Source organism: Brassica napus, chromosome A9 (genome assembly GCF_020379485.1).
Source record: "Brassica napus cultivar Da-Ae chromosome A9, Da-Ae, whole genome shotgun sequence".
In the NCBI taxonomy this organism is placed as follows: Eukaryota; Viridiplantae; Streptophyta; class Magnoliopsida; order Brassicales; family Brassicaceae; genus Brassica; species Brassica napus.
The window spans coordinates 26,186,970-26,247,917 of record NC_063442.1 but is presented as its reverse complement, the minus strand read 5'-3'; the positions used below and the strand labels follow the sequence as shown (position 1 = coordinate 26,247,917).

The following is a 60,948-nucleotide window of genomic DNA, read 5'->3' as shown; positions in this document are numbered from 1 at the left end:
TATACATATATATGTAATCATGATGGCTGATTCAAAAAAAGGGAGTTTTTCAAAACCAACCCATATTTTCAAGTCAAACCTAAAACTAACCCCCTTTTTTTTGCCATTACTATTCATCAATGAATTTTCCAAACTATCCTTATGTTTTTGAAATATTTACAAAATTGCCATTATTATTTAATTTTTTAATTATTTCGAAAATGACCAAAAACCAATTACACCCTAAACATTTCTTCTTATTTACAACAATGCCATTATCATCAATTTTGCAACCACCATGAACTACCATTTTTGAGCTTATAAAAGCTCAAGAACTCAATTTCTAACCACTTTTTTCTCTTTCTAAACCAACAAATCTACATTTCATCTCATTTTCTCTCCATTTTCATCTAAAAATCTCTCATAGATTTCATTTTCATAAGCACAACTTTCATATTTTCGAGTTTATTCAGTTGTGAATCATCAAAGATGCTATTTTTTGCTCATATTTGGAGCTTGGATAGTGGAAAAGGGTGGAAACGTGCTTTGTATCAGAAAAAGGTAACTGTTTACATGGTTTTCGTCATTTTTCAGATCTGTGTCACGATTGTAGACTGTTTTGTATGTCTACACAGTGGCGTAGACTTACGATGCGGTCTACTTGTCAATGCTTAGCTTAGTTTTGCAATTGACCAAAATAATTTTTTTTGTAAAGAAGACTTCCTTAGAAGTCTACATCTTTTCCTTTGAAAACAAAAACAAAAAAATAGGTAAACTTACTAAGAGGTCTACGTAAAAGAGGTTAGTTTTACATTTGACTGAACTTTTGACTTTTCAAAGTAGACTTCATTAGCAGTCTATATTCTGGAGATTATTAAGGAAATCTATAAAATGTTAGTTTTGCATTTGACCAAAACTTTGACTTCGTTGAATAGGTTATTTTTGTATTTGACTAAAATGTTAAAAAATTGACTGAAAGAAAAAAGAAATGTAGACTTCATATTCAGTCTACTCTTCTCGGAAAAAAAAACATAGACTGCATATGAAGTCTACTTTTTTATTTTGGTCAAATGCAAAACTAACCTGTCGGATTTGAGAGTAGACTTTATGTGAAGTCTACACATGTGTAGACGTTAATTTCAATTTACTCATGGAAAGTCAAACTTGGTCAATTGCAAAAACTAACCTATTCCAAGAAAATTAAAAATGTAGACTATATATGAAGTCTACTTTTGAAATTCAAATTTTATGTGAATTCTGGTCAACTGTAAAAACTAACCTTTCCAAAATGTAGACTGAAAATAAAGTCTACAAATATAAAATCACAAATTTTATTTAAATACAAATAATAACCCCTGAATTTTGCAATTGCAAAAACTAACCCAAATAGTAGACCTACATGACAGTCTATGCATGTAAGACGAAATATGAAATCTACGTCCAAAAATCTATATAAATTGAATTTGTGTATTAGTCATTAAGTATTTTTAAGATTTTATTGTTTGATATTGTGTGTTAGTTAATCCTAATGGTTTTGAACTATTTTCAAAAGATAATCTTTTATAATTATGAAACTATCAATTTTTTTTATTTGACTATATAGTTAGCTAATAAGTGTAGACGTCTTTGTAAGTCTACTTTTATAATTTTATCAAACATGAAATTTTGGTTTTGATATGTTGTTAATTAGTAAGTGTATACTACAATCTATTTCTTTAATTTTTCTTTTGCAAAGAATCAATGGATTCACATCTTATGTATAACGTGTGTTTAAATGGTGGCATCCATTTTATAATCACACTATTACTGCAACTAGATTTTGTTATCATCTAACACTTGAGAAGCAATTCAAAAACTGGCTGTGAAAGTAAACAATTATTGATCTGTGAATGATAGCAATATACAAAGTGAAGTTACATACAGACAATGGATATGGACCCCAAAGGTAGCATAAATGCGCCAAATTTGGCCAGTCGCCGAAAATAATATATAAGATCACAATGCGCCAAATTGTAGAGCCTTGGTAGCTCATGCTTTACTAAAACAGAATCTCTTGGGATAACTCTTTCAAGTTCACCTCCCTTTGGGCTCTTGAACGCGTGCATCAGCCTTGATCACTAGCTCTGAGTTGGTGTTACCTCCACATTTTATGATGAATGGGGCTGAAGAACTTGGGTTGAATAGGAGGACTGCCTTCTTCCAAGTTAAGCAAATGTGCATCACCTCTCATTTGTTGTAAAATCTGATAAACAGAGTAGACTAAATTCATGAGCATAAGAACACCTATACAAAAACAATCAAAGTAACCTCAGAACTTTATCATTTATTTACAAGAGAGATGATGTACCTTTCTTCTTTTGTGGTCAACGGACTCCAGAACTGATCGAAGCTTAGCCACTTGGCCAGCATCTTCTGCCGCCAAAGTACCAGCAATATCCTGTAGCACGGTTACATATTAGGCATCATTCCCAACGAAATTGCTCAGGATACTACCTTAGACCTCAGCATAGGCCGTGTTAAGCCAGCCCCAACAACAGTTATTTGCACTAATTTTCGTAGCAATGAAATCACATACCTTCATGTGCTGCATTTGAGAAGTATATATACATGGTCTGCATACTCGGATACAAAGCTTCCACCCGTCTTGCAATTTTCTCGTCTCAGAGTTTCAGGATTGATGTTGTCATGTCTACAACCAGTGGAGAATCTCTCTTAAACGTCTGTTAAAGAAACAAACAAACAAAAACAGTTTCAAATTTTTTTGTGCTTTTCAGATTAAGAGAAACGTAAAGTGAAACCTACCAAGACCGAGCCATGCCAAGAGCTGAGAAGCTAACCTGCTAGTGCAACCCAAACTAGAAAATTCAGAAAGCTCTAATAATGAACTACCAAGTTCAGGGAATATTTACGAGCTAAACTTACAAGATCATTGTGATGAGTTGTCTTCGGGGTGGATACTTTCAACATCTCCCACATCTGAGACCAGAAGCACTGCTCGCCGTGAAACCAACCAGATCTGAAACAAAAGAAAATTAAAAGATTACTTAACAAACAAACAACTACGAAATCGACAACAACGACTACAACCGACACGACTCTGACACGACAACAACAACGACATGACTCTGACGAAGTTCTGAAAATAGACATCAAACAGACCATGTCAGAGGGAAGATGTTGCAGCGACGACAGGACGGTGATGGAAACTACTTGAAGACCGCTGGAAATGTGCCGAAAATCGTGCCGGAAATCGCCTTGTCGGAGAGAAAGAGCAACGGCGCTAGGTTTTGTGATTTTAACCTAATTTCACAAAAGAAAGTGTATTTATATGTGGGGTACGTGATCCGGTTAGGTTAAAATTTTCCTGGTTTAAGTTTGGTTAAATTAAACTATTTTGGTTAAAGTCTGGTTAGCATAAATTATTTTCGGTTTGGTAGACTTGTAAATAAGTCTACTATGATTTTTTGATATTTATCTTTTATTATTTTTAAGTATAATATATGATTTAAATTTCTTTTGTTCTTAACTATTTTAATAGTTTATTGTTTTAATAATTTTAATATATGATTTACTAAATTTTTTTTAATAGTTATAATATATGATTTCACATTTTTATTCATAAAGAACTAAATTTAATTTTAAAATAATATTTTTTGTAAAACCGATTAACATAGACAGAAAAAATCGTCTACAGTGAAGTAGACTTTATTGTAAGTCTACGAAACCCTAAATCACAAATCTCAAACCCTAAATATTTGCTTGATAATCAAAAAAATCCTAACTATTGTATCAAATATCAAAATTTGCAAAATATAAACTACTCAACACTAATATACAAATTTAAATTAATAAAAAAATCTCAATCTAAAATCTAACCCTAAGAATCTAACCCTTATAGACATAATATGTTAGAACCTTTTGTTGCTATACCATAACCAATGTTCTAACACATGGTTACCAAATCAATATATATTGTCTTAAATTGTTAAATTATATAAACTTTTAATTTATAAACCTTATATTAACCCTTATATTGAAGGTTAACTAAAAATTTCATAACAAATATTTTTATACATTTTTAAAATTAAATTATTAGATCAAATTAAAATGTAGACTATATAATAAATCTACAAGGTAGAGTTCGTATGAAGTCTACATGTATGTAGACTTCTTTCTGTTATATGTAGACTTACGAAGGACATAAATGTAAAATACATTTTTTTTTGTTTGGTCATAAGGGTTAAATAGTACTTTTACCACTCTTTTAGGTTGGTTTTGCATTTGACTGAAAGTGGGGTATACTTTTACATTTGACTTGAATTTTTGGGTTGGTTTTAGCAAATGTCCCTCAAAAAAATTATATACAGCGATAAAATCTTGAAGAAGTGAGAAGAACACTTACGGCCATGCAGAGTGAGACATAACCCATTCCATATTTGTGGCAATTCTCAGGATCTCTAAGTAGACCTCCTTTGTCTTTACAGAAAAACTAAACTAAAGTTGAGTGGTATATTAGATTTATTAACAAAATGAGTGAATTAAGTAATAACCAACGTTGTTCAAATATTTGTGAGCACCATGACCAAGAAGATTGACTCCATCAAGAGCGATATAAAATCCAACTGTCGTTATCAGCAGAATATCCATCACTGGTTTTGATGAAGTTATGAACATATGCAAAAGCTTCATCATCTCTACTTGCAATTTTTGCCCAAAGCGAATACCTGAGAACATAACATATTCACATGATCTCAGTTGTTGCGTATGCATTTAAGCAGAATAAACAATGAAATAGTAGAGCTGCGAGAAAACATAGCTTGAAAATTTGCGTAAATCTTATTCTCAATAAAACAATGATTATATTGAATTTAATCCTTGATCAACCTGAAGATCTACAACAAAGTGAAAACGCTATAATTAGAATTGTCAAACTATAAATAGAGTGGTCAAAGGAAGGAAAAAGTTTGACGTTCTTCTGCTGCAGAAAGTGGACCATCACACCTTAAACCGTACCAGAAGCTTCAAATTTATTACACATATCAAAATCCATACCTTAGGAAGCTGATATGAACACCAAAGCTTTGATTGACAGCGGGAAAATAAAATCATTCAAAAATAATAGAAGAAGAATATGTACCTTCTGGACTAAACTCAAAATCTTCACAGTGCTCAAGCCCTTGGCGAATCTAACACCCTCATGGCGATCTCAACTCCAATTTCATCGTCATCATCTGTTTTGCTTGTTTGGAGATTGAGGATTGTGCGTGAGGAAAGATTTGGAGTAGGAGTTTATATAATGCTAGAAAGGAGGGTGTCGCTGTAACAGCAATTACAGAGAACCGAGACTCTGACGACGAAGTGAAAGAGTCTGGTTCGATCTATGCATCTGAGATGAGATTTTAGGAAGCCGGGCCCGACATGGAATCTGAGATGAGATAACTCCAAGGGAAATAAAAAAGACACTGACAATCAAAAATGTCGAAATAAACTGTATAAAAAAGTATTTTTGCAAAAGCCTCATCTCTATAGATTGAAGCCAAGCTTTTGTTGTAATTCTCAGTGGTACGCATAGTTTCTTAGATATTATTTCATTTTGCATCTGTTTTATAGAGGGAAAACGGGAAGTCGAAGAAAGATCTATGATTTCTGTTTTGAAGAAGGCAATAATGGATGACGTTAATGGAATAAAAACTTGGAACAACTAAGAAGTGGGATGGAGAGAAACTGGAAAGACAACGAAAAGAGAGGAAGGAAGCCATCCTTCGGTTAGATTTTCTTTTGCTTAAGTGACATGGCACATTAAAACAATATGATTAGTCCGAATTAATTTGTTGACGTGGCATGCTTCTCTGTTGAATATATCTCTTTTTTAGTATTGTTAGATATAATTTGGAACTAACGGAATTTGTTAAGTTAGATTTGATTATTTGGGTTTTATGACTATTTTGGCTCCTTCCATATACTAATAAAAAAGTTCGATGTTACGAAAAAATAACATCTTGCAAAACGAAGGAAACAAGCAAGTATCCATGTTTTTTTTCTTTAACACTCGATAATTATGCTATTACAACTATAAGAAATATTACAGACGATTCTGCAGCTGACAATTCTACCTGTCGTATGAGGATTCACACCTTACTGCATCACCTGAGCCGTCCTATGGGATTTACGCTTGATGGTATCCATGATGTTTATACAAGTGAGAATTAGTGAAATAACAAAAAAAAAAACCAAAATTAGATTTATAAAACGAGGGCAGATAGGAAAAGAAATGAAGATAGAGAAAGTAGCTTTTGTTACTTTCTTAATTTGGTTTTTGTTTGTTTATAGGGTGTGATTCCCTTTATACAAATTAAGCATGGAACAGATTGGGTATCCGGAGAATTTTAAGGTATCCAGATCCGGATCTTTATCCGGTGGATCCATGATTTTACTATTTTTATCCGAATCCGAGGTTTTTGGATATCTGGATGTCGGATATACTTAAAAAAATTGTAATATCCGGTGGATATCCGGATCCGGATTTGAATCCCTAAAATAAATAAAAAATAATATTAATATATATATATAAATATTAAAATAATTCAAAAATAAAAATGTATATAATGTTTTTAATTATTTCTATGTATAATATTACAAAATTTACATAAAATTTATATATACTATTATAAAAAATGAAAATATAATAAATCAAATTATTATATATATATATATATTACTATTTTGAATTAATTATTAATAAAATTACGGATCCAGATATTTGAACTAAAAATCAAGATATCCGGATCCAGCTTTAACGAATTTAACATTTAACTATCCGGATCCGGATTCAGCCCCTCCGGATATCCAAATTTTTGGATCGGATCCGGATTATATCTCGGATCGAATCCGTATCTCGAATAAAAGTCCCATGCCTAATACAAATGTCTTCTCGTGTCACAATCCGAATTCAAATTATTTCGTATGTGCAAAACCGTTGCAACATCTTGATTTTTAATAGAGAAAAAGACTAGGATAGTACCAAACTAAGTTTTTGTTCCCAAACTAACACTCAAGGTTCAAAGTCACAAAAATAAGTTTCATTAAAGAGGTAAATATACAATTATACCCCTTGGGTTAATTAATCCAAACCTTAGGATTTAGAGTTAAGGGGTGGGGTTTTGGATTAGGGTTTAAAATTTTATAAAATAAAAAATAAATGCTAAAAATTTAAAAATAAAAATTTGAAAAACAGTTTCAAAAAGTATTTTTGAATTATAAAAAAAAAATTTGAAACAAATTAAAAAAAAATTCAAAAAAAAATTTCAAAAAGAAAATTATAAAAAATTTCGAATCTGAAAACATATAACCTGAAACTATATTTTCATTTATTTTTATTTTATTTGTTTTTTTTAGTTAATTTTAAAACAAGGGTATTATGGATATTTTACCCTTTAATAAATGTCATTTTTGTAATTTTCCCTTTCTAATGCTCTTTTTGAGACAAAAACTCAAAATGTGATATTATTGACAATCGCCCTTTTTAATAATTGTAACTTAGTGTACACATAATTTAAAAAATACATTTATCTTCTTAATCACTTGTCTAGAAATAACTCAAAGTTAAACATACCTAATCTGAAACAACTTAAAGATGAGTGATTTATTAGAAAATAATATCAAGTGTCGTGTGAGTGGAGATAAAATACATGAAAAACCTGATGCTCACATGGTTAGTATACGAGCCTTTTGAGTCTCCAAATATAACGACGGTCGGACCAAGGTAAGCCTTCGGGTGGAGAGTGCATACAGGGCCCACAGACGGAAAGTGACGGTCGGCGGTTACAACCATTATAACAATAGAGTTTTTGCAGAACAAACTAAGCCAATGTCTCTTAATCTACTACCGGGGCCGGCTTAAGGCTAAGTAGGACCCCTGGGCAAAAATATTTTTTTAGGCCTTTTAATTAATTAATTTTGATATTTTAATTAAAATATTTTTTAAAATAATATTAAAATTTTAAAACAAAGTAACTAAATTTATTATTTCCGTCTTCAACTTTTAAATTTTAAAAACTTAGATTTCTATGTCAGTAAAATATTGTCAAAATTTAACACTAAAAAATCAAAAATAAAAATCTGGACCCTTGTTATAATGATAAACTAAAATATATGGATCCTTATGTTATTAAAATTTGCTGGGTTTTAGATGGGCCCTGGTCGGATGCACTGTTCGCCATGCCCATTAAGCCGGCATGTCTACTACTTTTAGGTTCTTCTCATTTCCAATGTAGGATTCTCAGTATTTAACATTTAATCCAAATTACAAGTTTTCCATAATGCAAAGATATTCTTTGAAAGGAAGAGTTAATTAGAGATATCAATACATACACTGGAAAACATGAGATAGAGAGAAAGAGAGAGAAGCAAACCAAAACAACAAATATAGATTTGTTTTTGTTTTTCTAGACATCCTTGGCAATGAGATCGCCATTGAGTAACGCTCTGTAAGCAGCAACAGGCCAAATGAAACCACGGAAGATGAGGCGACTAGCCAATGGAACATCAATGATGATCTCTTTCATTGCTGGTTTCTTCTCATCGCTGATTGCTATCAAGTAGCTTCGTCCAACCCACCCGATCCATCCAGCAATGTAAAGGAAGAGAAGGCCTGGAGTTATGAACTCTCCCCAATGCCGCTGGTCTCCGTTCACTATCAGGTGGGGTAGACCGTCTGCGCCACAGAGAAGTCCATACTTGCCGTAGTTGTCGAACCTAACAAACATTTGAAATTTTAATCTCATTACAACATCCGAATCATGGCAGTGCCTACTCTAGGATAATAATAGGTGCTACCGCTCTAACCCATGTCCTCCCTATCCTAATAACGAATCTTATTTATATATCAATAGTTTATATTTATATGGATATATATTAACTTATTAAAATATTCAACAGGTTAGATTTTTGAGAGTTTATAAAATATTTTATATGTATTTTGTTTTCTTTAAAATTATAAAAATTTATTCACTAAAATTTTGAAACATAAATTTTTGATTTTTAACAAAATAAACATTTCAAAGTTATTTTTTAACATGTACATTTCAAAGTTTCAAATTATATTTTTTGTCCTATAACCTATAAAAGTGTTGAGCTAGCCTTGAATCATGGATCTAATATGTTACTCCAAAACCAAAGATCAATTGCAGATGAAATGGAGCAGAATCATCATCCCTGAGATCTAAACAATTCAAGCGTATGATTGGTAGAGGAGACGAACCTGCGTTTGGTCTTCTCGATCTGAGCGTTAAGAGCAAGAGCAGGAGCACTTTCAGGAGCGTAGAGCTTAAGAGATGATTGAAGCTTCTTGATCTGTTGCTTCTCCCTCTTGGCGAACTGTTTCGACTCCTTGCAAGGTGTCAACCCCGAGATATCAGCGACGGCTGGCATCGGAGCTGATAGGAGGATGGAAGAGAGAGCGACTGCGGCGGAGAAAGCCTTCATGGACTGTTGCTGCGTCGCGGATTTGTCATCGGAGCAAACGAATCTCGCGGTGGATTTAGGCAAGGATTGAGTGAGAGATTTGTTGGATCTCGGGTTGAGAACGAGGTTCGTCGGGATCGTGAGCGACATGGCTACTCGCGTTTTGGAACTCGTTGGAGGGAAGGAAGTGTGGAGGAGGAGTACAGAGGAGCTAAGAGATGAGCTTTAGATTTCTTTACAAGACAAATAGGATTAGTGGAGGGAGAGAAAGATAAGACAAGAGGTCTGGTCTTGATGATGTGGCGTGTTTTTAATGGTGGATAACTAACACGTCATGGATAAGAGATTTTCCCGCGGATTTTGTACCTTTCTCATCTCATTTTTAAGATATGTGGAGTACACACGACTTACCTATATATCTACTTTATTAAAACAGAAGTACACTTATAGAATAACTCTAAAAATTAAATAATATTTACAGTCAAATGCCATTGAAAATTAAATTAGTTTTACATTAAAAATTATTGTCTTTTCCACTTATTCATTGTTTTCCTAAAATAACTCAAACGAACCACAAAAAAAGAAAACATATTATTAATAAACTCAAACAAACTACATATTTTTAAATAAATGAACAAACATAAATAATTCCCCTGCAATATCGACACCCTAACATTGCTTATTATATGAATCTCATTTTTAGCTCACGTAACCTGCACGAACATCAAATTATATAAGTAATTAAACTAAGAAAAATTAACAATGATTCTCACACGAGTTGAACAATTTCAGTTCACTTAATTTTACGGTGGTGTCTGTAGCATATTTGTAACCACTTTATTATATTGAAATATTCCACTGACTTCCATATGTCCAAATAATTAATAATCATTATCTATCTTATTAAAATCTAATATTTGTGAATTGAAAATCTTTTTCCCTAACAATCTTCGAAAAAAATAGAAATATTTGCAGAATTTACTAATTTGTTTCTAAATAAGATTTTCCTTTCAATTTCGGAACAAGGAATATATATATAAAATTTGATCCATAACTACTAAACAATAAACATAATATTTGAATTTCAACAACATATTCTGCATACTAATGCAAACAAGAGATGCCTTGCGAGGGTGGTTAAGATATTTCCTCAACTTTAGCGTTTTGTATTGCGTTAAATAAAATTGACCCACACACTTGCGGAACAAGCACACGATCTTATCATTTCCTATTTCAAATCATAACCATTAAGATTTTACCATAATTTCAAAAACAAGAAACAGAATCAACAAAATATTCTTTTCATTTATTTCGCCTAATATGCCTTGCAAAATAAGCAAAGATATTTATTCTCAACTAGGGTATTGTCTCTCTACTATATATTCTATCCGAGTACAAACTCATTCTACACATTCTTTTACGACTTACCTCACAAAAAAATCATGTCTGCTAACAAAAAATTTCATTTGATCAGCGATCTTAAACCCTTTAAGGAAGTGTGGCATGTTCAAGTAAAATTGATTCACTCATGGATACAAAACCCACCTTACGCTGATGAAACATTAGAAATGGTTTTAGCTGATCAAACTGTTAGTTCTACTCTTTGTATTTTTTTTGAATTTTAGTAAAGTAGATCAGGATGATTAAGTGATGATCTAAGATAAATAACAGGTAAAACATTAGAAATGCCACGGTGTGATCAAATTATGTTACAACAATATTTGTATTATGTGATGTATTTTTGTCATCATTTGTATAAAAATTTGATACATTATATAAGGTGTGAAAATTTTTAATTGCATTACGTAAACAGAAAAAAACACCCGCCCGGTCGGGCGGGTCCAGATCTAGTCTATACTATTAAAGCAGAATCCTTCTTATGATTATGCCCCTGACTTTTTAAAAAAATTACAAAACATACCATTACTATTTTTAATATCTTTAATCATCTACAAAAATTTAAAGCCCATTTGATAGGTCCAAATTGAACCATTGTTAACCCATTAGGTCCATTTTGTTTAAAATATATTTAGTGAAAATCATTAAAAAGATTGTTTTATTTTTTTATATAGGGATTATATATTTAAAAGATAAACAAATATATTAATCCATTATGCCAATTTGTGTAAAATATCTATACTTAAAATCATAAAAAACCTGTTTTATTTTTAAGTTGAGATTATACATTTAAGAAATAAAAAAATTAATATATGTGATATATTTAAGAATTAAACAAACAACGAATTTGCAGTCCTATATGTGTAAACACAATTTTACTAATAACACATAAATTACATTGCAATTTATAAAAATAAAACCATATTAGATAATAAACTATTCAAACACATACTCGCACTAATTAAAATTAAAATTTATCAAAATAAAATCATATTAGATAATAAGATATTGAAACACATCCTTATCTAATTAGAAATATATTAAAATTGAAAAATGACATTTTAATAGATAAAATACTGGCGGGTTAGTATCTAGTATATTTATATTCTCAAAATAATAATTGAAATTAATGTCTAAAATTCAAAGAATTAAGCCGAATTGTTGAATTATATCATGGTTCTGGGTTTTATCTTTTATCTAATTTTAGTAATTGTATTTTCGTTTTCTGTTCCGTTACCAATGTTATGTATTTATTACCAAAGTTAAAACATTTGAATTACAAACGGTCCACCATTTCTCCAGTTACAAATCAGAATGCAACTGTTACAACCATTTCTCGGATAACGATTAATGACTAAACTAGGATCATATTGTCTAATTAATATCTAAATGATTTGACTATGCGATCTGATATCTAAACTAATAACAACCTTGAAATTAATACCTAAATTTAAAATAAAAACTTTTAAATATCTAAAACTAAGATCGTATCATACCGAGCTGGACTGGTTCGTGGCTGAGTCAAACTCGTACCCAGATTCGACCGATCATCAATAGATCATTAACCACTTATGCTTGTGAGTTGTGAAGAATTGTTATTCTCTTACACAAAAAAACAACAATATAAACAATCCGACATTGGTTTGTCATGTATAATTAATTCCATATAATCATTGTTAAAAATGTCACTCTTGTATAAATATTTTATACAGTAAAATAGTTTTAATAGATTCTGAGAACCTATTATATATTATTTATTTTAAATTTAAATCAGTGTAATATAATTTGGTAAGTGTACTTCCATATAATGTTTTTTATTTATTTTAATATAACAGATTAGATGAGTCTAGAACATATAAAATCTTATTACTAAAAAATTATAAATAATAACTGGATTAATCAATAAAGATTTATAATAATATTTTATTATTAATACAAATTGATTAATTATTTTATAAAATAATTTTTGATAAGATTATGTAGAATTTTTATTCAACATATTTTATAAGATTTTTTTAAAGTATATATATATATATATATATATATTTAAATGAAATATATTATAATTAAATTAGTGTTCCTGTTGTAATAAAATATATATCGCGTTCTTTGCACATTTAAACAATAATTCTATACTAGCGCAAGTGGTTAATAATTTTTATTAACCTATGAAAGACCTCGATTCAATCCATCACATTTGTGTTAGTTATTTCTTCGCTGATTGAAATGGTTTATTCCATGTCACCAACAAAGATTACCGTTTACTTGACATGTGTGTCGATTGGAGACATTTAAAAGCTTTTTATTCTAAATTCAGATATTAGATTCAAATTTTGTTGTTAGTTTAGGTATCCGATCGCACCGTCAAATAGTTCAGGTATCGAAGAGAAGATATGACCCTAGTCCAGGAACAAATCTCGGCCGTTTTTCTACCATTTCTCTAAATAAGATCACTTGGAACTTATGAACACATTAATCAATAATTGGTATTGGAAGAGCATGTGTTTCTCTAGAGTTCGTCCATTTTATAAAGGGAAATTGCACTCAGTAAACACAAAAAAAAACAAAATTCACTAACTAACTAAAAACACTTTCTCTCTCTCCTACTTTCTCTTCCTATTTCTCTCTATTCTCTCTCTAAAAATCTAATTTCACTTTTTTTTTGGCTATTTAGCAAATAAGCCCTTTTATAAATTCCCTATTTCGTTGGAATTGCTTGCTTGTTGTAAGCTAAACTTGAATTTATTATTCTGAATCCCTTTTTTTTTCTTTTGTAAATTAGAAGTTTTGCTTCATTGGTCTAGAGCTAAAATGGTACTCTGGGTTTGCTGAAACATCCTATTTCTATAATTCGATATAATCATTTGCTTAACTACACTATGTTAGTATTAAATAATTTCAGCGGTAAAAATATCAGTTGGAAACAAATTCTTGAAACCATACAACTCCTTGAACTTTTTAATGACATTAAATGCTCTAAATTTACATAAAAGAAATCCACCAAACAAGAAAGGAACATATTCGCAAAGAATAAAATAAAATCATACAGCAATTCACAATGAATCAAACAAAAGCATCTTCCAGTAGAGAAGGAGATTGAAAATTATACGTTGTGGGAGTTGTCGGGCTTGGTGCGAGGAGACAAGGGCGGAGAGGAGGCTGCGGAGATGATTGCACCAGGAGGCGGAGCAGGAGCTCCATACACCTGGGGATTTGTATGGATCTCACGACGGCCACGAGTTTTGCCAAGAAAGTAGCAGCCGAATCCGAGAAGAAGGCAGAAGAAAATTAGAGGAAGAGATATGACCACCACCAACCCCATCGATCTAGCTGCTGTCTTCTTTTTGATTAATCTTTTTTTTTTGTTTCTTAGACTCTTGGTTTTGGTCTGATTCTATTTCATTACAGATATATTTATATGTATTATTCAGTGGGAGGCTCTGGAAGAATCCGATGCTGTCCGGTCCGCAACGTTTGTCTTTAAAGCTTAACGTTCGAATCTCAACGGTAATTTTTATTTCTTTGTGGGGTTCTTAAATATCATTCCCTCTTTTACTTTTTGTGTGAATAAAAGTGTTTTATGAAAAAGAGTAGCTTGGAATTTAAGATGAATAAATACTTCTCTAGAATAATAAGCTTATTCATTCTAATGCAAATAAATATAAATCTATTTGAAGAAATAAATCTCACTATTATAGTTCTATTCAATTTATAACTTCTTTGTATTACTTTTAAACTAGGATAAGACCTACGCCTTGCGTAGGATAAATTTATGTGAAAATTATTTAAAAAATATCGTATGGAAAAAAATTTATATTATTGATCAAATAAATATATTTGGCTCTTAAACAATTATTTTAAACATTTTTTGTTAATTACATAATTGTTTACTAATGAAATGGTCTCATTTAAAAAAAAAAAGTTTAGGTCAAAAAATTATTTATCGCATAAAAACCTAACGTTTAGGTCGAAGAATATCATGCCTACTATTTGGTTACAATGAAACTATGTCAGTTCGGTGTTATATCATGATTTAGCAATTTAAAAGTTAATTATAGTGATGAGAAGTGTACATTCACGTGCCAATCCTATCTATCTCAGATAATTTTCTACTTTTGTGTTATTTTGGTTATTGCTCAATATATATATTGAATTTTGAGTTTATTCTCATTTCTTTCTTTTATTTTAGCTTAAGATTTAAAAAATGTTTAAGATTCAAAATTATTAAAGAGATACATACTTAGGTTAAGATCTGCGCCTTGTGCAGAATAAATACTTATTTTATATTTTCTGCATATTATGAAATAATAAAATAATAATTATATATTAAATAACTAAGGAATCAGTTACTATTATGTAATAAATTGGGTTGCACATATAAATCAAATGATCGCTCTTGTTTATTCGTTGTCATTTTAGAATAAATAAATCAAAACAATCAATCTTATCAATCGTATATGATATATAATTAAATTTAAACAATATGAATTATATATATATATATTAACATAAACACATATTAAAATAAAATTATTTATTTATATGATTGTATTATCATTGTATCTTATTATAGAAAATAATTTAAAAATTGATCACAAAAGTTTATGTGAGACTTTTAACAGTTTTAGTAATTTATACTCGTTTTAAAAAAATTCAAAATACAACTATACCAAAAAATCTAAATTTTTAATATATGATTAATGTAATTGTGTAATTTATTTTAATAGTAAATAATTAAACAAAAATGATAGAGAACATACATATTATTAGCAAATTTTCATTATTTAAAATCATTAATTACTATATAAATCATAATCACATTAGTTAATTCTGTATGTTTTATTTAAGGATATAATATATAATAAATAACTACATTTCTTTAGTTAATATTATATGACATCATATAGTTGATATTAAATGTTTCTAGTGAGATATAAAATCGAATTGGATCAATATGTTTTTCAATTTAAATGTAAGGCTGACATGTAAGACTAATTAACTACATAATTGATTGACACATAAGCAATATGTCTTTTTTAGTTATTACAGAATTGAGGTTACATCTTTTCAAATATTTCTCAATTAATATATATGATATTTTAATACACCAGGAATCTCAATAATGTTTATAGATACTTCAGTTTCTCGCTATTTAAACAAAACTGGAAAATATATTTCCTTTAAAACGTCAACATTCAACATCATAATTCATCATATATAATTTCAATAGTTCCCATGGCAGCCATAAGTTTACCTCCAACGAGAAGTTGTAGCTAAGTATCTCACTAATTAAAACAAATAAAAATATTGAAAAGTGGAAGAGAGATGAAGAAATCATGAGAATTAGTTCTTCAATTAGAAGTTATAAACACCACTAGAGCTATCAGCGCGGATATTTGTTTTTATTTTAAAATATATATATATATATATATATTTATCTTATTTAAATGTAAATATATATTTTAAAAATTTATCTGTATTAAATGATTTTTAGTATTTTTAAACAAAATAATTTTATAATTGATAATGAATAATTTTATTTTATTTGTTGATCCGTCAATTGTATCGTCTATATTTTTAAAATATAACCCGTGTGTTCATGCAAATGTATTTTTTATGGATCAAAATTTTAATGTAAAATATAATTGTTATCTATGGGTTATATTTGATTTATACGATGATAAAAATTCAATATATAATTTATTTGTTGTGTTTTATATTATGTATTTTATTTTATTTCTTGTGTGTTTTTGACATAGTTAATTATACCAAAAAAGCCAGCCCTTAATAATGGACATCTTGTTACATTTTTGGAATTGATTAAGTATAATTTAATGTTTAGCTAGATTGTAGGAAATATTTCTGAAATAAATGACACTTAATTTTTTATTTTTTTAAAGAATATATATTTATCTTATATAAATTAAAAAATATATATTTTAAAATTTTATCTGTACTAAATGATTTATAGCATTTTTAAACAAAATAATTTTATAATTGATAATGAATTATTTTATTTTACTTTTTTGACCTGTCAATTGTATCGTCTATATTTTTCAAATATGACTCGTGTGTTCGTGCAAATGTAATTTTGTTGGATCAAAATTTTAATGTGAAATATAATTGTTATCTATGGTTATATTTGATTTATACGATAAAAAAATCAATATATCATTTATTTGTTGTGTTTTATATTGTATATCATTTATTTTTCAAATATGACTCGTGTGTTCGTGCAAATGTAATTTTGTTGGATCAAAATTTTAATGTGAAATATAATTGTTATCTATGGTTATATTTGATTTATACGATAAAAAAATCAATATATCATTTATTTGTTGTGTTTTATATTGTATATTTTATTACATTTTCTGTGTTTTTTTACATAGTAAATTATACCAAAATAAAAAATACCCAACCCGTAATAAAGGACATCTTGTTACATTTTTGGAACTGATTAAATATAATTTAATGTTTAGCTAGAGTTAAGGAAATATTTCTGAAATAAATGACACTTAATTTATTGTACTTCAATTTAGAAAATCTATAATAATAAAGTCGAAGAGAAACTCTCCACAATGCGCCACATCATCCATCATATCTCTATTTTGCGACCCGTGTCGAGCGAAGAGAAAGCTTCCTCTTTTTTTTTCTTCCAGTTCGTGGATTTTCTTCTTCTTTTTTCTTTGGTGTTTATGGCTAGTGGATTACCTGGATTTTCTGATTATTTATTGGACATTTCTATTTATTTATTAGCCCATACTTTGATATATGCGGCCCCGTTTGTATTTAGAGTTAGTTGTGCCATCTTCAGCTGATCGACGTCGTCACTTTCCATCGTCTCTGACTGCGTTTTTATGTAACGTCTTCGCTTTCACTTAAAATCAAGCTTTAATTCAATCATTAAGCTTCACTCCACCTTTCTTCTCACTCCCTCTCATTTATTCTCATTAACAAGCGGCATTAGTAACAGATCCAAGGTCGAGCTATAAATAAGATATGCACCATTGAGATATCTCATAGCTTAAGAAATCCGACGGACGCCTTCAGATTTCATATGTTCTTCTCACCAACTTGAGAGCATAATGTTGCTCAAACACGGCGGATGTGCGTCCTCTGAGGTTCTTGGAACATAATTTCCATTTTCCTTGCATTAATCAATGGCTTCGTACAAACATAAGTTAACCGGTATGTAGGGAAAGTAATATTTGATTCCTGATTACACAAAATTATGTTTAAATTTCAGTTTAATTTATGTATTGCTTTCTACAATTGTGTAAATTTTAAAACAAGATAATTTACTTTTAATAATTTATCCCCAAACATATATTTTTCATTCCCACCATTAATTTTTCATAACAATAAAAAAAAAATAATACATTTTAAAATAAAACAAAGCTAAATGTCTAAACTTAAACTTCAAATGCTGAGGCTATAACATACAATTCACAATTTCCTTCCAATATATTTTCACTACTAAACCAAATAGACATTATCTTCACTACTAAACCTAATACACATTATTCACCATTTCGACCATGAATCTCATATACATTACAAGAAAAAAAAAACAATATATATAAAACATAATTGTAAAATAAAATTCGCACAATTAAAACAATATATGTAGAACGAACTTAACACCATTGTGTATAGCAAAATGTTGGTTGCTGATTTCATGAAAAACTAAGCACCAATACTAACCTTCATAGTAAAAAGATGTGCAACATAAACAAAATCTTTAAAAACACAATAAACAACCGCTCCGCGCGTAGCGCGGACTGCTACGGGCAAGACACTAGTTGCATTAATAAAACAAAAAAGACAAGCATTAAAATAGGTAGTTTAATAATTAGTTAGTGGCATAGAAGTGTAAATAAGTATGAAAAATAAGGGGCAATTTTAAATGGTACTTCTTTTTTAATAATAGAGATTAGTGAGGGTACCTCAAATAGTCCTTCACAATAAAAATATTAAAAGAAATAAAAAGAGATGAAAGAGCAAAAAAAATGCATGAAAAAATTGCTCCCAAAGAAATTCTTTACACATGTTGAGATATTTTTATAACATTTGTCATCACAAGATTGGTTTATCTATTTATTTACTTAAATTTTAATTATATTATTTAATAATATACTATAATAAAGTGATATACTTTTGGAAGATACTTTCCCACTAATGATGCTCTAAAACTAGATTAGATATTTTGTAGACAGATGTAACTTTTATTAGTGGTCAAAGTTCTAATAAATATTTAAACTTAATTATACAACATAACAACTAATATTATAATGCTTAAGAATCGAAAGAGAGTATTCCATGTAATAGGGCTGCTCTAATTCCTATCTGGACCGGTCTTAGACAAAGGTAAATGGAAATTATGGCTCAAGTCTCTACTTTTAATAAAAAACTAGATGAAAATACGGGCACATGCGTGGGGTGAGTTTTTTATACTAATTTTTGTTTGTTAACTGGTTTTAACATTTTGCAACACTACAATCTTTATTGGTTGTAAAATGACGAATACATATGTTGTTCTCTTAAATGTATCATCGTTATTGAAAAATTAACGTATTACAGCTCATTTTAATTATTGTAAGACTTCATATGCACAAAAAGAAACTAAATTGTGTGGCTAACACAAATCACCAAGACTAGATTGGTAACATCGGTTGTAAAATGACGAAAGATGATTCGGTTTTCTGCTCTTGATTTTTTTTTACTATTGACTCTCCATAATTTATTTCATTTTCTACATCTATAAAATTGTGCTTTCGTTCTCGTTTTTGTTTCACTGATATAAGTTTTCGTTTTTTAACATCTTATGTGAATTTAGTGAACTCCATAAATATCAATTTAAAAAGATGAACATTTGTAAAGATTAGTTTCACTCCATATACATATCAAATAATCAATTTTTTGAATAAAATCACCAGCAAACTCTATTCACAAGTTAGTATTAAAATCTAATATATCAAGTTGTTATAGAATATAAATGCACTCGAAATATAAATGTCTGTCTAATATATATTCACCATTTTGGTCTAAAAATCATCTAATTCTAGAACACCAAAATAAATTACTTATTTTATTAACCTATATTTTTGAGGTTTAGTTACTTAAGAATATACCAATAATAAAAAAAATATATATATATATATATATATAATACTTTACCTTTCTAGTATATGTAAACTATGTATAAACTAAGAAATGTTTAATTTATTAAATGATAAACCAGAAAACTTATAATAAATAGTTCAAATCTCTCGTTCTTACAATTATAATAGCTAGATAGTATATTAGGGAGAAACAAACATTAGACAAATGATAAAATCTCTCATGCTCCGAACAAACTCAAGAGGAGGTGATTAGAATTAATCTTGTCATGATACTTCATTATAAAGTTTTTAGGAATAAAAATCAAGACTAAAGAAGTGAAACAATGAATCATGGAAGTCAATAAAGAAGCAGAACATCAAGAAAGCAAGCAAGGGAAGAAGTATGAATGAAAGGGTACATAAAGAAGCAAGTAAGTTACCAGAAGAATCAAACAAAAAATCAAGAAAGCAAATAAACAATGATGTATGTAAGCAATTATGCATGTATACAGTATGAAAGTACGTATATATGAATGCATGTTTGTACCTATGTATGTATGTTTTGAAATTTTTAAGTGATTGTGCAGAACCCATGTATGGAGGTTTGAGATACACACCACATTAGGATTTGAAATCGGTTGATGCAGAAGAAAATAGACCTACAAGATAAAAATAAATGAGTAAGCCAACACCAAAATCAGACTTGGAACTTGGAGAATCAAAACAGACTAACAGAGACATGAAAGGAAACCACCAACCTGCAGAATTTCAAGTGACAGTGTTTTCTTCATGAAACAGAGATGTGGTTATCTGAAACATTGATTCAAATCCAAAGTTATACAATATAAAGAGGGTGATAAATCCATACTTCACCAAAGAATTGTAAACATTAGAAAAATCTTCTTTGGGCATCCATAAGAGAAGCACATACCTGAGAAAATCAATATTGGCATATATACTTCACGCTCTCACATAAGTATAAAGGCTAACACATAAATATGTTAAGATTTGGATGCTTATTCAAGCACGTGTCTAGTGGAAATGAAATTAATTTTGATTTCACACATGTTTGAATTTCAGAAACTAATTACAAGCCAGTTGGAAAAGCACATACCTGCCACAAAAGTCTGCTACACTTGAAATCTCCTCAAAATCTTGAACAATTTGGTTTTGAACACCTTCTGAAGCAGATACCTGAAAAACAAAAAATCAGAATCATGGTTCTCAGTTCAAAGTTCAGAGTATTTATCTTAAGACATCTTTGTGGTTATCGCGGAGATAATTCTCAGTTCAGAACCTTTTCGTATCACGGCTTCTTTTAGGCTGTTGGTCATTTTTTGTCCGATCCAACAAAAGTCTAATTTAAGTCATTAGTAATTATTATCCATCTAAGGACTTTTCGAAGCCTGTCTTAAGACATCGTTAAGCCGCTGGCTGCTTTTTTCCCCATCCAACAAGCCTTATTTAAGAATCTCTTGATCCTTGTTAAGTATCTTTGTCTTAAGACAACTTTAAGCCATTGGTAGTCTTTGTCGCTGTGTGGCTTTCCAAATCCGTGAGTTGTTTTCATATATTATTAGCCTATGTCTTAAGACTGATTTCAGACATGGTCTTTGTCTTAAGAACTTTTCATAATCTGTCTTAAGTTGTTGGTCGTTTCTTTTTCCCATCCAACAAAACGTAAACCAAACCATTGTCTTTGTGTAAAAGACTTTTATTTCAGACTTTGTCTTAAGCTTATTTCTGCTGTTGGTCATTTTTCTTTCCATCCAACAAATCATAAACCAACCCATCTAACTCATAGTCTTTTTGTAAATTTTGTACTTTTAAACCTTTGTGTTTGAGAGGCAACGACATAGTTCTTAAAGCCTTGTGGTTCAGACTCTTTGTCTTAAGACATGTTGGTCGTTTTTTCCAATCCAACGAGTCTTATGTAAGCCATTAGTCGTTGTTACATCATCTAATGACTTTTTCTAAGCCGTGGGTGTTTTTTTCCTCATCTTCATAGAGTCTTTGTCTTAAGACTTTTAAGTCATGCACTACAAACCCATCCAACTCAGTCTTTATACTTTCGAGCCTTGTGGGTTTAGAGGCAAAGACATAGTTCTTTAAGCCTTGTGGTTCAGAGTCTTTGTCTTAAGACATGTTGGTAGTTTCTTTCCCATCCAACAAGTCTTATTTAAGCTATTAGTCATTGTTTTATCATCTAATGACTTTTACTAAGCCGTGGGTCTTTTTTTTCCTCATCCCCATAGAGTCTTTGTCTTAAAAATTTTAAGTCATGCACTACAGACCTATCCAACTCAGTCTTTATACTTTCAAGCCTTGTGGGTTTAGAGGGAAAGACATAGTTCTTTAAGCCTTGTGGTTCATCTAATGTCTTTTCCTAAGCCGTGGCACTACAAGAAAAATGGGTTTTAATAGCATACCAGAATAGCGTTTTTTTCGATTGTGCTATGGTAGGTATACTCGTGTTTTAAAGATAGCGGTTGTATATTTCCAAACGTTATGTTACAGTTTCGAGTTGAAAAATCATTTAAGCGTATATGGTTTGAAAGAAGACGCTTAATTAATATAGCAGATTAAAAAAAAAAAGTGTTATGCTTGATTACGCGGTAATGACCGCGACACTTAGAAATAATTTGGCTCCTAAAACCCAATTAGAATCCAAAATTAATCCCAAACTAGTAGGGTTTTGTTCTTCCCTCTCTCTCTTTGTTCTTCACTCTCCATCAAACACTCGACCTCAATCTCTTTCACTCGAATTTTCATTCTCAATTCCTCAGCTCCAACGATTACTCAACGTGGATTAACTCTTATTTAAATCCCCTTTGATTGAAATCCTTTCCGATTCCATCGAAGGTGAACTCGGGTTTCATCTCTTTTCTATCCTAATCGATTGAAAATCGATTTATCTCTTCTCTATAACTGATTTAGGGTTATTGCATGTTTAATTGAATCAGTTTTACATGCTCGTTTGCAGGAACCTTTATTTTCCGACAGCTTTGGCTTAAGGTATTTGTTCTTTTCAATTTCTGGGTTTCTCTTTTACTTGTTCATTTCTGTAAAATCTTGTATCTTACTTAACAACATTGTCTTCTTTTGTAGGAGACTCTAATTTAAATCCGAAGAGATTTTTTTAAGGTGAGAAATCTCATTCTGTTTTGCTTTTAAATCCCTTATTGTTTTGTTGTTCTGGCTTGATAAAGTGAGACTCTTGTATGTTCATTTCGTCGGAGCTGTATCATGGATAAATCTTGGGTCTGGTTACCAAGGTATTAACTTCACTTGTTCTTTTAAATTTTTTTAAGTCTCAGTGTTTAGTTCTCACTTGTTTTAACCATACAGGAATAGCCTTGAGTATGAGAAAGGAGCTAGTGAGTTCGTGTCTTCTTCATCAAAACGTTTATGTGATCCAGATGAAATGTTCTGCCCTTGTGTTGATTGTCGCAATGTCTGCCACCAATCTAGTGAGAAAGTTTTCGAGCACCTGGTGATTAGAGGAATGGATGAGAAGTACAAGAGCTGTAAGTTCTGGTCTAAACACGGGGAGACAAGACCTGATGAGTCAGCTAATGTGATCTGGTCTGAAAATGAGGCTTACGACTTGTTCAGAACAACCTTCATGCGAAGTCAAGGCAGCGAAGGATACGCAGAGGAGAATGCTGGAGTGTTTGAGGGCACTGATACGCCTGAAGAAGTTGAGTTTAGAAAGAAGTTAGAGGATGCAGAAACTCCGTTGTACCCAAACTGTCTGAAATTTACAAAGGTTGCTGCAATCATGGGACTTTACAGGATAAAGGTGAAGAGTGGGATGTCTGAGAACTATTTTTCGATCAGCTTCTGTCCCTAGTTCATGATCTGCTTCCCGGTGAAAACGTTCTACCTAAGTCTACAGATGAGATGAAGAAATTTCTGAAACAGTTTGGTTTTGGGTATGATGTCATCCACGTATGCAAGAATGACTGCATTTTGTATAGAAAAGAGTTTGAGGATGCAGTCAGCTGTCCAAGATGTAGTGAATCAAGATGGGAGAAGGATAAGCAGACTGGTGAGGAGAAGAAAGGGATTCCTGTTAAGGTGCTTAGGTATTTTCCGATTAAAGACAGGTTCAGGAGAATGTTTAGATCAAAGCGGTTGGCAGAGGACTTGTGTTGGCACTCCACTAATGCTTCTGAAGATGGAACTATGCGTCATCCAGTAGATTCATTGACTTGGGCTCAGATAAACAACAAATGGCCAGAGTTCGCTGCTGAAGCAAGAAACCTAAGACTAGGAATTTCAACAGATGGCATGAATCCGTTCTCTATCCAGAACACGAAGCATAGCACATGGCCTGTTCTATTAGTCAACTACAATATGGCTCCGACAAAGTGTATGAGGTCCGAGAACATCATGTTGACAATGTTGATACCTGGTCCAACCGCACCTAGCAACAACATTGATGTATATCTACAGCCATTGATAGAGGACTTGCATGATTTGTGGACAGAAGGTATGGAAGTTTATGATTCGTTTAAGAAGGAGAGTTTTACACTTAGAGCTATGTTGATGTGGAGTATCACCGACTATCCTGGTTTAGGCACATTAGCTGGGTGTAAAGTGAAAGGGAAGCAAGCGTGTAATGTCTGCGGGAAGGGTACACCTCATAGGTGGCTAAAGTTTAGTCGCAAACATGTTTACATGGAGAACTGGAAGCGGCTCAGGCCTAGTCATCCTTATAGAAGAAGGAAAGGATGGTTTGACAATACAGTGGAGGTTGGTACTGCAAATAGGATTCAGAGTGGCTGCGATATATTTGACAGTCTTAAGGACTTTAAAAACGATTTTGGGAAACCTTTACCTAAGAAGAGTAAGCGGAAAAGGATAGAAGGAGGTGAAGATGATGTTCTTTCAGCTGACGACCGTGAGGAAGATGATGATCTGTGGCGGTGGAAGAAAAAATCTATTTTCTTTGACTTACCTTATTGGAAGGTATGTTTTATTTTACAAGTTACAACTACTGTATTAGATTTCTGCAGATGCTAATGTTATATTCTGAAAAATTGCAGGATATGCCTGTGAGGCATAACATCGACGTCATGCACGTCGAGAAGAACGTGTCTGATGCGTTGTTGTCTATACTGATGCATAGTGCGAAATCTAAGGATGGACTGAAAGCAAGAAAGGATTTAGAAGAGATGGGTATTAGAAGCAACTTACATACACAAGCTAGGGGGAAGAAAACTTACTTGCCTCCAGCTGCGTATTGGCTTTCAAAGGAAGAGAAAAGAAAGTTCTGCCGAAGGTTATCCAACTTCAGAGGCCCTGATGGATACTGTGCCAATATAGCTAACTGTGTCTCACTGGATCCTCCTTCTATTGGCGGCATGAAGTCACATGATCATCATGTTCTTATGCAGAATCTCTTACCAGTAGCGTTGAGAGGTTTACTTCCAAAAGGACCTCGGATAGCAGTGACTCGCATATGCAATTTCTTCAACAGAATCTGCCAACGCATTCTTGATCCAGAGATGCTACTTGCACTAGAAACAGAGATCGTGGAGACAATGTGCCAGCTAGAGAGATTCTTCCCACCTGCATTATTTGATATCATGTTTCACCTTCCACTGCATCTGGCAAGAGAAGCACGCTTAGGTGGCCCTGTCCACTTCAGGTGGATGTACCCATTCGAGAGGTAATACTCTTATTGTTTTCACTTACGGCTTACAAGTAAAAAATAGTAATTATGTCAATAATATTTTTTTATATTGTTTTGTAGGTATATGAAGACACTTAAGGCATATGTGAAGAATTTCGCAAGACCTGAAGCTTGTATGGCTGAGGGATATCTTGCTGGTGAATGCCTCGCATTTTGTATGGAGTTCTTGCAAAAGAAGTAATAGCATTAATGACTCGCTATTAACATATATTTAATTGCAGAATAAAAAGCGCTATCTTAATGGACGAAAAGATAGCACCGCTAAATTCCGCTATGTAAAGTCCTTTACCTACTATGACGGGCGATGATACAGCGCTTCAAAAACCGCTATACTATCGTTATATAGCGTTTTTCGTCCGCTAATAAAACCCATTTTTCTTGTAGTGTGGGTCTCTTTTTTTCTCATCCCCATAGAGTCTTTGTCTTAAGACTTAAGTCATGCACTACCAACCCATCAAACTCAGTCTTTGTACTTTCAAGCATTGTGGGTTTAGAGGCAAAGACATAGTTCTTTAAGCCTTGTGGTCTATCTAATGTCTTTTCCTAAGCCGTGGGTCTCTTTTTTTTTCTTATCCCCATAGAGTCTTTGTGTAAGACTTTTAAGTCATGCACTACCAACCCCTCCAACTCATAGTCTTTATACTTTCGAGCCTTGTGGGTTTAGAGGCAAAGACATAGTTCTTTAAGCCTTGTGGTTCAGAGTCTTTGTCTTAAGACATGTTGGTAGTTTCGTTCCCATCCAACGAGTCTTATTTAAGCTATTAGTCATTGTTTCATCATCTAATGACTTTTTCTAAGTCGTGGGTCGTTTTTTTCTCATCCCCATAGAGTTTTTGTTTTAAGACTTTTAAGTCATGCACTACTACAAACCCATCCAACTCAGTTTATATACTTTCAAGCCTTGTGGTTTAGAGGCAAAGACATAGTTCTTTAAGCCTTGTGGTTCATCTAATGTCTTTTTATAAGCCGTGGGTCCCTTTTTTCCTCATACCCATATAGTCTTTGTCTCTCTTAAGACTTTTAAGTCATGCACTACAAACCCGTCCAACTCATAGTCTTTATACTTTCGAGCCTTGTGGGTTTAGAGGCAAAGACATAGTTCTTTAAGCCTTGTGGTTCAGAGTCTTTGTCTTAAGACATGTTGGTCGTTTCTTTCCCATCCAACAAGTCTTATTTAAGCTATTAGTCATTGTTTCATCATCTAATGACTTTTACTAAGCCGTGGGTCTCTTTTTTCCTCATCCCCCTAGAGTCTTTGTCTTAAGAATTTTAAGTCATGCACTACAAACCCATCCAACTCAGTCTTTATACTTTCAAGCCTTGTGGGTTTAGAGGCAAAGACATAGTTCTTTAAGCCTTGTGGTTCATCTAATGTCTTTTCCTAAGCAGTGGGTCTCTTTTTTTCTCATCCCCATAGAGTCTTTGTCTTAAGACTTAAGTCATGCACTACCAACCCATCCAACTCAGTCTTTGTACTTTCAAGCATTGTGGGTTTAGAGGCAAAGACATAGTTCTTTAAGACTTGTGGTTTATCTAATGTCTTTTACTAAGCCGTGGGTTTCTTTTTTTTTTCTTATCCCCATAGAGTCTTTGTGTAAGACTTTTAAGTCATGCACTACCAACCCATCCAACTCATAGTCTTTATACTTTCGAGCCTTGTGGGTTTAGAGGCAAAGACATAGTTCTTTAAGCCTTGTGGTTCAGACTCTTTGTTTTAAGACATGTTGGTCGTTTTATCCAATCCAACGAGTCTTATTTAAGCCATTAGTCATTGTTTCATCATCTAATGACTTTTTCTAAGCCGTGGGTCTTTTTTATTCTCATCCTCATAGAGTCTTTGTCTTAAGACTTTTAAGTCATGCACTACAAACGCATCCAACTCATAGACTTTATACTTTCGAGCCATGTGGGTTTAGAGGAAAATACATAGTTCTTTAAGCCCTATGGTTCAGAGTCTTTGTCTTAAGACATGTTGGTCATTTTTTTCCCATCCAACGAGTCTTATTTAAGCTATTAGTCATTGTTTCATCATCTAATGACTTTTTCTAAGCCGTGGGTCTCTTTTTTCCTCATCCCCATAGAGTCTTTGTCTTAAGACTTAAGTCATGCACTACCAACCCATCCAACTCAGTGTTTGTACTTTAAAGCACTGTGGGTTTAGAGGCAAAGACATAGTTCTTTACGCCTTGTGGTTTATCTAGTGTCTTTTACTAAGCCGTGGGTCTCTTTTTTTTCTCATCCCCATAGAGTCTTTGTGTAAGACTTTTAATTCATGCACTACCAACCCATCCAACTCATAGTCTTTTTGTACTTTTAAGCCTTTGTGGTTTAGAGGCAAAGACATAGTTCTTTAAGCCTTGTGGTTCAGAGTCTTTGTCTTAAGACATGTTGGTCGTTTATTTCACATCCAACGAGTCTTATGTAAAAGCCATTAGTCGTTGTTACATCATCTAATGACTTTTTCTAAGCCGTGGGTCAATATTTTTCTCATCCCCTCCACATATAGTCTTTGTCTTAAGACTATTAAGCATGCACTACCAACCAATAGATTCCGGGTCTTATTTTCCATCCCCATAACATACCTCCTTAGACATGCATGCACTACCCACCAAAAGATTTCTTACGGGACCAATGTTACCCAAATAAAAATCTGACAGAACACTATTAAGATTAGTGCTTGCCAATGATCTTATTTGGATTTGAGAATGCTATAACATCGATTAATTAGAACTGATCTAATGGGGTTTGACTTTGTTCTCGTTTGAATTCCATCCTCAAAAGACATAATTTTTTTGTTAAAAGAAAAGTTGCATTTTTAGTTCATAGACAGAGAAATTACCTTGGTAAGGATGGTTTCATGCGGAGTAAGCTTCCAGGTATGTAAAGCAGCAACTAAAAGGCCGGTGGGTTTCCTCCTCCAAGCGATAATATTTCATCTGTTCAAACAAAAACCATGTTCAGACACTAAACAAGAGATTTATACAAGAGAGAATGAATTTGACAGATTGTACACTCCTATTTAAGCCAAACCAACCATTTGGGATTCCTGAAATCTATGATTTTAAAAACAAAAGTATATGCATGTAGTGAAGATACACGGATCATTTTAGAGACAAGAGAATTAAAAGAGTGTATGCATAAGATGGTTTCTAAACTAATCGCAAGATGACTACAGTTTCTAAACGAAAACGGGAAAAGAACCCTAAACAAAAAGATATTAACACAAACCTTACAAAACCCTAATTAATTAACATATACGGAGACGTACCTCAATGATGACGAGTGAGAGGAGCCCAAACATTCACATCGGGTTTCAGGCGGAATCAACCTTCAAAATAAAATCTAATCAACATCTCTTCAACAAGAAAAAAATGAACAATTCAGAAAATTTGGAGAACCAGAAACAAAATCACGATCAAAGAATATTCGAAATCCTCAAACAAATTCACGATTTACAGAGAGCGAAACACTTACTAATCTAAGATTGCAATCGGATTTTGTTCCAGTTTTGCAAATTTTGGAAGAATCGATCTGAGAGAATCCTTCCCAGAAAGAGGAACTGTGAACAATGTGGAAATAAATTGACAATGCACACGATTATTCTTAACGCGTCTATATTTGATTAACGTAGGCATTTACTGAAGACACGTTTTCTAACGGTTATATTTTAAAAACTTGGTTCGATTATTTCAAAATTGAACCGTTCATCCTGCATTTTCTACCGGTTATATTTTTTCACTTAAACCAAACCGGCCTTGAATATTTAACGATGTCTCTGCTTATACGGTGTCGTTTGTGTGTCTCTTTAAACCAAACCGGTCTTGTATTTCTTTGTCATTCAAGTAATGAAATTTTCTTGTTATTCTTTTAGTTTCCATATCTTTCACTCAAAACTTCACAATTGTTTAGTTTCATAAACATCAAGTTTTGATTTTTTTACTCTGAAACTGAATCTCAAACTACATGACAAACGCACACAGAAAAATTCTTTGTTTGCTAATCTTGTGCAAAATTACCTTTTGGCTTTCTATTGGTCTTCTTAAACCTAGTCTTCTTCTTTCAAATATGTGTAATACTCACTGATCCACTTTTCTATAATGGCCACCTCTTGCTTCCTCTGCTCTTTTAACCACTCCGGGTCGCCTTTCGTAGCTGCCCTGAGATCCATACGCATGGTGCGCACCTGTTTGATGCAAAACAACGTAAAGTTTCATTTTTTTCTCAACACCACCATTTTGACAGAAGAAATGTTACTTTTCTTGGTCACAAGCGCGAAAATACTGCTCGAGATGTTCTCCACAACCGTGAAAATATATGACAAAAACAATACCACGAATCTCATTTTGTTAAATCTGATCCGATAGATGGGAAGGAAATGAGAGAAGACACAATACAAAACTAACCCTTCCCACCAAACTCTGTGGTGATCCAATGTGGTCGAGGCTTGACTCCGAATCTACTCATGAACTGTTCTTCAATTTTCTCAAAGTCATTTTCGTACGGTGGGAACATGCTCTTGTTTGAGCAGCTCAATGTCATCACCATCTCTGTACACGCCTGTTTCCACTCAGTGACATAACATTATGTTATTTATAGTTTCATAACATACTCATCTTGTCTTCTGCTATCTAAAAGAAAGTCTTCAACTTTTTACTGAGTTCTGGCAAGCCATGCTTCATGTTGGAAACTGCATCTAGCTCTTCCCAGCTTCTCTTTATGACTTTGAAACATTTAACACTCGCATCCTGCTTGTAAATAATTCACAATTAGTTCATTGTAACATCACTTTTGTATGATATTTCCCGCAAACAGAGCATACAACACCTTAAAATCCTGAGATATTGCATCATAGAAGCTTGTTAATGGCACAATATTATCGAATTGAAGAATTGGAGCAGAGGATGCTAATGCTCCGATTGCTATGTGGGGATACTTGAGCCTGAACCACGCTGCAAGCACCAAGAACTGTCTTAAGACATAACATACAACAGAACATAGTTTATGAGTAATGATTTGTTATTCCATTGAGAGAGGTGGGTGTGAGCTTACTTCCACCATACGAGCCACCAAATACAACCACAGGTGATGCCTCGGACGATAAATTCTGCTTCAAGCTTCTAATCATGATTGCATAATCAGCCAACGCCTGCTGAGAGTTCAGGTAACCCAATATCTCAGCCGTCTTATGCGACTTCTTACCAAATGGTGTTGATTCTCCATAGAACTGGTGCTGCAATGATAAGCAACCAACACACAAAACACTATGATAAATGTTTTGAGTCTCATTCTTGAAACTAGACTTGAGATTATGTGGTCTGCAAAAGTTCTTACTTCATTGAAGAACAGGAACAGTAGACAGAAACAAGCAACATGTTTCTCTCTCTCTCTCTCTCTCTCTCTCTCTCTCTCTCTCTCTCTCTCTCTCTCTCTCTCTCTCTCTCTCTCTCTCTCTCTCTCTCTCTCTCTCTCTCTCTCTCTCTCTCTCTCTCTCTCTCTCTCTCTCTCTCTCTCTCTCTCTCTCTCTCTCTCTCTCTCTCTCTCTCTCTCTCTCTCTCTCTCTCTCTCTCTCTCTCTCTCTCTCTCTCTCTCTCTCTCTCTCTCTCTCTCAAAACAAGAGTAACTCAAATACAAAGCATGGAGACACAAGAAAAAGTGGCTTTGGTCTTATGCTTATATAAAATTAGTTCTTGTATTCGTTCAAGTTTTGGTTTCCCAAGTAAACTGTTTTGGATCTTGTGGAGGAGAAGCGTGAGTTGAACCAGAAAAAGTTTTGTCCTTTTCAGAACTTGTGATGATGCTGCCTCAACCTCTCTCACTCAAGTCTCAAGCTTGATGATGATGACACAAAAAAAGAGTAGCAATCAACCGAACTTCCATACAAGTGGCCATATGATCCAAACAAAATCCAATATTTAGTCTTCTTTCGTAAATAGTGGCTTATTTTTGAATTTAAAAAATCTTCGAAAATTCCAAAGAAGACTTCTCTAGAAATTTTATATGGTAAACATGTTGGTTTAAAAAAAAACATGTTAGTTTTACAATTTAAATTTCTACAGATATTTGTTTTTTCTTAAGAAAACTTTCATAACTTCTATAGAAGTTTTCTTATGTTCAAATGAAATCTTCTTACTGTCATCGCAAGAAGTTTGTGTAGATTACTTTTGTAATTGATCATATTTGACTTTTTCAGAGAAATCACTTGTAAATGAAATTGACTTTGAGGTACTGTTCTTCAAGTGCCTCAGAATCAGTTTCAATGTTTACTAATTTTTTGCTTAAGATCTCAATACGTTTTTTATTCTTGTCTTTAGTAATCTAACTGGAAGACCTCTAAGCTTTTTTTTTTGGTCACGTTTCTTTCTCCAGCTACTCTATTTAACCATTGAAAAACTGCTCATTATGACGAGGACGCTTACTTGGATTACATGTATGAACTTTAATTGCCTTTTGTCCTCCTTCTTGCTAAATGGTAATGCACCAAAAGTTGAGATTTTTATTTGTTAAAATTGTTATTATATAAACAGAGTTTTTCCCCATGCAAACTAAAATTTACTATAATCTATCATAGCTATTAAGATTTTTATAAAACTTGCACAAAAGAGTGCTAAAAGGTTAAATTCTAATTTTAGGTAAATCTATTCATACTTAACTAACTAGCTAACAGCTTTGCTGACACTTGGCTAATTTACTGTGAAATATTTGAATTTATTAATGTTTATATTAGACTGTTAAAAAATAAGATGAGAACAAACTGCTAACAGAACATACCATTTTGAGCTGAGAACTCGATATCTAGGACAGTGTTGGAGTAATTTTAGAAGTGTTTTATACCACATTAGGAAATAATTTTAGAAGTGTTTTATACCACATTAGGATGCATGAAGAAATAAAATGCCATGAGGACATAAACCTGTCAATCAAAGTCAAAGCAAATAATTCTGATACTGTAGTGAGACAAAGAAAATCAGACATAGTGTGTGAATGGAGACATTGATAAACACGTTTTTGATTTACGTTAAAAACGCATTTGGTCACCAATCAGAAAATTTCTTCTTATACTTTGCGTTGTTCAAAAAATAAGAAAAGTACTATTGCATTTTTAGAATAGTGTTTTTTAAGTCATGGACCGCACATCAGTGATTTACTTTATTAATATGCTTTTACTTTATTGTTGTATTAATATGCTTTTACTTTATTGTTGTATTTCATCTCTTCATCAGTGATTTACTTTATTAATATGTTTTTAGCTATTCAATTAGAAATTTCTTCTTATACTTTGTGTTTTTCAAAAAATAAGAAAAGTACTATTGCGTTTTTAGAGTAGTGTTTTTAAGTCATGGACCGCACATTTCCACAAATGAATCAAATAGCTAACGGTTTTGTAACAATACACACTAAACAGTAAAAAAAGTGTTTAAAATTATTATTATTAGAAATACACTAATAAAATCAACACACAATAGTAACCATCACTTATTGTTATATTCCATCTCTTCATCAGTGATTTACTTTATTAATATGCTTTTGTTTTTAAGTATTTTATTTTTGAGTATATATAATATATAGCATATTGGTACGTTCTGCTACTATGAATGTGCAGGGCTAGGTATGAAAAAGTTTTCCTTTGTTGTCCTCTACCCTTTTGGTTTTATTATGGTGTATCATTAGCACTGATAAGTTTACTTGGGGACATCATCTTGAAATTTGTTGGTAGTGAGTAGTTTAGGCTGTTGAAGAAGAAGACGATGTTGTTGATTTAGAGCATCTCCAACGATTACTCTATATTTTACTCAATAACACCAAAATAGAGTAGGATTTTATTCCAGTATATTACTTTATTTTTCACTCCAAAAATGAATATTTTAAGAAAAAATATTTTTTTAATTAATAATTATTACTAACACTTTCTACTTACAAAAACTTACCAATTAACCCTAAATATCTTATGTTTATTAAACATCCACAACATGTAATTTATTTAAATTAAATATTTTTTATTAAAAATATAATATATCATAAAAATATACATAAGATAAATATTTTGCTTCAATAACGAGTATTAGAATATTTTTTCTCGCAAATGTTCAACTAGTGCATTTCAGAATGAATAATGAGTTTCTTTATCCATGATTTTCTTAAACTGGGCAAGAAAATTTTAAAATCAAACATTTTCTTTGTTTGGGCAATGCTTCACCGATTATGGCAATTCCAAAAATGGTATACCAGATTATTAAATTACTTATTTTATGTTATATTTATTTTATATTTTAATGTTTAGTTTTAGTATTTTTATTAGTTTATGCAACTTTTATTTAAAATTATTAAATAATCTCTTATGAAAAATTATATTTATTTTATATTATTTTTGAATATTATTTAAGTATGAAATAAAAAAATTCAAAAGACCATTCTATAAATTAAAAAAGTTCAATCCAACTCAACACCATTTATTCCTCCAAAATAGAGTAAAAGGAAGTATGAAGTAATTAGTACTCCAACCCTATTCCACTTCTCATTCCATAATGAGATTTACTCCATATTTTTTTGTTTATGACTCCATTATAGAGTGAAAAATAAAGTAGGATTGAAGTATTTTTACTTCATATTTAATTTTGAAGGAAAAATAGAGTTGTACATTAGAGATGCTCTAATATTTAGAATTACTCCATAAATGGAGTAACCCTAACCATTATTCTATTTTTTACTCTATTTTGGCGTTGAAAATAAAGTGGAGTTGAAACATATTTTACTCCAAAATAATGTTTAGAGTAAAAAATGGAATAGTGTTAAAGATGCCCTTAAACTGTTTTCTAACTTTTATGCCAATTGTACTCTCCTTATTTACACCCTTGATAGCTAGCACTCATCTACCACTTCACTCATAAAAATGTCTATAGGAGGTAGTCTTAGTTGTTTCAAACTCATATGTTTCAGGAAAAAGCAGGGCAATAAAGAAGACAAAGCGCTGAAAGCAGAACGTAGCGGTAAATCTTTTTAAGAAAACAGCAAAAAGAAGAAAAAATTTAGACTCACAAGAATCAGAATAAGTACATTACAAGCATCTCTCACTTTCCTTTTGGAGGTTGGAAATAACTGTAGCTCTGTCTGCTTCACGCCTTCACATCCCATTTAATTACCTTTGCCTGCGCTCGTATGCTATGAAAAATATTCATTTTTACTGGGGCAATTTCCTAGCAAGTGAATGGTGGAGTAAGTGGAAGCTGCGTGGAGTCAACTTAAGGTAGCTCTCAAGAAGTCAAGAAAAACGCTTAATCAAAATCAGCAGACAAAAAGAAACACGTCTCTTCCTCTCTAAATATCTTCAATGCACGCAAGCATATTGTTTGAAACAAAAGTTTCAACTTTCATTCATCTACCACTTCACTCTTCATAAAGATAATGTCTATAGGATGTCTTTATTGTTTCAAAGTCATATGTTTCATGAAGAAACACATCAAGAAAGAAGACATTAAACCCCTGAAAGCAGAAGGTTTGACAAAGGTTGGAGAAAAAGATGCAAACAACAGCGTGGAGAAGAAAAAACCAGAGACATGCAAGGAACCTGTGTACCGCCTTATAGAATGTAGCTCACGTGTAGGTAGCAGTAACATGGAAGAGTACGAGTCTGAAGGTTTTTATGTAGGTGTCTCTTCTTCACCAATGACTAATGATTTCAACAAAGTGAAGACCTTTGATTTTCGTGAAGTCGCAAAAGCCACGGCAAAATGAAGAAAAAGTGTTTTGAGAGATAGCTGTTATGTATTAACATAAAAAAGATAACTGTTCTGTATTTAATTGCATGTTTGCATGTTACCAATGCAACCATCTCTCTCTATTAACATCATAAATCAAAATTTTAAAGAAAACATCAAAGATTTTATTAGACTCAAAAGAGTTATTATAACAAGTAAATTACAGTTACCTCTCACTTATCTTTTGGAGGTTTGAAATAACTATAAGCTGCAAAGAAAACCTGTAAAGCCGCAAACATAAGAAGCAACAAAGCTGCAAACGATGATGCAAATGTCCATGGACTATCAAAATGCGTGTGAACAAACTCTGCGCAATGAACATGGAACCCTTTAGAACTATACTCATTAACCCCTTCAAACACCTTCGCTAAGTAACTCCTCTCTAAGTCCAAAGCAACATCTTTACCAATGCTTTTATAAAACCTAGACACTTCTTCCTCTGTTCCAAAATAGTTCTCAAGAATCCTTCTCTCGCTGAGAAACGCTGCATCACTCTCTTCGTTTATAAGACAAGCCATGAACGCTACGTAGCTCGTTATGTGGTTTGATGAATCTGCATATAACTGCTCAAAGACTACACAGTTTAAGAACACCGTGGCGGTGAAATCATCCATGACTACTGGAGGAATATGAAGCACACCGTTCCTAAATCTTATGTCTAAGATTGAGTCTGTGTTCATCCTTGGTTTGAATTTGATTCCTCTAAAGTGAAGCTTCTTGGCTGATAAAACGAATCCAAGAAAACCATTAGCTTCTTTGACACGTAACAGGGACAAATGTCTTGCGTATCAAGTCAAGAAGATGTTTGGCTTCGAGACTATAATGTTTTGCCCAAAACGTTTCTGGTTTTTGTAATGAGTAGTCCAAGAACTCGAACGCTAGCTCGTTTAAACAGCTAGAAGTAACTAAATTCGATGTTTCGAAAAGCGCTTGAAGAAGAACATGAGGAACCTGGTTCTCTAGAAGGAGAAGATCGGCTCGAATCGACGGCAAGATCCATGGCATTCTGAAAATGGGATCATCGAGATTAGTGCAAACAACTTTGCCAGATACTACTAAGAACAACGTGAGGATAAAGCAACCATCAAGAACCATCATCTCAACCAACTCTTCAGATTCCAAACCAAGATCCTCTGAGTAAGAACCTCTTATATCTCCTTCCAAAGTGGATACAGCGTTGATTAATTCTTGAGGATTAGTTCCCTTCTCTTGCATTTTAGCCACCAAGAACTTCAAGAACCTCCGTTTATGCTGCTGGGCCATTTTGAGATGTTCCTTGCCGTGGTGGTAAGGACCAATGGAGACAATCTTGGGCTCGTATGCTATGGGGTTGATCCGCGCGAGGCTGTGTGGGATTCTCACGATGCAACATGACTCTGAACCAGCTGTTTCTCTCAGAAGCTTAAGATCAGTGTCTTCTGAAGTTAAGCTATGTATGTCTACTACGACCGATGTCGGGATGGGATCATGACTGTTTTCTGCGGCGTTCTGTTGTGTCTGTGGATCCATTAATCTAAATCTTTAAAGTTCAAACCCACCTCAGATCCTCTTCTGGTTAGGTGGAAGACCTCGAATATATGTTCTTTTCCTGATTTCGTCTTCGTAGAATTTTTGTTTTTTTTTTAAGTGAAACAAAGACATCCTTACGAAGGAGGTGAGAAGTTTACACTTCTAAAATGTTGACAAGTCTCCACGTTAGGTCGGCAAAGGAACAAAAGTATCTTTTCACCCAAGACTTTTCTTCTTTGCAAGTGATGACAACTTTTATAAATAAACTACAATTATGTCACCGGATCAATTATCATATCCAGTCAATTAGTCTAACAAAATTCACGAAGCATGATGCAAATTTGTTTTACAAAATACAATATACTGAAAATGCTCCGTTTTCATATTCAATAGGCTGGAGCCAAATAATTAAGTCCAAAGCAGATGGTAATTTCGTATCATATGTAAACTGAAAGTATATTGCAAATGACTAAAAGTTATTATTTCACCATTTGTATATATATCTTTCTCCGCACCTTATTATCCTTTCTCTTTCACTCCAATTTTATAGAAAATCCAGATTATTGTTCCTTAAATCATTAAAATCCGATGGAACGTTTAATAAGAAATTTTGAATTCTTCTAGCTCACCAGAATTTTCGATTATATCGCATTAATATATAAACCCTATTATCTCGACATTCGATTTCATAAAACTTAATTGGTGATAATGGTGAAAGTGAAATTATGGAAAAAAACATATGAGGAATGGCACTGTGAACAAAAATATGTTAAGTTTTTTGGGTATGATGTTGCGATCCCACAGAGGAGTTGGTAAGTTACGTCAAGAAGTGAAATCAAGTTTGCATTATTACATAAGTTGGTAATAGAAAACAGCGACAAGAAAAATGTAAATGTAAGTTTTTGGACAAGAAGCCCAAGCTGCGACACTAGCGAGAGCTAGCCATATAATCCCTTAAGTCCTCTTTTTACTTGGGAGGACGAAAATAAGGATAGGCTGTGAAGAAAGCTTGGAACATGGTAAGCACAAGAAGTATCAAAGCAGCACAAGATGATAGACATGCCCATGGACTTTTGAAATATGTGTACTTGAATCCTGCCCATTGTACGTGGCATCCTTATGAAGTGTGCTCGTTCACCCCCTCGAACACATTTGACAAAAAACTCTTTGATATGGAAAATGCAACGTTTTTGCCAGTGTTCTTGAAGAACAAAGATACTTGTTCTCCAGTCCCAAAGTAGTTATCTATGATCCCTTTCTCGCTTAAGAACGTTGCATCCTCTTCAGTGTTTATGATGCATCCCATGAAAGTAACATAGCTTGTCATTTCGGTTGAGCATCTCATACTAAACTGCTCAAAAGCCACACAGTTGATCAAAAGAGAGCTGAAAAAGTCATCAAATGTTAGTTTTGGTATTTCAAGAACACCGCTCTTTAAAGTTATGTCAAGAGGTGTCTCAAATTTTCCTTTTTGCTTAAATTGTATTCCTCGGAGCTGAAGTTTTTTAGCTGAGCCAATCAAACTTGGTGTCTCCGCTTGAACATTCTTTTTGGTATGACGACTCAATACTGAAACATGTGTTTTCACTTGAACAACAAAATATATTGTTGTATATTTCTTCTTCTGTTTGCTGCGTTTGATTAGGTATAAAAGTTTTGCGGATGAGATCTAAAAGATGGCTTGCATCAAGATTCTTTCTTTCTTCCCAAAATTCTTTTGGCCTTCTTATTGAGTAGCTAAAGAATGCAAAGATCATCTCGTTTAAGTTAGATGAAGGAAATAATCTTGACGTCTTAAGGATATCTTGAAGAACAAAAAATGGAACCTGATTTTCAAGGAGGAGTAGATCACTTCTAACGGTTGGTAGAATCCACCTCAACGTGAAAATAGGGTCATCAGCATAATTAATACGCCAAGTACTCCTCTTTGGTAGATACTTTCCTACTAAGAGCATCTCCAACCCAACTGCATAATTTACGGTAAAATGAAGTAGAAAATACAGTCATTAACAAAAAAAAAACGAATTACTCCATTTATAGAGTAATGATTTTTTGTTTGTTGATGATAGAATTTTTCACACTATTTTACAGTAAATTATGCACTTGGGTTAGAGATGCCATAATGATGCTCTAAAAACTTGATTAGATACTTTGTAGACAGATGTAACTTTATTAGTGGTCAAATTTTTAATAACTATTTAAACTTAATTATATTTTCTCTGTTTCATATTAAGTGTGATTTTGACATTTTTTACGGAGACTAAAAAAATTGTATAATAGACTAATATGTTATTATTTAATATATGATTAATTAAATGAAAATAGTTTAAATAAATAAAAGCTTATTGGTTATCCAAAAAGGTAAAAATGAATTTAAGATACAAAATTATATTGTAATTGTAGAATGATTTTAAAATAAAAAATATACGTAAAGTAATACTTATTATGAAACAGAAAATCAAACAAGTAATAAAAAGGGAATATAATCATCAATTAGACTGTCCACGTAGGACATGAAAATTGTCCAATCAGAAGAGTTCTTTTTAACACGTCAACACGGTTTTGATAGAGTTGGGCTTCGTTTTTTTTTTTAGCCCAAATGTTAATCTGAATGGCCCGATCTCTACTAATAAAAGGACATCATAAATAGAAAAGTGTGCAAATTGCTCCACGTGGCATCCCAAAACAAAATCCCGAGATTGCTGGTTCTTTGCGTTTAGGTGGGCTTTAGAGATTAGAGGCCCAGACAGATTAAGTTTAGTTGTCTCATGCCCTTAGATATTTTCAGAGTTGCAGCCGTAAGCACACCGTCAAGCTCACCGTAACGTCTTCGGCTCCAATTAATATGTACTATCCTCCTAGCTTCCCCTGTAACGCATAAGAGCCAGATTTATGGCTTCGTTACTCTCAGTTTAAATCTCCGTTCCAATTCTCCTTTTGAAGGCGGTTTTGTATGTAATCAGATTGTGGAGAGGAATGACGCAAAAGATTAGCGTCATGCTAAATGGGGATTTCTTCCGCCATTGTTAAGGTACCCTAAGACTAACATGGTTCCTCTTCAGAAAGTCATACACCTTCAGTAAGAAATCATACGAAATGTTTTTTTCTTAACTTATTATTAGGAGACTCAGGTACGTTGAAGGTGAAGATCAAAGTGACAAGAAGCTAGATGGTCAGCATCGTGGAAGTTGGTCTCAAAGGCATGCTTGAACAAAGGACCAAGAAGGTAATCAATATCCACTTACATTTTTTTTACAAAGAACTTCTCTTTACTTACTGGAGATTTCGTTTGCCTCAATACTATTAGTCGCCATGCTATTATCAGAGTTATGAAGCTATGTTATTTCCTGAGCCTACACCAAGGCATTTTCCTAAGAATGATGATCCTTAGTTGGTTAATAGGAACAGAAGAATGCTGGGTAGTTTCCTTCATTTTTAAATCCATCATGGTGGTGTGTATATGGTTTTAAATTAGAGTAGCTTCCTTTGATCAACACATTAACATTCTGAACAACTTCAAATTTATTCAGCTTAATCGATTCTGTTTTCTCTCTGTAAAACGTCTTCTGAAGTGTTTTCTTTTCCAAGAGTCCACTCAATTGATTGATGTTTCTAGTTTTCACCTTCTCTGCAAAACTTTTTCGGTAGCCAAGAGTCACTTTTAAAAAACTTCAGGCTTCTGAACTCTCATTCTAGAAATTGATTTTTGTGTGGTTCTCTCATTCTATGATCTTTTGTTCGTCTGATATCGTCGATTTCAAAAGCAAGTTGTTATCTAATTAAAGCATTGTCTTTATAGGAACAGAAGCGATGATAACAAGAGAAGGAAGCTGAGTCCTCTGGAAAGAAACAACACAATAAGTATTTAGAAGAACAAAGGGAGCTGAAGTTGCAAGACATGTGGACATGTCCGTTGCATTAGTTTTTTATTTTTTTCCCAAGCTTAACGAATTCATAGCACTTCAAGTCTTTCATAGATTATGTTGTGTTGCTTTAAATTTTCTAAATTTGCACCGCTCAGACATTTCAAGTTAATAAATTTGCACTTCCACCCAGACTGGCCTTATCCATTTTACCTTACCGCTTACACTCACAACGCCTTATAGTTTTTAATTTAATTTCAAATTACAACAAAGTTATATGACTTAAAATCTTCAGCACATCTATTTCTTTAGCTCTATTCAGTGTTTTGAAACCCGACCCAGACCCGCGGTTGAACCGGTAAACCCGGTGACCCAGAAAAAATCCGGTTTGGGTTTTATGAAAAACCCAATATTTAAAAATCCGCAAAAAAACCGTAAAAACCCGCAAAAACCCATTAAACCCCGAAACCCGATACCGGTTGAACCAATAAACAACTTTTACTCTTTTTTAGTTTTTAGATTATGTTTTATATTGTAAGTTTTCAATTAAAAAGTTAGATGTTGACAAAAAAAAAGGTTAGGTTTTCCTTTTTTAGTTTTATATTTGTAATTTTTAGATTTGATGAAGATTTTTCACTATGCCACCTAAAAAAATGAAGTGGACGATGATAAAAAAAAAACTAAATTAGTTGATGTGATTTGGTGTTAATTTATTTCTATTATTGACAATTTATTACAATGATCTTTTACTTTTAGTTTATTTTGAATTTGAAGTTAATTTATTATTTAAATTAGATATTTAAATATTTGTGCGTTTTATATCTTAATTTTTTTAGATGTCATAACTCTTACTTTGTTACAGAAAATTTTAAATAGTCTAAACTTTTTTTATTTTATTTTTCATGTCTAATAAAAATATAAATATAAAAACTTAAGTTAAGTATTTCTTAAATACTTTTTAAACATAAAGTATATATATATCCAAACTATTATTTTATGTTTTAAAAAACATTTAGAAACTATTAAACTTTAGTTTTTATATATTTATTTTCATAGCTAATTTATTATTATATAATAAAATTAATTCATTTATTAACCCGCGGTTCACCTGCGGTCGACCCAATGATCCAGCGACCCGGTAAGTCGTCCGGTTCAGTGTCCGGGTCGGGTTTTAAAACATTGGCTCTATTTGTTAAGAAATATGCACCACACTTCACTTCAAATCGTCAGCACATCGAAGGCATTAATATCTAAACGAATAATATACTCCTGCGACACCACACTTCCCGTTACCATTATTAACATCTCAAACAAGTTACACTAGAGCTTCCCCGCACATCGTGCGGGTATATTTTTATTTTATAAATAATTAATATTGATATTATTATATAAATTTAAATATACAATCTATATATTAGTGTTATGTATTTTATAACTCTTTAATTTTATTATTTAGGGTTCTTATTACTTTATTAATATAGAGGTTTGTTTTATACATTTTATCTTTTTTATTACGTTTTCGAGTTTTCATAATTTGAAATAATCAAAAAAAAATATTCTTCAACATATGATTTTTGAAAATATATAGCTGTAAAAATAAAATTTTAACATATGTTAATAACTTCATTTGTATAAAAAAATATGACATGGTTAACAAATTTGAACCCGTTTTAGTGGTAGATGATAATTTATTTAAATGAAAAAATTATATTACTTAATTACGAAATTAGTTAATGCAATATTTAATAAAAAATATTTAAGAATTTAGTAGAATTTTGTTAGATTTTTCTCAACAGATTTTGTTATAACTGAAAATAAAATTCAAATCTATAGTTAAAATTAATTTATTATTAATATTCTTATTAATTATTATGTCATACTATGTAATTAATGAAATGGTCCTAGTAGACTTCTAAATAGTAGTTAAAAATGATACTTCTCTTTTAACAGAGAAGATATGATTCATTAAATCTGCATAATAACGACATTCCACAAGATACATAGAAAACAAAACATTAGGAGTGCAAGAATGACACATAGCATCATGCGTACGACAACAAATCACTTTAAAGCTGTGGAGGGATAGTTTATTTGTTGCTTCGGTGAAAATGTCAAACTCATCCTCTCTAATGTAATTTTATTTACTCTCATATATGGTTACAAAATTTTATTTACATAAGGTTCATTATATGGTTACAAAATTAAAACACATATTCTACCTTACTTCACATGCAAGTAAATCAAAACTAAAACTTCCCCGGAATAGTAGCCGACGTCTTAATAAGCATTATCACAACCACTAATAATTACAAAATATGTTACTATTCACAAAGGTGAGTAAGACATTTCTGAATGTAAAATATATACCATCCTTTTAATTAGAGTGATCACGATGGCACTTCTTAATAATTAATATCCATAAATATATTTTTCTTTTCTTTTATAATGTAATAATTAATAATTAGAGTGAGCACAATGGCATTAGAGTGATCACAAGTTCAACTTCAATCGATTACTTAATAATTAATATCCATAAATATGTTTTTCTTTTCTTTTATAATTTATGTTTTTATTGCATGTATAAAAACGTAACCATGGGTTTGGCTTACTCTTCTTTTCTAATAAAGATTTATTTTATCAGTTGATTTTTATCATTAAGATATTAACATCATAATTCTTATTTACACATTTTAGGATAATAATATAATTCAGAAAATATTGTATTATTGTAAAGCATTATCGTCACATTTACTATCAAATTATATATAAATTTATACAAATTTTAATATATAATATCTACAGGTATATTGAGACTATAGGGATAACGATTAGCATGATCAACTTATTGCACAAGTGTATGACAAAATATTGTTCATATTTTTGTTTCGATTTTAAGGCATCCATATTGACTAATTTGCAGGTGTTAGTTAGAATACTCCAAGCTACAGACTCATGATCAGCTTCTTTAAAGCTTGCTCTTTCCATCATATCCCTAGATTATGTAATGAAAAGGATGATGCAGTGGCAAAATCAACTCTCTTATCTCTAAACTTGACATTTTTTTGCGGTGGGAAAACTTGCTTTTACTTTAATGAATCGTAGTTCGAAAAAAAATATAACTAATTTTAATAATATTCGTTTGGACTTTACCACATTATTGTTATTGTAACAAAAGCAATCCAGGATCATCGAAAATTAAATGATATGTGTTAATTTAGAGAATAAGTTAAACATTATTGTTTCTTATATTGTATATAAGAATAAGTAAATATATAATATATAATAAATAAATATCTTTATATATATTAAAATCAAAATAAACATCATTGTTTGTCGGAAAATTTCAAGAGGCAAACACATAAGATAAGATAAAATAATTTTTTGGGGGAAAAGAAATGGTTTTTAAGTCGACAGATGATGATTTTCCACGATAAAGGTAGATGATGACAAACTTAGTTTACGATAATACTTTTTGTATGTGAATGTGTATAAAAGTGAAGGGAAACTTAGAAAATTTAACATTATATTTAGATTAAGTCTACAACTATTTGTTAGATGTTTTTTGTTGTAATTAAGAAAAGGATGTTTTTTGTTAAAAATAATTGAGGTCACATATCCTTATAAGCTAAATTATAAAAAACTTTAAAAAATCTATTTTATGATTTTAACAGTTAATTAAATTTATGATTTGTAAAATAAATAGACAAATTTTATGTGAAAAATATATAAAAATTAAGTTAATGTTTAGCTAAAAATGAATTAAACATTTTAAATATATTTAAATGATTTGTATATTTGTGTTCCCGCCCGTAGGGAAATATATTATTTATATAAATATAATTATATTTTTTTATTTACATAATAGTTTGTAAAGAAATATTTAGTGTAAATAATATCATAAATTTATAAAATACTAAAGTAAATAATAAATAATATTATTTGTAAACTTAGAAAAAATATATCAAGAATATTCCTTTTTAGGAGAGAAAATAGAAATATACATCGGAGACAAATCCATCTTTATTATGAAATTTCTCTATTTTACAGAAAAAAAAATAGAGGAATACATTGGAGATGGTCTAAGGCATTGCCAACGTAAGTGATAGACGTTGAGATTTCAACTTTTCTGATTCTTACTATTCTAATGTTTCATATAATTCTAATTTTCCCTTTGTTTTATAATATAATGGTTTAAGAGTATTTTTTTTCACTATATAAATTGTTTTTATACTTCAATGTAACTTTATATTTATTGGATATTGTGTGGTCAATTAAATTATGTAAATTACTGTGTAATTGATTAAATTTATATATTAAATGACAGTTTTCTAAAGTAATAACTTTTAAATATTACAGATTTTAATTAAAACTGATTACATTTTGAAACAGATAGAGTAATCTATAAACTAACTTTATATAAATATGAGGACAAAGTTGTAAAGTGGTTCACCTTGAATTTCTTTCATTTTGTGCATTTATAATTGGAAGGAGATAATCAACATCTAATATTAAGTTACTATCAGTATATTAGAAATGGTCGAACCGTAAATCAATTAAAGATGATGTAAGGAAGACATAAAGATGTATTTCCAGTTATCACAAATATAGAATCAATTGACAACAACTTAATTACGTCCACCGTAGGATAACAGAGAAGAGTTTTCATACCTTCTAATATTATAATATCTCATTATATTAGTGGCTAAATCAGTTTTCTCTAGCACAAATATTCACTCCATTCCTGGAGTTTAAGATTTTCTATCTCATGATATTAGTAGTGTGATCCCAAAAAAAAAACGGTCGAACTGTACATTGTAATTAGAGAAAGAAAACAAAAAAAAATTAACCAAGAACTTTTAAGGTATATGAAACAAAAATTGGAAAGAGCAATTCTTTCCAATTAAAAATAAGGCCATAAAATTGCAAAAATATAAAATAAAACAAAAAAATAGACACTGCAAGAAAGATTTAGTAAAATAAAACCATAATATAATTTCTATAATTGATAGTGCTCAGTTACACTAAAAAATATAAATTTACATCATACACAGTTTTATTTACATCTTTAAACTTATTATCTAATTAAAAAGATTTTTAAAAAGTGCTAGCATGAAAAGTTAGAAAATATACGATAAAATATAATACATAACGTTAAAAATACATTATCGCTGATCACTAAAAAATCATTTTAGTAGTAATAAAAAATAAATGACAACACATTTATTAAAACCATAGAAGGGCACATAACAAGGTGTTATGAAATATACAAACTACGAGTTAAATATGCTCAACGCAAACACACATAAAAATGAGACATCATATTTGGATATATTTAAATAAATAATTTTAAATATATTATATTCTTGATAATTTTAAAATTAGTTAAAAAGAAATTAAATTATCAAAAATTTAATATACAAATAAAACTAAAGCAATATTTTGTAACGTCAAAATAATAATGAATAAAAATATATTATGTTAATAAAATAGATTTTAAATTTTAAAGACTTCTAATTCATGTAATATTACAAAATTCAAAATTTGTTTATTACAATTAATATTTTACCATTAGATATATTAAAATAATATTCTAGATCGATATTCAATTGTGAGTTTCCAACTATTACACGTAAAAAAAATATTATTAAGTACGCTTTTTTTTTGAAAAGGGAGTTTTATATTTTAAGTAGGTTATTGGAGTACTTTTTCGTTTCGTGAATTTATTCGAGATGAGATTCCGATCTTTTAAACTAAGATAATTTATGTTAATACATAATTATATTTTTTTTTACATAACTCTAAAATCTCGGACTTGATTCTTTATATTTTATTAGTTAATTATGTTACATATAATAGAAATACTTACTTCAAACTAAATATATATATAAAAAAAATCAAATTTAAAAATTATTTATATATAATTTAATATACAAAAATTCACATACAAATAAAAATGATAAATATAATAAATTTAAATATATTATCTGTGCGTAGCGCGGAAAAATGACGTAATATAACATAACAACTAATATTATAATGCTTGAGAACCCAAAGAGAGCGTCCCATGCAATGAGGCTGCTCTAATTCATATCAGGACCGGCCATGACATATGATAGAAGACAAAAATGACTTTTCTTTCGGAAACGACTAAAGTTAATGCATAGGCCACTACTATTAATATTAGTGTTTTGTTTAAATTTTGTAAGTACAAATCTAATCGTCCACAAACCCCAACTTAAATATTTCTTTGTTTGGGGTCAACGAAAATTAAATGTGTTATACTGGTTTGTTGAGACTTGAGAAATATGCAATGCCGCTTTTGTTCTTCCGACTCTTCTGACTTTCTTGTTTCTTGGTAGATGTTTACAAGATGGTTCACTGTTAATACGATGGGCACAGAAAACAACAGCTTTTATTTCTTGTACATCTCAGTTATACAATAACACGAAGAGACTCTCAATGACCCCCAATGGATCAGATAATTTTAAACTCTACCCAAGCTCCTCTACTCAGTTCTCTGCTTTAACAAAGAATAGTGTACATAAATAAAACCTATCGTATGTTTTCGTTTATTTGGCTTTCATAAAATTTATGCGTTTTAGGTAGTTTTTTTAAAAATAAATTAGTTATTTCCAAAAAAAAAGTTCTTGACCTTAGTATCCAGATGTCCTGGAAAAAAATCTGATTAACGTCTAATGACTGTCCACCGAAGCTGAGTCAGAGAGCCCGTCGAACGCATCCAAGAGGGCTGCCTTTTTCATCCTATTTTAATCGACGGTGATTGAAACTCGAATCTAAGTGGCGAAACTCACAATCGTGAGCAATTTATCACCAGATCGCAAGCGCCTGGTTATTATTTTCAAATTTAATGTGTGATATTTTTCTAAATGGTGGCTTAATTCAATTAATATCAACTATTCAAACCATATACTATATTCAAGAAACACCCACAACATAATCTGCACCAGTCCTAAAAATTTGCCAAATCAATTATGGCACTAAGCCAATATATAAAATATATAAACAATGAAAATATGTAATGCATTAATTCATGTCCTAATCAATCGCTTATGTGATAAGACTTATGCCATACACATGAACTGAGTCTAACATGAAACGGAACAAGGAAAAAAAAGTTAAGCATAGCTTCTATAATGCATGCATTAAAGCATCGTCATCCATCGGAGACTCTTCTTAAGCCATCTTCGAAACCAAAATATCAAATTTGATGTAATTTCAACTTTAATAAATACCAAAAACAATATCATTCCAAGTTTGGTGTTTTGTAAATAATATTATATATTTGGTCTAACACTAATCGTCACACAAAATATTAAAAATGTATTTTATTATATTTCATTTGATAATATAGTTAAATTAATCTTAATATTTAGCCTAAATCTAATCTATTAAAAGAGGAGTACAAAATTAGATTATCCCTTAGTTTTCCACTATATTTACAATGGCATGCCACTGAAGTTATTAATTAACCTACCTTTTAGGATTTTTGTCTTTTTTCTTCAATTAATGTATTTCTAAAATCAAATTCTAACTAAAAAATCATGGCAACAATAATTAATAAACTTAACTTTTAATATTCTTTGTCTTTTCTTTTTTTTATTATACATATGTGTGTTTGAAAATAATTAATTTCATATATACATTTCGTAATTACATACATTATACGGTAATTATTTTACTAATTCCACATATACATAATAAATAGTATACAACAATTTTATTATATATAGTCATAAAATTGTGATCCACAAAAACAGTTTATACAACAATTTTATTATATATAATCATAAAATTTTGATCCATAAAAAATAAAAATACATTTGTGTGACTTTACACGACATATTCTAAATAAATAGATGATATAATTTAGGATTTACATGATAAAATAAAACTACTCAATACAAACTATAAAACTATTGTGTTTAGAAATGTCATATTAAAAAAAAATTAAACGGATAAATTTTAAAATATATATTATCACTTATACAAATAAATATTCATTTATAAAAAACTAACACCCGCGCGGGTGCGCGGGTCAAGCTCTAGTTTGTAATTAAAATAACATGTTATATTTATTTTTATTTGTCATTTTATTTTATTTTCAATTAATAACAAATTAAATGAACATTCTCATTTAAATCATATGGTAACAAAATTTAAATATCTTACATACTTTTATATTTTTTTCAACTACCTTTATTTTTAACAATATGAAATCTTAATTGTAACAAATATTTTTTTAGAAACATAAAATTACAAAACTTTAACAAAAATATAATTTAAATGTAATAAATAATAATTTCTAAATTTAAATAATTAAAATTTTAAAATTAAATAATATATAACATTGTCTTTTGTGTAAAATTTGATGTTATAGTTGAAGATGAAAAATATATGACGCCAAAACATCAAATTTGGTATAATTTCAACACCAAGTGTGGTGTCATGGTGAAAATTACCTTAGTCCCTCAAAATTATATTTTAATATTTAGAATATAACCATTCTTATAATTACGAATGTATTATAATTTTAATAGATTTAATATCAACAATTCAATGTGCCAAGTGTAGAATGAGTTTCTTGTAAATTTCTGATAGTTTTTCTTTCTTTTTTTTGCTAAAAAATTGTGATAGTTTTTCAAAATAGTTATTCATTATATTCTTTCTCTTTCTTTTCTCAATTTTTATTTTTTACTCACTAGAAATTAATCAAGAACTACCCATTGTTATCAAGAGCTCCCCATTGTGGCCTTGTGGGTGGCTTTAGTGATGAATATGTGATTCTTATTTATATGTTGTATGTGTATATCTATCTTGCTTAGTTGGATAAAATTGGACGCCGCTTGCTCTTGTATTCCTGCAAGTTGGTGAATCTCCTTCACGTTTTAGCATTGTCAGTTGTTTTTTTGGCCAACAAGCTGGTATGCTTCACCGATCTCCATGTAATAAAGGTAGAATGATCACGAGAAATCTCATGCTCGTTTACTTTTTAAACTCAAAAAAGCAATTGATAGTGAATGAAATAAAACTAACGTCGCCGGTTATAAGAATACTTTCGTTAGTACATTTAATTTCTCTAACAAATTATTTTAAATAACTATATTTAATGTACTTTATAGATGTGAAATTTCTGAAGTAAGCATCTGACTTGCAGGTAAAATAACGACAAGATAACACTTTTTTCTCGCAGAATAAGAGAAATAATCAAATAAAAAAATAAGAGTTCCGTATAGAAGAAAAAGAACAAAATTATAGTATATTTCAAACATTATACGTCAGCAAAATCCGGTCGGCTCATCCTTGGTAATACATGAACCGAAACCGGTTCAAGCCCTTGAGGTTTTTCCACGGTCCAAATCTTCGCCGGCTCCGTCATAACATCCACCATTACAATTCTTCCGTCAACGGTAATAATACAAAGCTTTCCGGCTACCGCCGTTATTTGCTGAGCTCCTTTAAGCAACTCTTCACCACCTTCCACCACCCTTACTTCTCTCCACTCTGTCTTCTCGGCATCGTATATCCTCACTGTTCCTTTCTTTTCATCAACTGAATAAAGCGTCTCCTCCTCCATCGCCGCCACCGGACCTCTCCATCCCGCCACCATTTCCTCCGGCATGGCTTCCCAATCGTCATTAACGACGTCGTAAATAGCTCCTTCTTTAACTGCGTCGCCTTTTACATTCACCATTAAGAGCTTCCTTCTCCATCCAACTGCGTCAATGGCTTCACGGCTAAACCGTAAGTCTCTCATCTCCCTCAGTTTCTCCCAGTTACTGCGGTTATGATCCGTGAGATCGAGTTTCTCGATCGATTTCGCGACGGTTGACGAGAATTGCGAACTCACACCACTAGCGATGTAGATAACTCCGCCGCAAGCTCCGGTTGCGCACCACCGTCTCGGCGATCCTATCGGCGGCCCGGAGGTCCATGCAGAAGAGATCGGATCGAAAATTAGAGGGTGAGAGATCGCCGGAGAGAGTTCTTGGTTACTCCCGGCGATGATAACAAGTTTTCCGGAGGCGGAAACGCACTGAATCGGTAAATTAAAGGAGATATACGACGGATGACGGTAGATAATCCGGTTAAGAGGTAGTTCAGGCGGAGGAGGAGGGAGCGGATCCCATTTGGAAGAAACCGGGTCGAAACACATTAACCGGATTGCTGAGTTAACCCGACGGAGACCCGGAGTCGGATCCGAGCTCGAGGCGACGAAAAGCGCGTAGAGAGACGAGAACGGTGGGAACTCGGGAGAGTATACGAGGCGGCGCCACCGTGTACAAACGGCGGCAAGTAGCGACGGACGGGATACGAGGGAAAGGCAGATCTCCGATATGTGGTCGGGAAGTCCGTCAATTAAGGCGATTTGCTTCGCCGGCGTTGATCGTGCGGCGGCGGCGGTAGCCATTGATGCAGGCCGTTTCAGTATCGCTTCTCTCTCTGTGTTTTCATATTTAATTTTCTTCATTTATTTATTTGGGATATAATGAGACAAGAGAGGCGTGAACTGTAATGAAAGAGAGGGAAAAGTTGTGTGCAGACTGCAGAGAGCCATATATCAAAATCGAAAAGGCCAAAGTTGGAAAAGTGTTAACGTCACAATAATAAATATATAAAGCTAACTGGAAAAATATTACTAGTACTTTCATTTTTAGCATCATATATGATTAGAAACAAGTGGGTATTTTATAATAAAGTTTAACCTAGTTTGACAATAACTAAACAATATGTTATTCTATTGTTACTAAAATAAGATATACAATGTTTCTTTGCTCTAGAAACAATCATATTTTATTTACATGCATTTCCAGTTCTACTAATAACAGAATTAGATTTTAACAATGAAAAAAATAAAATGAAAACTAAGAGAAAATTGAGACTTTTGAGAGTTTCTAATGAGAAAACCAAAAACATCACTCGCGGCAAGAGACTCGGATGCTTTCGAAGTATATTTTAATATTTACAAGAGGCAAATTACTTACAATATGAGATGTGTTTCATTAGGCCATCACAAACTCAACTCAGCTCCAAAACACCATTTTAGTGTGATTTTGACACAAAAATCTTCTCCAATTCAACACTAAAAATCACACTATTTTAGTACAACACTGAAATTTGACACCAAATTTGGTGTGACACTAGAGTCATCCCATTAAAATACTATTTACGTATTTTATTACTAAAACATACAATTAAATAAATGATAAATAGATAATTTAATACATATAATATTACAAAATAGTTTTAGTGGAAAGTTTAGTGTTATGGTTGGAGAAGATATTGGTTTTAGTGTTGAAATTACACTAAAATAGTATGATTTTGACACTAAAATAGTGTTAGTGGTTGGAGATGCCCCAACTTCACACCAAATTTGATGTCACACTATTCACCACACTAAAACACTATTCATCCAACTAAATACTATTCACTTAATTTATTAACAAAATAAACAATTAAATAAATGACAAATATAAACTTAAATATATATAATATTATAAAATAGCTTTTAGTATGAAATTTGGTGTTATGGTTGGAGAATAATTTTTTTTAGTGCTGAAATTACACTAAAATAGTGTGGTTTTGACACTAAAATAATGTTATGGGTTGGAGATGCTCTATATTATGAGAAGTCTATCCAATCTATTTACTAAATGTTTTCATTCCGTTTCATTACAAACAAATTTTGTATTCTTGCATTTACGCAAGGACATAACATCTTAATCGGTTTCTTGCGTGGTGTATTTTCGGCCTTGTATATAAATGTCTCTACTCAGTTGAGAAATTCTTTAGGTGTAAATATCTAACTTCGTAACTCGTATATATTGCTATTCAATGTCATATTTTTTCTTTGCAACATTTTTGATTTTCTTTGTGGTTCTTTAGAAAAAGAGAAATAACATTATATAGTAAATTTTCGTGTTTGACAGATAGAAATGTAACAATAATTTTACAATGAAATGGATTTTACAAGGACATAACAAATAACTTATATATATATATATATATATATATATATATATATATATATATATATATATATATATATATATATGTCTTTTTCTAAACAACTAATCACACACACAACAAATATGTTTTCACCTACCATCTACTTTTACTCGTAATTTCATCATTAGTTGGATAGTAACAACTACATTACGACGAAAGTTACCATTCATCGTTAAAAAATCGTAACATTACGTTGGGGTTAAAAGCATAGAGAATATAAACTCTTGAAGAGGTAACTTTCTTAATGATTAACTCTCTTACAAAGTTTGCTTTTACATCACTTGTGTATTTATAGGAAAGCATTCTAGGTTAAATGAGCTAGGCCACATCATCGTTGAGGATAGCAAATCTATTAGCCGTTGGTGTGGTGTGAGCTGTAGCTAGGACTGTTTTCCCTTTTTTGGACTTCATTGTTGCTTTATGTTGTTGACTGTCTTTGTCTTGTTGTCCAATGCAGGCAGTCACACGGTTGTGTGAGCTAGAGAACTGATGGGTTTCGTTGAGCCTTCATTGTTGGTTTTAGGACTCTTGGGACGCCAAATCAAGTTGGGCTTGGGCTAACTTATATTAGCCTCTCTCAAACTTGGCGTTTGGGGAAGGCGCACACCGAATTTTTTTCGTAATGAGCAAAAAGTCTCTTGAGAAAGACTCTTTCTAAAAATGTCCGCAATCTGGAATTTGTTGGAGATGTGATGAACTTCGAGCGTACCCAGAGCTACCCTTTCATGAACTCAGTGGTGATCACGCAGGAAGTTCTTAGTCTTCGAGTGAAAGGAAGGATTCACAGTGAGCATGACCGCCAAGAGGTTATCGCATAGAAGAACCAAAATTGAAGGTAGGAAAATCCTAAGATCCTTTCTAATCAAACACAACCAGGTAATTTCGAAGTTGTTTCTGAGATAGATATGTATTCTGCTTCCGTAATAGGTTGTTTCTTCGATGACCAAGAGATTAGGCAAGACCCCAAAAATATATTGAATCCTCCGATAGATCGACTAGTGTTAGAACAGCCAGTCCAGTCACTATCACTGTAGGCAGTGAGCTTAAAGCGGTGTTCTTGTTGATGGAAAGTCCTATTGTGACGGTTCCTTAACGTACCGTAGGATCCGCTTTAGGTAAGTGTAGTTAGTGACGTAGGAGCATGGATCTTCTGACATACAAAATTCACAGGGAATTGTATGTCAGGCCTGGTAAGAGTAAGATATTGGAGCTTACCGGCAAGGCTTCAGAAGTAGGTAGGGTTTGAGAATAATTCCTCTTTATGTTGCTTGTCTTTGTCTCTGTTGAGTTTCATAGGCAGAGGGGTAGGCATTGGAGAACAAAAGCAAGAGACAGTAGATTCTCTGCGTATTTCTGTTGTGATAGGAACAAACCATCTTCATGAAACTGAGCTTGAATTCCTAGGAAGTATTTAGATTGTCCAAGGTCCTTCATTCTGAAATTTTTGTTTAGTTCCAGTAGAAGGTCTTGTAGGAGCTCAGAAATGCTTCATGTGATCAACATGTCAGCTACATAAAGGAGTAGAATAATGATGTTTTTATCCTTTATGCAGACAAAAATTGAAGGATCGGAAAAGCTGCACAGAAAGCAAAATTTAAGTAGGAAGGTGCTGAAATTGTCAAACCACGCTTGTGTTGCAGTTCAAGCAGATGTGAGTTTGATGGTCTACTGAAATGCTTCTCAAGAGCGAACCATATCTCACAAGAGGTAGAGCAGTCAAGGACGATGCTGTGAAGTCGGTCGGACAAAGAACCAAGGAGCAAGGATTGGACAACTTGGTCTGTCTGAAACAGAGCTGGTGGTCGGGGGTTTGGAACAGGTGTGACAGAGCCGTCTATGTTTGGGGTCATAATGTTCAGAGCAGGCTGCGGAATGGAGCCAGTAACGAAGCCACAGAGACGATGTCCACTCAAAAACGACTGGAACTATACTTTTTAAAAGACGAAGTTTTGGTCTGTAAGTTTGACTGTGATAGAGTTCACCACGGTTAGAGATGGTGGGGTGTAAGGCTTTAGATCCATGGCTTTATGATACCATAAAAGCATAGAGAATATAAACTTGAAGAGGTAACTTTCTTATTGATTAACCTTCTTAAAAGGTTTTCTATTACATCACTTGTGTATTTATAGGAGGTTAAATGAGCTAGGCCACATCATCATTGAGGATAGCAAATCTATTAGCCGTTGGTGTGGTGTGAGCTGTAGCTAGGACTGCTTCCCTTTTAAGGATTTTATTATTGGCTTATGTTGCTGTATGTCTTTGTCTTGTTGTCCAACGCAGGCAATCACACGGTTTGTGTGAGCTAGATAAGTGATGGGATTCGTTGAGCCTTTATTGTTGGTGTTAGGACTCTTGGACCGCCAAATCAAGTTGGGCTTGGGCTAACTTCGATTAAGGGTTACGACAAAAGTTTAGGTTGTGATATACTCGTAATTTAACAACTGTATGTTTTAATTATGACTCTCACCCAACTATAATTTAATGGATTACACGAGATCTGCGTTTTGGAGAGGTTAAGCAAATCTATTTGTAATGCAACAAGAAAAACTATAAAGCATGATGGCATGAATTTTAATTCCACAATAAATTCTATAATATCATTTTTTTTTTGTAAAAAGCTTTCATTAAAATTAAAACAAAGTACAATATGTGATTTGTTAGATCATATAGTTTGAGAAAGTTTGATACATAAAGCAGAGAGAAAGAGCTAATACGTAAGAAAATTTAGTACTACTCTTAAGATTAACCAAACTAAGAAGGATATTAGTGTGCTTGATAGAAACCTCGACTTCTAAGGCCTTGTTTTCCTCTTCCACAAACTGTCATCCATCCCATATCTTGGTAATTTTGTGTCGGTTTTGATCAACCGACCCCACTTTTGTCATACTTCAGAATTCATCCATTTGTTCAGTAATATAAAAATACATGTTACTTACTTCTTGGATTGACTCGGTTGAAAGAAAAGGCATTTTTAAAGGATCATTTTCTGAGAGTGTGGAACCCTCATTCATGATAATTTCTGATGGAACATCGTCCATAGCTTGTAAAGAAGTGTGAGCAGATGATGTACCTGCTAGTGTAGAAAATAGAGTAAACTTCATATCCGGAAGAGATTTACCGAAAGTAACAGAGCTATCCTTTGAGAAATAGCTACCTGAAGAGACATGGATTTTGTAGTTGCCTGTGAAGTATAAATGTCCGGCAAGGACTCTCCTGGCTTCCCGAATTGAAAGGGAACATGTTGAGGTGTGAGGACAGCTTTTTTAAGACCAAGCTCTTGTCCTAAAATCTAATCTATCGCTAGATCAGACAGCTCCCTTGTAATGTTTTTTGCCTTTATACTCTCTGGCACCTTAGGAGTGACACAATTCGGATGTACATAAGAATCATCATTATCCGAGAAAGTGTCTATAGCAACTACCTGGATGACCATGTCCTTGTGTTCAGATCTTTTTTCATTTGTGGGTGGAATCTTTTCTTCCTTTAGTAGACACCTCTTTGCCTTGTGACCTAGACTCCCACAACTAAAAATATGTTACCTAGCTTATCGTCTAATGTAATCTGTTTGGGGAAGCTCTTGTCGAGCTCTGTTTCCACCAAGATCTTAGCCTCTCCAATGTTTAAGGGATCCAGCCTTGGCTTATGCGTAAGCATGGGCTCACCTAGCCTGAAGCAATGTGGGAGATTCCAAGTCTAGAGTAGCAGCTGGTTAGGATATTTTTTAGGGTCACCCAAACTGGTACAGTGGATATTTCAGATACTTTTAAAGAGCCTTCTGAATTCCATGGAGCCACAAAAATTAAGCAGTCGCCAACATGCCAAACGCAATGCTGAATAATCCACTATCTTCTCTATTTATGTTGAACATAGAACAGTTAAGAGGATTCTCCTAGTTATCGACTATCAATTTTGCATCTTCTACCGCATAACCTATTTACAACATCATGTGTAAGACCACCCAATGGAGAAAAACAGCGATGAAATTGCCAAATTATATATTCTCCTACGTTTTCAGAGCCAAGCTGAAGTACCTTAGTTGGAATGATGATTTGCCATCACACCTGAAAGTTGGTCTTGAAGCACAATACAAGTTCCTCGTAGCCGGGTTCATCCTTGCAGCCTATGGAATATGGAGTGAGCCATCTTCCTTTAGTTTTGTAGGTGGCAGTTTTTTAACAGGGAGATTCAGTGAAGAAGATACTTTCAGCAAAGAGTTCTTCTTCGTAAGGTTGGTACTTTCCCCCATTGAAGACCAAAAATTCTGAATCTGGCTATGCACCAACTGTGGATCATAGCTTCAAGGCGGTGATGGCTCAGATGGTGTGAAAGGAAGAGATAACTTTAAAACAAATGACTTTGAACACGCTCCTATAGAACGGATGGTGTTTGTTCTTCTTTCATGGTATCCTCGGATTGGAGAGGAACATATGGTTGTGTTTGAGGAGCCTCATGAGGCTAACTCGCTGTTGGAACATGACCGGAGTTTTCAGGAGCAACGTCAAAGTGGCCGTCGTCACTGTGAATAGGAGGTGGAGCTGAGGTAGACGAGGGAGTAACAGGGTCGTGGCTGTTGTTACAGTACGGTGGTGGAATTATGGTTGACAAAGGAGCAGTTGTTACAGATGTGGTAGACGCAGTACCGGTCTTAGCATTTTATGGGCTAGAAGCTAAATAATTTATTTGGCTATAAATGGAAACATCTGAAAGAGAAAAAAAATCTTTTAATATGCATAGATGAGTTTCGAACTCATGACCCCTGAACCGGATAGAAGTAACCACAACCAAGCGAACAAACATATATTCATGGTAAAATGTGGCTGCAATATTTACTTATTATTTGTCGGTCGGAAGCATGTGCTTCTTCTGCTTACTTTCAAGGCCGGCTTTGGGTAGACGACGGAGCAACCGCGGTGTGGCTGTGCTAAAGACTGTTTGACTGTTTCCAAGTGAACAAAAGGAATAATATATCTTATGTATCCCAAATATGGAGCGGCATGGTATGATGGCACTTCGTCTATTTAGCACGTAAAATATATGATACGAATATTCAGTCTTATCTTTTTTTTTGAGCAATGATTCAGTCTTATATACTGGATAATGGGAGGGGAGTTGACTTGTTAACAATGCCTTTGTTCATCGATGGTTTGGTCAAGGATAACATTTTGTTGGCTTATAAGACTTTACATTCCCTAAATCCAGTAACACGTGTAAGGAAGAGTACATGGCGAAAATAAATTCCATGAACGATGTTTCTGACCGAGTGAAGTGAAATTCTCTAGAAACATATATACTCTCGGTTTCTTGTGTTTATACAACGATCCATATCAAAATTACGTGTATACATTTATTTTTGGGTTTTCTGCAAAATTGCTCTAGAACTCAAAGTCAAACACAAAACTAACCTTCATTTTTTTGGAAATTATTTTTGCCATATTCACCCTATAAGTTTATATAATTCCCGAAAATACCATCAATTTTTTTTCTTTTTTTCAAAAAAGACATTTTTACTCTCTCACCCTCATCATCTTCAAGTAATTACAAGATTGTCATTGTCATCAATACTCCAACCACCATGAACGGCCAATTTGAAACTCTTAATGCTCCCAAAATCGATTTACCTTTCATCTTTCTCCATTCTTATGAACAAAACACAACATCTCTCTCACTTTCTCTCCACATTCAGCTAAAAAAACTCAAGATTTTGAATCTACATTTTTTATGGTTCATATAGTCCTAGAAGCTAACGATTCTGGGTGGGTCACTTTCGTTTGAGATTCTGTGTGCTTGGAGAAACCTTATGTGTGCAAAGGAAGTTATCTCACCAATTTAAGGTATGAAATCGAGTTTTTTCCAGATATGTTCGTCCAGACGACTTCCCAGGTAAGTCGTCTGGCTGTAGACGACTTACCTGGAAGTCGTATGGTCAATGCAGAGGTTATTTTTGTAATTGTCTTTGAAATTTGTTTTCTGAGACGACTGAAAGTTAAGTCGTCTGTTTTTGTTTGGTTACAAAAAAATTTCCAAAGAACCTAGACGACTTACACGTAAGTCGTCATATGTTAGTTTTGCATTTGACTGGATTTTGTCGGAATTTTGACTTTCCTGGATGACTTATTTTTCAGTCGTCTGGTGGAAAATTGAAATATCAATATTTTATTAAAACCCGACTACTTACATGTAAGTTGTCGTATGTTAGTTTTGCCATTAAACAAAAAAACTTTAATATTTAATTATACCTAGACAATTTATAATTCAGTCGTCCAAAATTTTATTCCGAGATTCTGGTCAAACCTCTTAAATCCTGGACGACTTACATGTAAGTTGTCGGACGGACGACTGAATTGTAAGTCGTCTATATGTAATTAAATATTGATTTTTTTTTCAATTGCAAAACTAACCTATGATGACTTCATTGTAAGTCGTCGAGTTTTAATAAAATATTGATATTTCAATTTTTCAACAGACGACTGAAATGTAAGTCGTCCAAAAAAGTCAAACTTCTGAAATAATCCAGTCAAATGCAAACTAACCTATGACTATTGAAATGTAAGTCGTCTAGATTTTTTAGAGTTTTTTTTAACCAAACAAATGTAGACGACTTATTTTTCAATCGTCTAAGATAACAGATTTCAAAGTCAATTACAAAAATAACCTCTGTGTTGACCAGACGACTTATATTTTAGTCGTATGGAAGATTTAGATTGAAGTCGTCTGCGTCGATCTTTAATAAACTTTCATTTTCTTTGTTCTATGTTTGCTAATGTGTTTTATTTTGACTTTTTCAGATGATGCGTCAGTTACATGCAGTGTATAGAGAATGGTTGTTGAAAGATGGATGTTGGAATATACAAGTCAACGGAAACTCTCTTTGTGGCAACATGTCGTGTTAGTGGTTGTCAATGGAAGGTTAGAGCAAGTGTGAAACATGGGACTAAAACGTTTTGGGTAACCAAGTTTTATTAAATGTGACTAAGTTTTTCAACACAAACTTGTAAAAAATGTGATATGCTTTGACTAGTTACTATTGTTTGTTTTCATCTCTTAAGTATTATTGTTATAGACACCAATGATGATTATTGTTATGAGTTGGAAGAAGGGCTAAAATACTTCTTAAAATGTTATAACAATATGAGGCTACCAACATTCTTATTTATTAAGATGAGAAGAAGGCCATTGGAGTTTATTATTGCATAAGAGAGATCCAAAGATAAGAAAAAGGCTATTGAAGTTTATTATTTCATTGATTTGTAAATGTATAAACACATTGTTAGCACATATATTACATCGTCGGAAACATTATTACTGATTTTACAAAAAAAATCACAAATAAAAGAATAGACATGCAAATCACAAGACATACCATAAACAAAACTATTATACATCATTTATCTACAAAGACAAGGTTGGACTCCACTTGATATGGAAGAAGACTTCCTGGAAGTCGTCTGGAAGACTTCCTGAAAGTCGTCTGGAAGACTTCATGGAAGTCGTCTGGAAGACTTCCTGGAAGTCGTCTAGCACATTGTATTTTAGACGACTAACAGGTAAGTCGTCCCAGAAGTCTTCCAGATCTGAAAAACCTGCATATCAAATCTAGATCTGAAAAACCTGCATATCAAAAAATGTTCAAATGGTTTAAAAACAGAGAAAATGAGTGGAAGATTAGATAAATCTACCTTTATAGAACACACAAAAATACACATCTAAAATTAATAGATCTACCTTTAAATGAATGGAAGATGAGAGCCATATGATTAAAAACCTGCAAAAAAAAGATAGATTAGTGAGAAAGACATGAGACAAAACTGAAAAATTCATATAATGTTTGGTGTTTTCAAGTCAAAGAGATTAGAGTGGGTTTGAAGAGTTTAGCTTGGGAAAAAAAAGTAAGAACTTTATACAACAGAAAATTACCAAATGAAGAAAAATCAGACATAAAAACTTACAATACACTCAGATCTGTTTTGAAAGGGATAGACATGGGAGAAGACTCCGTCAGACGACTTCCAGGAAGTCCAGACAACCTCCTGGAAGTCGTCTAACGCATTATATTTTAGACGACTAACAGGTAAGTCGTTCCAGACGTCTTCCAGATCTGAAAAACCTGCATATCCAAATCCAGATCTGAAAAACCTGCATATCCAAAAATGTTCGAA

At 32.3% G+C, this 60,948-nt stretch overlaps 6 protein-coding genes, 2 long non-coding RNA genes and 2 pseudogenes across 11 annotated transcripts; 3 read left to right on the top strand and 7 right to left on the bottom strand.

Annotated features, from left to right (window-relative positions):
* Positions 1-1,835: 1,835 nt before the first annotated feature.
* On the bottom strand, positions 1,836-5,072 carry LOC106352358. Of its 4 annotated transcripts, XR_007316023.1 has the most exons (4): positions 4,382-5,072; positions 3,139-3,279; positions 2,555-2,995; positions 2,245-2,416 (listed from the first exon to the last, which is right to left on the bottom strand). It is a non-coding gene; the product is annotated as an uncharacterized LOC106352358 (long non-coding RNA). The 4 variants fall into 4 exon arrangements; XR_007316020.1 differs by adding an exon at positions 1,836-2,221 and having other exon boundaries at positions 2,327-2,416; positions 2,555-5,072; XR_007316022.1 differs by having other exon boundaries at positions 3,139-5,072.
* A 3,223-nt stretch (positions 5,073-8,295) lies between these two features.
* Positions 8,296-9,825, bottom strand: LOC106349169 (photosystem I reaction center subunit III, chloroplastic). Its single transcript, XM_013789095.3, has 2 exons — positions 9,239-9,825; positions 8,296-8,733 (listed from the first exon to the last, which is right to left on the bottom strand). Exons 1-2 carry the CDS (start codon positions 9,589-9,591, stop codon positions 8,424-8,426), a joined length of 663 nt encoding a protein of 220 aa, XP_013644549.1. The 5' UTR covers positions 9,592-9,825; the 3' UTR covers positions 8,296-8,423.
* Positions 9,826-13,785: 3,960 nt separating this feature from the next.
* BNAANNG31340D lies at positions 13,786-14,243 on the bottom strand. The gene has a single exon (XM_013792003.3). It carries the CDS (start codon positions 14,159-14,161, stop codon positions 13,943-13,945), a length of 219 nt encoding a protein of 72 aa, XP_013647457.1. The 5' UTR covers positions 14,162-14,243; the 3' UTR covers positions 13,786-13,942.
* Positions 14,244-20,325: 6,082 nt separating this feature from the next.
* Positions 20,326-36,902, bottom strand: LOC125577608 (annotated as a pseudogene).
* LOC106369746 lies at positions 20,326-38,857 on the bottom strand (annotated as a pseudogene).
* On the top strand, positions 23,844-25,822 carry LOC106350852. Its single transcript, XM_013790689.2, has 3 exons — positions 23,844-24,914; positions 24,992-25,617; positions 25,702-25,822. Exons 1-3 carry the CDS (start codon positions 23,844-23,846, stop codon positions 25,820-25,822), a joined length of 1,818 nt encoding a protein of 605 aa, XP_013646143.2.
* On the bottom strand, positions 29,718-34,770 carry LOC106350851 (lysosomal Pro-X carboxypeptidase-like). Its single transcript, XM_048740483.1, has 6 exons — positions 34,675-34,770; positions 30,691-30,871; positions 30,466-30,590; positions 30,296-30,386; positions 30,045-30,188; positions 29,718-29,824 (listed from the first exon to the last, which is right to left on the bottom strand). The coding sequence occupies exons 1-6, from the start codon at positions 34,768-34,770 to the stop codon at positions 29,718-29,720; spliced, it is 744 nt and encodes a 247-aa protein (XP_048596440.1).
* Positions 35,041-35,370, top strand: LOC106350850. The gene has a single exon (XM_013790687.1). It carries the CDS (start codon positions 35,041-35,043, stop codon positions 35,368-35,370), a length of 330 nt encoding a protein of 109 aa, XP_013646141.1.
* Positions 38,858-39,704: 847 nt separating the features above from the next.
* Positions 39,705-40,957, top strand: LOC106352355. The gene is made up of 3 exons (XR_001271579.3): positions 39,705-39,933; positions 40,025-40,128; positions 40,702-40,957. It is a non-coding gene; the product is annotated as an uncharacterized LOC106352355 (long non-coding RNA).
* Positions 40,958-49,946: 8,989 nt separating this feature from the next.
* On the bottom strand, positions 49,947-51,371 carry LOC106349168 (F-box/kelch-repeat protein SKIP25-like). Its single transcript, XM_013789094.3, has one exon. The coding sequence runs from the start codon at positions 51,252-51,254 to the stop codon at positions 50,055-50,057; it is 1,200 nt and encodes a 399-aa protein (XP_013644548.2). The 5' UTR covers positions 51,255-51,371; the 3' UTR covers positions 49,947-50,054.
* Positions 51,372-60,948: the final 9,577 nt, after the last annotated feature.

Bases quoted from the DNA above. Each gene is read 5' to 3' on its own strand.
- LOC106350850 (XM_013790687.1), top strand. From the start codon at position 35,041: ATGTCTATAGGATGTCTTTATTGTTTCAAAGTCATATGTTTCATGAAG.
- LOC106350851 (XM_048740483.1), bottom strand. From the start codon at position 34,770: ATGGGATGTGAAGGCGTGAAGCAGACAGAGCTACAGTTATTTCCAACC. The intron at 30,591-30,690 runs GTAAGCTCACAC...TGGTGCTTGCAG, and splicing joins TGGTGGCTCGTATGGTGGAA to CGTGGTTCAGGCTCAAGTAT. The intron at 29,825-30,044 runs GTTAGTTTTGTA...TGCATCAAACAG, and splicing joins CACAGAGTTTGGTGGGAAGG to GTGCGCACCATGCGTATGGA.
- LOC106350852 (XM_013790689.2), top strand. From the start codon at position 23,844: ATGAAGAAATTTCTGAAACAGTTTGGTTTTGGGTATGATGTCATCCAC. The intron at 24,915-24,991 runs GTATGTTTTATT...GAAAAATTGCAG, and splicing joins TTGACTTACCTTATTGGAAG to GATATGCCTGTGAGGCATAA. The intron at 25,618-25,701 runs GTAATACTCTTA...ATTGTTTTGTAG, and splicing joins TGGATGTACCCATTCGAGAG to GTATATGAAGACACTTAAGG.
- LOC106349169 (XM_013789095.3), bottom strand. From the start codon at position 9,591: ATGTCGCTCACGATCCCGACGAACCTCGTTCTCAACCCGAGATCCAAC. The intron at 8,734-9,238 runs GTTCGTCTCCTC...AATGTTTGTTAG, and splicing joins ATCGAGAAGACCAAACGCAG to GTTCGACAACTACGGCAAGT.
- LOC106349168 (XM_013789094.3), bottom strand. From the start codon at position 51,254: ATGAAGAAAATTAAATATGAAAACACAGAGAGAGAAGCGATACTGAAA.
- BNAANNG31340D (XM_013792003.3), bottom strand. From the start codon at position 14,161: ATGGGGTTGGTGGTGGTCATATCTCTTCCTCTAATTTTCTTCTGCCTT.